The sequence below is a fragment of the Aquila chrysaetos genome, chromosome 4 (assembly GCF_900496995.4).
Source record: "Aquila chrysaetos chrysaetos chromosome 4, bAquChr1.4, whole genome shotgun sequence".
NCBI lineage: Eukaryota > Metazoa > Chordata > Aves > Accipitriformes > Accipitridae > Aquila > Aquila chrysaetos.
In genome coordinates this window covers 31,256,848-31,328,936 of record NC_044007.1, presented here as the reverse complement: position 1 = coordinate 31,328,936, position 72,089 = coordinate 31,256,848, and positions in this window count along the sequence as shown.

The following is a 72,089-nucleotide window of genomic DNA, read 5'->3' as shown; positions in this document are numbered from 1 at the left end:
CCTTTAAACCTTCTAACCCAAACTATTTTGTGATTCTATGATTCTATTTCAGCTCTCTGGTGACTATATTTTACATTAATTATTTGAACAGTCAAGAAAACAGTTTCTGTGTATTACTAACATGTGAAAGATCTGTTACTTATTTGCTTTAAGCCACACAAATCTTGCTCTATAAGAACAGGCCTTACAGTTGCCCAAAAAGGTTTGAAGTCACCTTAATTTTAGCCATCCAAATGTTAAGTTTATAAGTGATTCTGGTTATCTCCTTCTGTAATCACTGGAAAGAAAATGAGAGAGGTGTTGCCAAAGAATGATCGATTCCACTCAGAAATCCATACTATGATCACATTAATTAATTATCCTTAATGGCCAAAGTTATGTGAGATGAATCCAAATGATTGTTGCTAGTACCAAAGACTGCTGTCTGCTGAGCACATCTTGTATGGCTGAATAAGCAATCTGATATTCTGTCAAACTGGTATTATATGGTAGTTTATCCAGTCTTTTGGATATTGAACTTAGAAAGGGAGGCACTGTCCTCTGGAGGCAGATCTCTCCCTGTTGGCTCTAAACAGATCCTGGAGCTCTTGGTTTTGATGTCTTGCTTTAACATAGCTTACGTTAAATGAATGCCACTCACAAGGTTTAGAAATTCTGCTGGCTATTCAGGTATTACTGTTGCTTCTGGGTTCAGGGCAATGCCTTATTGGTAGAAAACACTTAAGAGCCAGAATAGCTGCCTGAACCTGTATTTTTCAAGACATGGCTTTACATGGCTTTATGATTTCCATACCTTTTTAATGTCAAGAATCCCCACACCTCTCTAATACAAGGACTACTAACAACTACTAGAAAAGCTAATTCAAATGGATGCCAGCAGACCCTCTGCATTTTAATGCTATTGTGGCAAGAATGTAGAATTACTGCAGTGCTGAAAATGAATTTGTTAAAAGAAAAAAACAAAACCTTGGCAATCTTGAATTTTATTTTGGGGTTCAAATGGAATTCACCAGAAATAAGCTTAGCTCCTGTGTTAAGGGATGAGTAGGAAAAGTACAATGACAAGGAATAAGAAAAGTATATATTAGATAAGCATTAAAAATTCTCAGTTGAAGGTATCAAGATGCTGACCTAGAAGAGCTTGAGATTAATGATGAGTGGCTCTGCTATTGTATTGATCAGTGCCTGTGGCTATTTAGTAGATGATAAAACACACAACATTGATTAAGGCCACTGGCAAAATGCTTCCATTGTCAAAGCTGCAGTACTTTTCTTAAAGCTCAAAAAAGCCTTTAATTAGGTGTATACAATGGAATATATGAATAAACACATACATACACATGTTTAAAATACTTAAGAACTACTGGCAAAGGCATTGGATTAGTAGTAAAAAGCGATTCAGGTTTATTACAGGTCCTTTACCACTATTTCAGCAAACTGCCCTGTAACTAGTAGATTATACAGTGACTTTTACTATAAAATTACCATACTATTATATGCATGGAAGACCAAGCATTTTAACTCTTATTGTATAGAGACCTGGGGAAAGAAAGGGTATTGAAATGTCTGTTTGTTACCTGAGAGATCTGTTTCACAGTTAGAATCTTCCTGGGAGGGGAAAATATAGATCTGAACTTATTAGTAGACACAGTTGAAATTGCTGAAATGTTGAAGAGATTTAAGAAGAAAGGAGTAAAATAGGAAGGAGTCATAAGATAAGCATTTTCACTGTGTAAAGAACTAACTAAAGTAACATTACACACTTTGGCAAAATATTGTCAGGATTGTAAGACATAATTGCAACTTCCAGAAGTCAAAGCAATTACTTCAGAAACGAATGTCAGCTTTGTAGAATCTACCAGGAAGAAACAATAGTGTTGGTGCAAGCATACAAATGTGTTGTGAATTTCCTAGGGAACGGTTTTATCTAGTTTTCAGAGTTCCAGAAATGTCTATACCATTTCTCCTTAGAGCAAATAGACTCTTGATGTGGTCCTGGTCAGAGCAATAATCTACCATACAGTGAGTTCATTCACAGACTGTATCAAAGCGTGCAAGTAAATGAAAAGCTCAGGAGGGGTATATTCTGCATGCAGAAGCTGTTCCCTAGTGAAAAATGTGGAACTGTAACCTCCTTAACTGGGTCACTTTTGTTCAGGCATCTTTTACCATTCACAGAGCTCCTGCAAGCAGGATATACAACTTAAATGTTCAAAGCAATTATTTATTGTCTCATATACACAGCTGATAGCAAAGATGCTACTAGGCTTAGCATTAATTTGCTCACTGGCCCTGATGAGACACCAGATGGGTCTCTGCTGTCCAGGCAGTCACCAGTCAGCTGCAGAAGTGCTGCCTCTTTTCTCCTTGTAAAGGGCTGATCCTCAGTCTTGTTAAGTGCCCATCTTCTGATTCTCTGTGTTTTTCTCTCAGGACTTTATTCCTTAAGAAAACTTGTCAGTCATTTTTCTGTTTGATTTTTTTGTTTGTTTATTTGTTTGGTTTGTTTTTGGTTTTTTTTGTCATTCCTTGAATCTTTGAATTGGTAACTATTATTATCTCCACAACTTTACTTCTGCCTGTGTTTTTGCTTTTCTTGTCTTGCTTGGCCTTAACTTTTGTACTTTGTCACACCTCAGCAACAATTTTCTTTGACAGAAAGCCACCCAGATGTGCTACACAAAACTGGGCTTTTGGGCACAGACAGATGAGCCCCTTGGCCATGGGTTACAGGGTTTTATAAATTTATGCTTCCTTATCTGGTAACTTGATCAAGGTCATGTGCTGAGCTCCATCTGGGTTGAGGACACATATATATTCCTGAAATTATCTCAGTGCCTTTCCAGCTTCCTGGTCCTAACCTCCACCATCTTACATTCAGGCTGGCAAAAATCCAAACAAACATCTACAATGCTATTTTGTGTTCAGTGTAATCTAAATCATAGGTGGATGAATAAAAATGTGATAAAAGATGTTGTGTGGTTTTTATGCCTTTTTTTTTTTTTTTTCCCATGCAGGGCATAGAAAACATGCATGTCAAAATGAAAATGTCAGCATCTGCTCTTGTTATACCATCTTATTTCTTCTGTGTGTACCCATTGAATGAATCTTTCTGCAAAAACATTAGGAATTTTTTAAGTTAGTCAATTCTGTCCACTGAAATGAAGTAAAATATTTTTGTTTCTGCTGTGTAACGGTCACTGGGCTGTTTGACCAGTTCCCAAAATTTAAATGACAATAAGAGGGAAGAAATAATGAAAAAGTAAAACTTGATACTTCTTGATCATAAAAGATAGTGATAAGGACCAGGGTAGAAAAGAACAGGCAATGTATGTGTTTATGTTATAATGTCTATATCTGAACTGTCACCTTAAAGTCCCTATATATTCTGTGCGAGAAATACTTTCGTATACGAGAGATTACTTGTGCCCTATAACAGACATCTAAACTAAGTCAGATGAATTACACCCTAAACTGGCAGATGTAATTGGAAAGCCACTATCCACCATATTTGAAAAGGCATGGCAGTCAGGTGAAGTCCCCAGTGACTGAAAAAGGGAAATATTGCACCCATTTTTAAAAAGGGTGAAAATGAGGACCCTGGGAACTACCGACCAGTCAGCCTCACTTCTGTGCCTGGTAATATCATGGAACAGATACTCCTGGAAGCAATTTCAAGGCATATGGAAGACAGGGAGGTGATCAGAGACAGCCAACATGGCTTCACCAAGGGCAAGTCACGCCTGACTAATCTAGTGGTCTCCTGCGTTGGAGTGACTGTGTTGGTGGATAAGGGCAGAGCAACTGATGTCATCTACCTTGACTTCTGTAAGACCTTTGATGCAGTCCTATACAACATCCTTACTTCTAAACTGGAGACGTATGGGTTTGATGGATTGTTTGGTAGATATAAAGAATTGGCTGCATGACCACATCCAAAGAGTAGCAGTCAATGGCTCAATGTCAAAATGGAGATTGGTAACAAGTGGTGTCCCTCGGGGTCAGTATAGGGTCCAATACTGTTCAATATCTTTATTAATGACATAGTGGGTTTGAGTGCACCTTCAGCAAGTTTGCGGATGACACCAAGTCGAGTGGTGCAGTTGATACACTTGAGGGACACAATGTCATCCAGAGGGACGTTGACAGGCTTGAAAAGTGGGCCCATGAGAACCTTGTGATGTTCAACAAGACAAATGCAAGGTCCTGCACCTGGGTCAGGACAATTCTCAACATCAGTATAGACTGTGGGATGAATGGACAGAGAGCTGCCCTGCAGAGAAGGACTTGGGGATACTGGTGAATGAAAAAATGGACATGAGCTGACAATGTGTGCCGATGGTATCCTGGGCTGCATACAAAGAAGCATGACCAGCAGCTAGAGGGAGGTCATATTCCCCCTCTACTCTGGTCTCGTGAGACCTCACCTAGAATACTGCATCCAGCTCTGGGGCCACCAGCACAAAAAAGAGATGGACCTGTCAGAGTGGATCCAGGGGAGGGCCATGAAAATGGTCAGAGCACTGGAACACCTGTTCTATGAAGAAAGGCTGAGAGAGTTGGGGTTGTTCAGCCTGGAGAAGAGCAGGATCTGAGGAGACCTTACTGAGATCTTTTAGTACTTTAAGTGGGCTTATAAGAAAGATGATGAGAGACTTTTTGCCAGGGCCTGTAGTGACAGGACAAGGGTCAATGGTTTTAAACTGAAAGAGGGTACGTTTAGATTAGATAAAAGGAAGAAATGTTTTAATGATGAGGGTGGTGAGACACTGGAACAGGTTGTCCATTGAAGTTGTGCATCCACATCTTCCCTGTCATTGGAAGTGTTCAAGGTTAGGTTGGATGCAGTTTTGAGCAACCCAGTCTAATGGAAGATGTCCCAGTCCATGGCAGAGAGGGTTGGACTAGATGATCTTTTGAAGGTCCCTTCCAACCCAAACCATTCTATGATTTTATGGTTCTAAATATGCAGGTTTCTCTTTGCTTAATGTAATTGAACCAAGTACCTCACATGGAGATCTGCAATATAGATGTCTAAAGTTAGGTGAATTGAATCCTATCCATGGTAATTTTAATGATTAAATGAATATGTTTGATGTTGAAAAAAGAGAGATTAACAAGGGAATAGAAGAAAGAATTAGCTATGGGATTCCTTTCAATACTTGAAAACGCTGTTCAGGGAAGTGGAGACTTGGCATATATAATTTTTTTATTATTTCATTTTTTTTCCAAGGGAACTTATGGGAAAAGTGTGCTTTTTAAATAAAAAATGTTGCTGAGGTAATATAGCAAGACTGCAATGATTTTATTATAGAAAAGGGAAACATGGGAGACTAAGTAGCACTTTGTTAGCATTTAAAAATGTGACATATAAATATGAAACAGATTTTGAGTGTTTTTTCCTGCAGCATAAAATACTACATAATACTTTAAAATGGAATAACAGAAATAGTATTTTCTCCCACTTGAAGAATCTAGAAAGTGTTTTCACTAAATGAAGAAACTTTCATAACAAAAATCTCATTAGTGACAACAAAACTGATTGGGAACTCTAGAAATAGTACTCAATATTTGAAGCCTGCAGTGGCAGAAAGATATATTACTCCCATTTCTCAGGTTGAAGAAGGTATATTGAGAGACTGTATGATTTGTAGATGAGATTAGTAGGTATTGTCAAATCCTATGTTTGTAACTGAGACATATCTTCATCTGAAAAATTGTTTTTAAAATAATGATAATAAAAGAATACAGGAAAAAGTACCCTCCAAAAATTTATTTTAAATAATTAAAACCCTAACAATGGAAAGTGAACTCACTGAACTAATGGTGCTTATTTATGCCAGGGTGTGGATAACAGCTCCTTGTTAAAAGTAAGTAGCGTATTGAACCAGAGATATTCTTCAAGGTAATTCACAGGATTTCCTATCTTTACTAAAAGATATCAAAAGCTTGTACCTGTTCTATTAGATCTGTGCATGCATCTGAATACAAGGTCTGAATTTTTAGCTTTTAATAAAAAGAGGTCTTGGTAATATGAGAGCCATTTGTCAGAACCTGGCCTTCATATATCTTCAACTATTTGAAGATTTTACTTTTCTTAAGGCCTGTGTCATGGGTTTCTCTGCATTTCAGTGTGTCATTTGAGAGACCTTTCAGAACTCATCCAGTTGAGTATGCCAGCGATTTCCACTGATGCTGCTGATGGCCAGTTCCCGTACAAATCCACCTTTGGTGACTGCTGTTCTTATTTACTTTGGAACTGTTATGCTGAGTCTGCCCAGCAGCTGTATAGTTTCCTCCAGTAAAGAGAGAATCTGCCATATGGGTGGATTTCTCAAAAAACTCAAAGATGGCACAGATTTCTTCATGCCATACTTCTCTTCTTCACTTCCAGACTCACGTGCATATGCATATGTCTGTGGTTAGGGCATAAAGTGAAATGCAAGGGCCATGCTAATGTGGGGCAGCAATGATTAAGGAATCCTGAAGTCAGTTTAGAGCTGCCACACTCTCTGTACCAGAGTAACTCTGTGTGACAAGGTTCACTTCTTTCCTGTTCTATAGGTTAGGCCCTTCATCCCACATCCCAAATTGAGAAATAGTGACTAAAATGACAGTTTCAGCCTTAAACTCATTTTATATTATTTTTCAATTAAGGAGAAGTAAAAAAAAAATTGGATAGCATTCTTGGAATCTCACTGTGTTATAAATCCATTAGCAATCCTGGGGATTAGAAAAGTGCCTGTGGTATGTTACCCAGGTAGATCCACGGTATGGTTCAGTTATCCGTGGATACGTAAGCTACTAATATTCTTCCATTTCACAAAGCCTTTACTGTTTAACTACCATAGTTACAAAAACTTGCAACACAATACTAAGAAATAAAATATTGAAATATTGATTTTTCATTAATTCTTTCCCTTTAGGTCTCATTGTACATATTCTTGAAGTTCATTAAGGTACATCACGAGCAGTTTCAGAACTTGGGTGTAGAATGTAGGTGCTAATCTCATGTTTGTATTTCAATTCAATTTCTCTAAACATCATTTCAGAAAATATTTCTTGAAATTTTTCACTTCAATGGGATAATTTTTTTGAGAAAACAGAACAAAACCATACAAATAAAATATTGCCATATGGAGCAAGAAAAAGATAACATTTAAACATGTAAGTTATTAAAAACCTTGATTGCCAGGCTCGTTTATTGGGTTTGTGTGGTAAGGTTTTGGTAGCGGGGGGCTACAGGGGTGGCTTCTGTGAGAAGCTGCTAGAAGCTTCCCCTATGTCCGATAGAGCCAATGCCAGCCAGCTCCAAGACGGACCCACCGCTGGCCAAGGCCGAGCCCATGAGCAATGGTGGTTGTGACTGTGGGATAACAGATTTAAGAAGGGAAAAAATAGTTGCTGGGACACAGAAACTGCAGCTGGAGAGAGGAGTGAGAACAAGTGAGAGAAACAACCCTTGGTGCAGACCCCCAGGTCAGTGAAGAAGGAGGGGGAGGAGATGCTCCAGGCGCCGGAGCAGAGATTCCCCTGCAGCCCGTGGGGAAGACCATGGTGAGGCAGGCTGTCCCCCTGCAGCCCATGGAGGTCCACGGTGGAGCAGATATCCACCTGCAGCCCCTGGAGGACCCCATGTCAGAGCAGGTGGGTTCCTGAAGGAGGCTGTGACCCCGTGGGAAGCCCGTGCTGGAGCAGGCTCCTGGCAGGACCTGTGGACCCGTGGAGAGAGGAGCCCATGCTGGAGCAGGTTTGCTGGAAGGACTTGTGACCCTGTGGGGGACCCATGCTGGAGCAGTGTGCTCCTGAAGGACTGCACCCTGTGGAAGGGACCCACGCTGGAGCAGGGAAGAGTGTGAGGAGTCCTGCCCCTGAGGAGGAAGGAGCAGCAGAGACAAGGTGTGATGAACTGACCGCAACCCCCATTCCCCATCCCCCTGTGCCACTGGCAGGGGAAGAGGAAGAGAAAATTGGGAGTGGAGTTGAGCCGGGAAGAAGGGAGGGGTGGGGGGAAGGTGCTTTAAGATTTAATTTTTTACTTCTCATTATCCTACTCTGATTTGATTGGCAATAAATTAATTTTGCCCGTGACAGTAATTGCTGAGTGATCTCCCTGTCTTTATGTCAACCCACAAGCTTTTTGTTACATTTTCTCTCCCCTGTTCATTTGAGACAGGGAGTGATAGAGTGGCTTTGGTGGGCACCTGGTGTCCAGCCAGGGTCAACCCACCACAGCTAGAATTGAAAAAAAAAAACCAAAAAAAACTTGGCCTGTTAAAAATATCACATCAGTGTAATGTTAACCAATGAAGAAGCAAACATGATTCCTAAGCATATCAGGACCTTTCCGATGTTTGTAACAAAAACATCCTGATATATCTGAAGCTTACCGTTGGTTCAGTTGTACATTTGTCAAAGTGTTCTATATTGTTTAAGATAGCATAAGAGCTTTTGTACAGATAAACATCAAGTTGATGAAAATGTATTGTTCCAGGTTTTGTCTAGCTTTAAATTTCCTGGGCTGAGAACTGAAGCAGAAAAACCAAATACTGTAAAACTCATCCCTGATAAAACTATTTCTTGTGTTTGTCTTGTGTGGCCCTAATGTATCTGGATGTGTAGCCACTGTCCTATTCTATCTGGACTTGACTCCACAATGAAGAATAGTAGGGAAAAAGTGAAATAATTTTCTGTCCTGCTCATATTAGCCACGCCTTGTCTTTACTGTCTGTCTTGGGTAGTATAGTGTGCACAGATATTACGGTATTATCTGTGCTGTCAAGTCAGCTTGGAGGTCAAACTCGCTCTTTAAGCTTAAACTTCCTGACTGTCCACCTTGCCTACTTGGTAGCTCAATCTCTGCCTCTGGTGTGGGGTGATCTGGGGTTCACTAATCTGAGTCCATTCCTGAACCTTCACAGTAGGCAGCCAGGGTATGGACATGGGCAACGGGAGCCACGGGGGTCTCACTGGAACAGGCAGAGCAGCAGAAAACAGCGGAAGCAGGCGTGACATTGGGACTATGGGCTGGGAGTGGGAATTGCATGCAGAAATGGCAAGAGGTGCTTCTCCTCCACAGCCCTGGAAGAGCGGGGGATTCAGTGCCTCCCAAAAAGAAAGCTTTCAAAAACAGTTTTGACTAAATAGGGACAATACCTTTTCCCAGAATTTGCACTCCTTGCCTCCTCACACTGCTTCCCCAGTTAGATCTGGGATAGTAATTTCACATCAGATTTAGTGTTTACCTTTTGAACAAGTACACTAAAACCTTTGTTGTATGAAGAGAAGAATTCAGACAGGAGACTTTTCAGTTCTCTCCCAGAGAAAAGTTCCCAGATATGGAAACCATACTGAACTACACTGAACCATCCTTCATTTTTAAAATAAAGTTGATTTCTGGTTATGAATTCTCCTACTATTCTCCTACTTTTTTCTCCAATAGTTAATTATTTAATTCTCATAGCACATCCATCAAATGCATTTACCTAAGTGTGATATTAGAAGCGCTTTACAATAGAAAAGTGATAGAATCAAGTCTGGATTTCAGGTTTTGAACAGCTCTAAATATAGTTTCTAATACCTTTGTTATATTTTTACAAAATTTTAGATGTAAGTAAGTGAATTATCGGTGAACATTCTCTGTTAAACAGTGGGTACTTATGTATATATTTGCTTTGAAGATTCATAGGAAAGAAATACTGGGGCTGCCAGTGGGTGATAACATGTGATTATGCCAAGACCCTCACAGCAGTGGCATTTTTTCTTAGGAACTCCATCAATGATCACAATTTTTGTTTTATCATAGAATTATAGAATCATTTAGTTTGGAAAAGACCCCTGAGATCATCAAGTCCAACCATAAACATAACACTGACAAGTCCACCACTAAACCATGTTCCTAAGTGCGACATCCACACATCTTTTAAATACCTCCAGGGATGGTGACTCAGATATTTTACAAATATCCTGACTAATATCTACAGGTTGCTTCATCGCTTGCTTAACCTCCAGGTGACAACATAGATTACTCATGTATTTCTGCACTTTGTTGAAATGAGGCCATGAGAATGAGAAGACCAGAAACTGGATCTATGATGAAAATGTTATATTTATCAGGGGAGCCAATATAAGGTAGCATGACAATTTCATATGTTCAAATCACTGTTGTCTGTTCAATTTATTAGAAAAGACCCAGTGAGTTTGTGATCTGTTTGTATATTTGTGTGTATCTAAATACCTCACTTATATTCTCAAATCCTTGTTTGCTTTCCTTGAGAGTACTTTCTTGCATGGAAGAAGTATCCTAAAATTAAACAAATATGTGGTCTCAGAGTGACTCAGGAAAAGCAATTTTTCTTCATTTCAGTGCTGGTTGTTTATGAAATATGCATGAGGCACAAAATCTGCAGCTGTAGATGTACACACACTGAGGATCCTACATCTGTTGGTTAAAATCAAAACAAAACAATAGTACCAAGAATGATCAGAAACAACAAATGGAAAACTTTCCCTTCAAAAACTCTTAATTTAAATCTTGGGGGAATATTCAAAGGAATATATTTTTGAGTTGTTTTTTGTAGGTTCCTTCTAGACCAGCCACTGAAAATGAAGCTTCAGTAGCATCCTGTGACAAACAGTTGTGTTCACTGTGTGTTGAAACGTTACCTAATTGTCTCATCACCATGACTTCAATTGCTTCAGTGACTGTGGCTTCAATGGCTTTGGTGACTGAGACAAGCAGAGCTGTTCTATCATCTGTGATATAAGTTGTGATGCTTTGCTTTCTAATTTGAGGCAGTTTGTAGAAAAAAATCCAAGGGTATTTATAATCAAAGCATGCAGATGCAGTTCTCCAGGTTTGCATGGCATTCTTTGTTTACCAGTATCATTCCATGATTACTCAGTACTGAATGTCAACTTACACAAGAAGAGCACTTCTTACTGCAACGTCCTGGCTACTCTGCATTGGGAAGCTGGCAGGTAAGAAGAAATGAAGGCTCTGATGCTGCATTGTAAAATTTTATTGGTAATTAATATAGTGATAGAGCTTAATGAGATTTAATATAAAAATTGTATGGCTATTTTTCAGATAGTTGAGTTTCTAAACCTGTTCCAGTAATCTGAGGTTGAAAATGTATTTTGCGCATTTAATTACATAAGTTCTTTGAACAGTTGTCAGGGTGCCTAGAGCTTTTCATAAGGGTATTTCCTACTACTGCCCAAATTTAATTTCTTTTCTGTTATTTAAGAAATTCTACTAAGATTAAGACAAGGTTAACTGGAACTTGAGTATTTAAGATGTTATTTCTCTGGCAAGAAGAAAGAGAGAGAGATGTTTTTACAAAAAGACTCAGAGAGAATAGAAGCCAGCAGCTCTTGTCAACTTCTGCTGTGTCCTACAACTTTTGCTTTGGATCCTCTTGTCCACTTTTCCGCAGTACATTTTTCACCCAAGGGGTCTGATTCTTAACATACTCAAAATAGATCCACTAAAGCCATAGAACACAATCATTCCGGCTTTGATGTGATGGTATGGATCTAAGAGTATGTTAATGTTTCTAAAAAACTAGAACTATAATTGTTTCTATAGTAAATTATTGCCATATCAGTGCTTGTGCCTTGGTCTTTTTTCACATCATGTACTTTGGGTAAAGTTAGTTGACTATGGGGAGATCTTGTACAATGCAAGCAGACTTCTGTATATAGGCAAAGTCTATGAAATGGTTAAAAGTATCTAATGCTACTGTGGATATCTGAGTGTGATATAGCCGGCTCTTTTTGCACTGTGATTTAAAAAACCACATTGTGATTAGTTGAATCTAATTTTATATGTGAAAGAATATCAGAAGCCAGATGATCCAATTGTAACAGCTATTTTTTTTCTGTTCCAAATACCTCAGTTGTCATATCGGCTGAGAGTTGCAGTAACCTGAGTTTTCAAAAAAAACCTGTAGGAAATATATGCCCACTACACACTGAAGCATGAGAGCACCTAACATCAGTTAAAGGCCCTGTGGAGGACTGGGAAGGCCCAAAGGCATTTTATTTCTCTTTCACAATAACTGTCTCCCTATATCAGAATGTTTTACATTAGAATTATAAGGCCAAAAAGCTTCTACCTTTATTTAGTTTTAAAACAATAAAAACAACTCGACAAGGTCTAGGAGCTCTAATATTAAGTTGAACAATATCAAGCTGGAACTCGATTCTGTCCAAACTCTTGTCATCACATCTTAAATAAACAGAATCATAAATCCTGATGGAGTTACAGTGTATGAGATTGACTTTAAATTTTCTCAAGTCTTTGGTATCTTTAATTTGCTGAAATGTAAATTGCACAGAGCTACAAGGGACTATTTATTCAAGTAACTATGTTTTTGCTATCTGCAGTTTCCTCTGTAGGCTATCAAATGGTTCAAAATAATTCTGCCCATGAAGGAATTAGGACCCAAAAGACTCAATATTATGAATAAAATGTGTCATAGGGAGATCAAGGAGTGCACCATGCCCTTATATTATGTAATAGCAGTTTATTCTCAGATCTATCAAGAAGTGAAGCAGCTCCTAGAGAAAAGAATCAATGAGGAATTATTTCCAGGTTTAAGGAGGTATTTTGCTTACTGTTATGACATCTGGCACTGCCACTAGAAATGACAGTTCTTGACAAGTAATTCAGCAGATTTCTTTGTAACACACATATTAGCCGGCTTCTACAGAATGCTGTCCTGAGATGTACTAGATTTCTGACCTGGCTTGTGAAACTTGATTCTTCATGAAAGGCCAGATAAGGCATTCACAAAGCTGGATGTTCACAAGGGACCATAACACACCTGGGGTCTACTCTTCTGTAGTCCATCAGTCTTTGCCTTTATTACTGTACTGAGATTAATTTTGGGCTGTATTATTGGAAATACAGCACATGAGAATTCAAAGGATGTTCACCCTTTGACATTTCATGACTCTTATCCCCTTTCATACATATATAGCAAACTGCTCTTTGTCCTAGATGCATTTCCACTTTAAGGTACCTGAGGACTTAGCTCTTTCAGTCATCAACTACTAACAGAATGGAATTAAAATTAAAAAAATAAACTCTTTTATAAAAATTGTATTCAATGTAAATTGGAAATAACTTTTACTTTGATTTTATCCATTCAATGTCCCAAATATTTTAACTGAAACTTTTAAAACTAAACATACTATATAAACTATATTACCTTGTTCAATAAATATTTCTTTTAAAAACAGATATTTCTGAAATTTTTATCTCAATAAAGTCATTGTAATTTTTTACTAATTTCTATTTAGTTCCTTTTTTAATCAGATCTATAAATACAAAGCTATCATTGAAAGTATTTTATATGTTAAATTACAAATTATATCTTTTGAATACGCATACAACTGTCTGTGTATATAAAATAAAAATAATACTGAAAATATTTATTAAAACTGAGGAAAGAGAAAAGCAATTAGAAATACCATAGATTTTGCAGTACTGTAACAGACTAATGATTTACCCATTCCCAATTGTACTGAATCTTACTTAACTTACTGATGTAGGTTGTTCTATTGAAGTTAAGAAAAACAGTAATGAAGAAGAATCCTTACATTTTAGTAATAACATTTGTTGAAAGTTTGTCTTTTTCTCTAACCATCTTTCTTCTGAAGGTTAAGAACCCAGCCATCTGGACTCACTAGTTTCCACCCTTTTGGCTAGGTGTCAATATTTTCTTCTGATCCTTCACTTCTGATAAATTTAGCTCAGGCACGTTAATATTTCTCAGTAATAACCTGACTAAGTTGCTTAATAGGTCTCCTGTTACATCTTCCTTTTTACCTGCAGCTACAAGTTATGACTTAACTGAATTAATTTCCTGACCAAATCCTTGTCTTAAATTATTTCCTCAAAAATATAAGTGCAGCTCTATAATCTGTTCTAGAAAGAACAAAGCATGCCTTTTAGCTCTGATAGTATGTTGGAGTTTTCAAATCTTAGTAAATATGGGCTTTAATATTTATCTCTATGTTGTCTTAAATTAAAGTTGTAAAAAAAAAAAAACCCCTTATAATTTTTTAAAACAGAAAATATGTTATTCTGAGACAGTCTGGCATGCAATGTCTTAATGAAATTTGAACTCCTAAAATTTTTCATTTCTTGTATATTCTATTTTTACTCAATATTTTTTCAGTAGTACTGCATTTGAAATGGTAGCAGGCTGTCATATTAAATTCTGTCACAGTCATATATTATACCATCATACTGAAAGAGCAGATTTTCTTCCATCAGGACTGGAAGGTTTCCCTGGACAATCAATGTAAATGCCTTATCACTTACTGCATTATAGGGTTCAATTTATAAATAGATCAAGTACATCTTTCCAGAACAAATCATACACTGCTTGCTTTGCAATGAAACAGTCGGAAGCTTGGTGTCTTGAACATGAGAATAAGATGAGTACTAATTTCAAGAACCATTGTTTTCAGTATTCTAATGTTAGCATAGATTTCTTTTACTAAAATATCAGTAATGTATTGCCCATGCTGTATTTTCTTCTCATGGCTTCGTCATGTAAGTAATAAAAGCAGTATAAAAAGCTTGAATTAGAAATTTCCCTGCAAGATATTCTGGAGAAAGACATAATAGCAAAAATATCAAAGGTCAGAAGGAAATTAACAGGACTCAATATTTATTATTTAGCTTAGAAACAATGAAGTTGTCAAAAAAAAAAATCATAGTTTGTTATCCTGGTGTATGATCTTTGACACTGTAGAGTTGGCAACAATGCATAAATAACCAAAAGATTATTCAAGATCAGAACAAAGCCTCGAGGAGAGTGTATATACGGTCTTCTCAATGTCTTGAGTTTACTGCTCTGATACCCATCCAGCAGTTCAGGGAAGAAGCAATCTCTACTTACTTGATATATTTGCAACAAATTGTTGCAGTCCTTAGAAGATTAGCATATAGGGCAGACATATAGATTCTTCCTGTGGTGTTTCAGTTAACCTCCTATGTCATGTTGTTCCCTATCCATCCCATGTATGATTTTGAAAAGGAGTCTAGATAAATTAGTATTTTCAGGAAATGCTAAGTTTCAAACAGTTATCAACTGTTACCATGGATTACATTTTTCTAGTTTCATTTAATAGCATACACCTAGTTGGCACAAGGACAGGCCATAGGCAGTAGACACTAAGAAAGAAGGTCCTTTAGTGTTGAACGACACACAGAAAGCAGGATTTAGTAAAAATTCTGTAAACAAAGATCTTGTCCCTAATGTGAACTCAATCTCCTTACAAATAAGCATCAAAATATTTGTACACCCAAGAAAAGGAGGATTGACAGACCACTTCAGCACTGTTTTTATGACAGTTTAAAACCTTTCAAAGAACTTCCTCTCTGCACGTAGCTGAATGCTCGGTCCAGCCTACACCTACAGTAATGCAATGGCAAAGCTGCAGAGCAAAAAGGGACAAAAGGTGAGGAAATGTGAAAGCAGGGTTTGCAGTATGACTTTGCTGAACATCCTGTGGTAATTGAATGATACAGAAGATTTGCACATATGGGTATTTTTCATATGTTAGATAATGTCACTAGAATGGCAGGGACATATTTTTAGATCTCAGAGGCATTTTTAACTCTCTTCTTTCCCTCAGGCACCTTCTAACTCCTGCTTCTGCCTCCTATTTACCAGACCTGCGCAACTGTTCTCCCTGGACTGCAACAGCAGCTATCAACTTGGATCAGGCATAATTGCTTCAATTTGATGCCACTTTCTTACCCTGCCTTTGCTATAGATCACAGAAGATAAGAGATGGACTCACAACTGGACACAATTTCTTTGCTTGCCCTAAGCTAGTGCAATCCCCTGGGCATTATACTTCTTGAATTTGATGTAGACACTATTAAGTATCCATTGACATTTGCATAACTCTGCAGTTCAGGAGACTGACCATTTGCAGCCATTATCAATTAGCATGGGCTAAAGTTGCAGCAGGAAGAAACCATCTAAATTCCAGACAGTGAACACACTATCCATGGAATTAACAGAGCAAGGTTTATGGGAAGACGTAACATATTTCTCTTCATTTTAATAAAGGTTATTCTTTCTGCTCTTATTCTTTGCCTTATTTTTACCCCCAGAACACATAGAATACAGGGTCTGTTTTTCAAGCCACCCAGGAATTACAAGCTCCAATTAGGTCCTTGACATCAGTTTAGGAAATTAGTGTCTTTATAGCAGGAAATAAATTCCTTTCCTTTCTTCGTGGCAAGTGTACACCTCTGAAATGGAGAAGAGTGTTACTGGAATTTGTCCCTCTTTTGTTCAGCCTATAGCCCATTCTACAACCCTTTTTCATTTGATTAGCTTGATCGAGGTGATTAAGGGTTTTATGATTTGCCTCTCCAGTTTTGCTCTCCTTGTGAACACTGACACAGAGAAATAAAGAACAGAAAACTTGAGAGCAATTCCTACAACCCAAATTCAAACTTCTACCTACACTGCAGGGCAGAAAACGAGTGACGGTGAGACTGAGCATTTCTGAATCTTTTCAGGCTTTCTTTCAGTGCTCCTCAGAAACGTGGGTATTTTCGGAGTACAGATGGAGGAAGCTAGATTGTTCTGGCTTTCCTCATTCAATATCCAGTTCTTTATGATGAAAGTGGTTATTGAAGAAAGCTGCGATGTGTCAATATACAGCAAAATTGCACTGAACTCAAAGATGAATGTGCACAAACCATGCATCTCCTCTTTCCATTGTAGCATTTATATATTATTTATGTCTGCACTGAGAAAAATTTAGATATTAATACAGTCTTTTTAAATGTCCCTTAGCAGTATTTCAGCATCTACTTTCCTGCTGCAGGCCACTAACAGCAAGTTTCTATATATTCTCAGTTGAAAGAGAACAATAACTAGATGACATTCTGATCTTATCATAGCATATTGTCATTATGCTGTCTTGTGATCAAATACAGAGATAAAAATTTAAATGTGAAGATGTCTTGGACTTTTCTAGGCAGAAATAACAACAGAAGCCATACTTATGTGTCTGTCCTCACATTTTTGGCTTTTGGGCAGAGCAACAATCTCAGAAAGAAAGCACCTCTCCCTTTTAATTTCACTGTGAAAATCACTTTCCATTTTGTTGGCTGCTGACTATGTAGTCCTGTATAAGCATATTCAAAACGTTTTGCTTAGGAAACAATAATGTTTCCTAACAATAATGATCCTGTGCTGAAATATATCTCTTTTTTTCCAAATATGATTATGATCAACCACAAGGTTGTCCAAGCCTCCTATACTGAAATGGCAAACAAGATGCAAGACCATGAATTTAAGCTCTGAGCAAAGCATCAAATGTGGAATACATAAATGGAAACATAGCAATTAGGAAATGGCATCTAGGAAATTTCTAGGCCCTTCAACTGTAACTGTTGCCTCTATTAGGACAGTGGCAGTAATTTTACAATGCCTTATAGAACCCCCAATGCTGTATCAATCAATGGACATTAAAGAATTAAAGATTCATTCGTTCTACATGTTCCTAATAGAATTAAGAAGACCTCTATCTCTATTTACTCCTTCAAGGCCAGATGGTGTAGCTAGGTAGCTTGAAAAAGAATTTCTTATACAGCTGCATGAACAATTCATTCTTTGATCCCTGACCAAACTGAAAAAAATCACTGCTCTTGTATCATGTCAAACGCTTCTTTCCTGCTTGGGAAAACAATAAAACATAGTTGGGGGCTTGATCTAGGTAGTTCATTCCACCTAAAACAACATATTTTCTATTTGAAATTTTCTTAAAGCCTTTGTTATTACTATAAAATAAATAAACTTTAAATGAGATGTTTTAGACTAAAAAAATGAAATATCTTGACTTTCAAAGCAACTTCCTTAAACAGTTTAAACTGTCCCTAAATTCAACATGCCTCTGGACATGTGTTCAAGTCAGTTTTAAATGAAGTTTTTGAACTCTTGAATTTGCTTTTTTTCCTAACTCTTGTTCATAATCCTTTATGCAACACTCTCAGGACTGTAAAGCTTTCAATAGATACGTTTAAATGTGAATGACCTACTTACAGGATGGAGTATTAGCCAACCAGAACCTGAATAGAGAGCAGAGTGCATGAGAATCTGAAGTGAGCGCCTTGCATCAAGAAAAAGGCAGTACAGAGAGTTTCCTCATTATGCAATACTCTCTTCAGGTGAAGAGAGCAAGGTGAAGTCCAGCAAGGCATTTTGGCAGATAATTAGAGTTCAAACTTGAACTTCCTATAAATTGTTTAGGATAATTTTAATTTTGGTTCCTTCTTTGAAGGCCTTCCTTACCAACGTTGATCCAGCAATCACACTGGCATCTCTAATGGAAACCTTTCAGTAGACCTGGCAGCTTTCTCTTGGTCAATCATTCCCTTACCATCCTCCCTAAACTTATTTTTCAGTAGAACAGCTAACAAGTAAACTCCCCCACTAACTCCTTTGTCTCTCCTATTATTTTATTAGGCAAATTTCTCAACTGCCCCAGTCTATTCTAGCCTTCTAACCCTGGCTGTCCTAGTATAGTCCCAACTCCCTGTGCATTTCTCAGCTGATCTACTTCCCTTAGAGAGCTCCTGCAGACATTGAAATTATACACCTGATGCCACTCTCCATTTGTCAGTCTAATAAGTAGATAATTTGGACTTGTCATATCAGAGCTTAGCCATCTTATTTTAAATAAAAGAGCCAGGTACAGGGAAAAGCATAATGTCACAGAATTGCTTTAATAGCAGGACAAAATAGATTTAAACTAAATGTAAAGAAGATTGGATTAAAAAAAAGGCTACAGTCTTAAAGCTGGTGTTATATTAAGTGGGGAATACAGCATTTAGCAGTCTAAAAGAAGCATATAGAACAACTACATTTATTTCAGATATTTCACCTGTGACGTTTTCTGAATTTGTCAGGAAACATAACTGTGCAGGTCAGTTGTTTGTGACCAGATCTCTTTCTGTTCTCTTTCCATTTGAATTGTTAGATCGTTTCTTCCATGTTATTTTTAACACCTTTGTAATTTTTTTATTGTTACTGAAAATATGAGTAAAGTGCATTCAACACCCATGAGAATCTCTTCCTGGTAGGCACTGTCACATATGACATTGTCTGTTATACTTTGCAAAGTTGACACAAAGCTCCCTAATGTCTGTTTAGATGATGTAATTGAATTAATTACTTATAGCAAGCTGCTCATGAGAGGGATATAAAGTAACAAATGTCAAACCTTTGCCAGGAGACAATAAGATATTATTGGTAAAGAGAGAGTTTACATTATGTCCAGTGGCAAATCTGGGAATAGGCTTCATACTTCATGTCAAATTTGTCTTTTGGTCTCACAAAATTGAGCATGTACTGCCGTGGTTGAACTGAGATAAAATTTCAAAGGTTACTAATGGTAATACCAACTGTAAAGACATATGAGTAAATAAGTAATTTCCAAAGATTCATATGTGTTTCTCTTTTGCCTGATTATTTTCTTTTTCCCCTCAGTTCTTGTTATCCACAAGGTGGATAGCAATCGCAATATTCACCAGGGTAATTCCATCAAGTGTCTTAAGATGACATTGGGTACCCAAAGTAGCAGCATCCAAGAGTCAAAATAAAAAATACTTTTTATTCCAATATTATCAAAGCAGTTGCACCTTATTAGAATCATAGAAGCATAGAATTGTTTAGGTTGAAAAAGACCTTCAAGATCATCGAGTCCAACCGTCAACCGAACACCACCATGCCCATTAAACCATGTCCTGAAGTGCCTCTTCTAGCAGATGAGCATGACTAAAAGAAGTAATAAAAGAAGGGACAACCCTGTATCACACAGACTGTATTTCATTAGATGTGCAAAATGTGTTTTGGTCTTACGTTTTCTTCATTGTTCAGAGAAATGGAAAAAAAGAAAGGCTTTTTTTGTAAGATATTCTAGCCTGAAATTACTCTTCAGCTTATATTTCATAGAATTATAGCATCATAGAATCATAGAATCATTTGGGTTGGAAGGAACATTTAAAGAAAATCTAGTCCAACCTCCCTTCCATAGGCAGGGACTTCTGTCAGTATAGCAGGTTGCTCAAAGCCCCATCCAACTTGATCTTGAACACTTACAGGAAGGCGGCATCCACAACTTCTGTGGGCAACCTGTTCCAGTGTCTCACCACCCTCACAGTGAAGAATTTCTTCCTTATATCCAATCTAAACCTACCCTCTTTGAGTTTAAAACAATTGCCCCTTGCTCTGTCACTACAGGTCTTGGTAAAAAGTCTTTCTCTGTCTTTCTTCAGGATAGAATAGAATAGAACAGAACAGAACAGAACAGAACAGAACAGAACAGAATATTTCAGTTGAAAGGGACCTACAACGATCATCTAGTCTGACTGCTTGACGACTTCAGGGATGACCAAAAGTTAAAGCATGGCTTTAAGGGCATTGTCCAAATGCCTCTTAAACACTGACAGGCATGGGGCATCAACCACCTCTCTAGGAAGCCTGTTCCAGTGTTTGACCACCCTGTCAGTAAAGAAATGCTTCCTAATGTGCAGTCTAAACCTCCCCTGATGCAGCTTTGAACCATTTCCACATGTCCTATCACTGGATACCCAGAAGAAGAGATCAGAACCTCCCTCTCCACGTCCCCTCCTCAGAAAGCTGTAGAGAGCAATGAATTCCCCTCAACCTCCTTTTCTCCAAACTAGACAAGCCCAAAGTCCTTAGCTGTTCCTCATAGGACATTCCTTCTAGGCCTTTCACCAGCTTTGTTGCCCTCCTCTGGATGCATTCAAGGACGTTCACATTCTTCTTAAATTGTGGGGCCCAGAACTGCACACAGTATTCAAGGCGAGGCTGCACCAATGCTGAATACAGTGGGATAATCACCTCTTTTGACGGGCTGGTTATACTGTGTTTGATGCACCCCAGGATGCGGTTTGCCCTCTTGGCTGCCAGGGCATGCTGCTGACTCATACTGAGCCTGCTGTCGACCAGCACCCCCAGATCCCTTTCTGCAGGGCTGCTCTCCAGCCACTCCTCTCCCAGTTTATACTTGTGCCCGGCGTTACTCCATCCTAGGTACAGGATCTGGCATTTGGACTTGTTAAATTTCATCCCATTAATCATTGCCCAATGCTCCAATCTATTTAGATCTCTCTGCAAGGCCTCCTGTCCCTCAAGAGATTCAACAGCACCTCCCAGTTTGGCACCATCAGCAAACTTGCTAATGGTGCATTGAACTCCTGCATCCAGATCTTTAATAAATATAGTGAACAGAACTGGCCCTAGATTTGAACCCTGAGAAGCACCGCTAGTGACCAGTTGCCAGTGAGATGTAGCCCCATTCACTACAACCCTTTGAGCCCTGCCCTTCAGCCAGTTCTTCACACAGTGCACTGTGTACTTGCTCATCACACAGTTGGACAACTTGTCCAGAAAGACAGTATCAAAAGGCTTACTAAAATGCAGAAAAACTACATTCACTGCCTTCCCTTCATCCACTAGGCAGGTGACCTTATCATAGAAGGGTATCACATTAGTTAGACAGGACTTTCCCTTTATAAATAAGCCCCGTTTAAGTGTTTAAAGGCCACAATGACGTCTTCCCATAGCCTTCTCTTCTCCAGGTTGAACAACCTCAACCCTTTCAGCCTTTCTTCATATGAGAGGTGTTCCAAACTTTGACCATTTTTGTGGTCCTCCACTGAACTCTCTCTAACAGGTCCATCTCTTTCTTGTGCCAGAGATCCCACAGCTGGATGCAGCACTCACAAGAGCAGAGTAGAGGGGAAGAATCACCTCCCTTGACCTGCTGGTCATACTTCTTTGTATGCAGCCCAGGATGCGATTGGTTTTCTGGGCTGCAAACATGCATTGCTTGCTCATGTCCAATTTTTCATCCCCCAGTATCCCCAAGTCCTTCTCCACAGGACTGCTGTCAATGCATTCATCTCCCAGTCTATACTGATATTGGGGACTTCTCTGTTATTTTGCATCATAGGATCTCAAGCCTTTTTACTAAAACCAAACCATAGGCCATGAGAAAATGAGAAATTATGAGAAATGCTCCAACCATAGGCCATGAGAAAGGTTTCTGCAAGTTGCTCTCCTATATAATTTTTTTTAATCAGTATAATTTATGTTATTCAATAGAACTAGTTAAACATTACTATTAAAAAGATTGCTTAATTAATTCTAATTCAATATTCCCCTTTTAGAAACAGACTGTAAACCCGTTAGGTGCATATCAGATCATTTATTTTTTTTGAGTAATCCATTCAGTAAGAGTTACATGTTTGAATAACTGCTTGCTACTAGGAATAAGAACTTAATACCTCAGAATTTCTGAGTTATATATATTATTTTAAATTTGTTTTTAATAATGAAGGAGTTAAGCCCAAGTAATGTTAATTGTAAATGGGAATTTCTGAACTTTTAAGTGAAAAGATGAATAGAGTATATAAGAAAAGATAAGACTTGGATTTGGCCTTTTTGTATACATGTCGTGATAACTGCCATTTCAAATATACTTCAGTAATGGGGGGGAAAGGAACAAATCAAAAAAAATCAAAATGTAACTGTACTCTGTTCAGAAAAAGAAGCTAAAAGGAGAAAATACTACAAATAAATAAAAAAGCATCTTGATTTCAAAAGAAACTAGGAAATGAACAGAGGAGGAAAAGTAACGTTCTTCCGAACATGTAACAGTGAAAAAACATTTTTTAAAATTCTTTTTTATTTTTGGTCCACAAAGCTTGCCTTAAAATTTAAGATATTTTGGTTTGCAGGATCTATTAATTATTTTCTTTCAAATTTACTAGTTTACTAGCTACTGTATGATCATTACAGACAGCTATTTTAATGTTGCAAAAGAGTAGGATAATCTCTCCCTCAAAATGGTTAAGTGTCTCAGCTCAAACCCTATCACAGAAATGTACAAAGCAAGGCTTACAAAGTTATCAGACAGTGGAGGGAGAATAGCTAATTTCAGTTTCCATTAAAATACTGTGTTATGTAAATTGTCAGAGAACTGTGTTTTCAAGTAGTTGAAATGTGTAGCCAGCTGCTTTCAGAGATATTTTAATTATTTTATCAAGAAAACGTCATGGTCTTTGGTACATGTCCACAGAGCAAAGAATTGGTTAAATTATTTTGCTAGATGATTTGCATTAGGTCTCTGGATTTTAAGCTTTTTATTAATATAGCCAATTTTATGGAAGTATTCCCCCTGGAAGCCCCTGATGGCACTTAATTTGGCCTTCTTCAATGTCAAATATGCTATGAACAAGCTTCTTCGTAGTGGAAGATGAGAAATACTTAATATGCTGTGAAATATTTGATATGTGCGCCATCCCATGAATTTTGCTATCTCTAAGAGGCAAATTCTACTCTCAGCATTCTTTCTTTGTTTTTAATTCCTCTGTGGTTGTAGAGAGCATTTCTGAGCAAAGACAATAGTTCTTACTTTACTACCCAGTGTTTACTATGTAAACACAGCAGATAAAACTAACAGATTGTATACAGCATAAATATTAAAATCATTTCTTACAAGTTGCACAGGTTGGTCTTTAGTTCTTGTTATAAATTCTTCTATCCCAAATAAAAGTGTGTGTGCAATAATATTAAACCCCCTCCCCCAAATGTTATTAAAAATATGCCATGTTATTGAAATTTTGTAGACACTATTAAAATATTGAAATCTAAACCTATCAGACTTCCTTCCCATCAGATGTATTTTCTAAATCAGTCACCACTGTAATATGTGGGCCACCCTCCTTCTCCCCTACCTCTGCGTATCTCTCACTTTTTTTCCCAATAAGATAAGTTCAATGAGAGTTTTCCCTTTTCTCCCTATTTTGTCCAATATTCTATAGGTTCCTGAGGTTCTGTTTTGGTGTCTTTAAAGACTATTATAAAGGAACCTGTTTGTTTTGAGTAACTGAGCTATTCAAATCTTTCTTACTAGGTCTGCAGACATAACATCTTTCATTTAAAACTGTCTAAATGGATTTGTGACTGGTCATGATGCTATGACATAGATCTGATTTTCCACATCATAGCTTAGACCTATGCAGTGTGTGTGCTAGACCACATGACTAAAAGCCACAGGAACTGAGTGCAGAGGGCAGAGAGGCAAGCAAAATATTCTGAATCAATCTCCTTTTTGTCTCTTCTTTGAAAGTTTCATTCCTAAAGGTGGCTATTCTTCCTCAGCTTCAACTTTCTCAGGAAGCATGCATCAGACTCCTGCACCAACATCATGTAAATTGTTTTTTGCTCTTATGCAGCTCTCCATGACAGAAGAATGCTCTCCCTGAGAGCAGAATGACTGATTCTCCCTTTCTGAAATAACACGACCAATTCTTTGGCAGTCCAACCCTTTGGCAACTTCCATCAAAGTCATTTGTTCCTCCCACTAAGTAAAATATCTCCTCTGGTAGTGGGAAGTCATGTTCCTGCATTTTCACAAGTAACCTGAGTAATGCGTTCCTCAATTTTTCGAATGCATAGTTCAAGGAAGCTATAAAGGTCTGGTTTTCAGACAGCAGATACTCAGTCTTTGACTCTAAACTGTTTTACTTTGTCTACCTCAAATCACCAGTCACTTTTGAAAACATAGACTGGAGTCTGTAGAATATCACATCAGAAAATGCAAAGATAGCTAATTATTACCTCACTAGAAAGATTCCACTGCAGAGCAAATGTTTTCTACTACTCTGTGGTAATGAGCACACAGAGAAGTTGGAGGATCCACTGTGACAGCCATGCACTGCTAGGAATCCTCTATCAAGATGTTATGCTAGTTTTATTCTTGTATTTTTCCACATGCCACTTTAAGGAGTTCCACTTTGCTTGTAGTTGCTGAACAGCTGTAGCTGATTCCGCAAAAGATTTTAACAATCCTGTACCACAGTGTTCTGCTGAGTTTAACTACACTGCTTATGACCATATTCAGGTACCAGTACTTATAGTCTGTAGTACAGAACAATGCACATAGAAAACAGCAGGGCAACTCACAAAATGAGGTTGTTGGTCACCTCGTTTAAGCCTAGTTGTCCCTTCTATCTTACCTCAGAGTCATTACAGGAACAAATTCCTGTAGCAGCACAATTACTTCTGATGAGAAAGAACTGTAGTGTTAACGCACTAGATAGACAGACAAATTGAAAGATAGATAAATAAATAAATAAAAGCACAGGAAGCTAAAAAAAAAATCCAGTCATGGTCCTTGGAATTCCCTCTCCTCTTCAGATCAAATGCATCTTCATTCATACTATGAAAGCTGAGAGATAATAGTCAAATAATGGGCAAAGATGCTTATAAATATATACATATATGTATATATGAGCCTATAATTACATTATCAGCCAAGGATTTCAACAATAAATGATTCTGCAAAGTGTCAGGAACTTTAAAATTTAAACTATAAAGAAGCATGTTGTTGACTTATTCCCATCAGTCTTCTGATGGACTGGAGAAGAAATACATGTTTATCAATGCTGACAGTAATTATCCAGGAAAAGAAAGTGATAAACTTTATCATGTCAAGCTGCTTAAACTTAAAATATACAGTTTCTGAGGTGCTGTCAAGTATGGTTAACTAATAAGAGCTCTGCTGGAATGCAGTGACAGTGTGCTGACAAGCTCCAAGTCTGTGCAAGATCAAGGCAACTTAGAACCTTGTACCAATTATCTGTTGTATATATAACAGTCTCCTACAACTGTCATGTTTGCTGAAAGAGAAGTGAGAATGAGGAGACATACCTTAATGAGACATATGGTACTGTGGTCTCTGGTGCTCTGAACTAGGCATACGTCATAGATACTGCTGAGGACAGAGAATCACTTCTACCTTCATCCTTCATGAGGTGCCGTATATTTGACTGGCTGCATAGGTTGTCTCAAGGTATGCTAGCTCAGACCGGTTTTAGAGCTGACAGAAAACAGAGTGATGTTACTTGGTGCAGAAGAATCTATCACAAAACTGAGTATGAATGCAGACTGGCATGACATGAATCATTCTTTACACAACAAATAAATAACAAGATCGAAAAATGAACCCAGCATGTTTCCTAGCAGTCATCTGGCAGCATGATAGGAAAACATTGTAAATATTTACAGTTATAGTCTTTGGCAGTGAAATCATAGTAGGTATTGCTAGCAATACTCAATTTAGCAGGTCAGCTAGTTACAGTTATTATTCTGGAAATATTGACAAAAATGATAAAAGAAAAAAGTTGTCTTGATGAAAAACTTTAGAAGTTCAGTATTATCGAATACTCTGAAGTTCTTAGTCTTGGTATAAATTTTTTATTAATTTCATTTTTCACAGAAACAATTGAAATTCTTTATGGTTTAAATACTAAACTTCCAAATATTTCAACAGAAATATTAAACCTGAGTTAAAAAGTTATTTTAATATCAAAAAACTGTTTTGGAAATAAATAGTTTGACTAATGCTACAACTAAAAATTTGTATGGCCAAAGCCCTCCTGGATTAAACACACGTAGATCCCCAAAGCTATTTGTGTATAGAAATGGATAGATCAAGCTTTTCAATAGCTTACCTAACACAGCGAAACTGAAATAAAAAGGAGGTGAAATAGTTCAGGATATTACTCCGGTCCCTCAACTCCCCAAATCAGACTAACCAGAAAATGAAATGCTTTCTAATTCCAAGCAGAAATTCAAGGAAGCAAATGGTACCCTCTTCTCTAGCTATGAGTAACAACCTGCTCCCCCCCCCCCGCCCCCGCCAATTTCTTAATTGCAGTCAACTGTTTGAAAATAGTGTGAGACAATCCCAATCAGGAAAAAACTGTTTAAAAAATAACCCCCAAATCAAAACACAATTCTTTAAGAAATTTACAGTCCAAGAACATTCTTTGTATTCTTTTCCCCATCATTATTTCTTTTACTTTGTTTTCTAGGAAAGGCTTATTCTTTGGAGAGAAATTATTTATTGATTGAAATATAAGAATAGGCATTAGAAATACTGGGGGAAAATACGTTTTCACTTTCTGAGTCCACCAGCAAAAAATTATACTGTAATTTGGTAAATTGTATATTACAACTTCTGTTGTAGTTTGGTAATAGCAATGTAAACATGAATTCAACGTTACATTGTCTTGAATATCTCACAGTCATTTCTGTGTTGTTTAATTCTACTTTTTTCTAGAAGATTTACGATATCTCATTCAACAAATCTTTGCCCAAACAACACCCTGAACTATAAATTGCCTGGGCACAAATAATTTTTCATTATTCTATTCCTAGAATTATCTTAAATTATTCTAAATTTTATTCTAATATGCTAAAAATACCATGGAAAATTGTCTTTCACTGACCAGGTACAATAACTTGGAAAGATGAAGAATTATGAATGCATTCAACATGACAGAGAAAATTCTCTTAATGGTGCTTTGCAGGATTCAGGAAACCGATCCCTGTTGAAAAGTCAGTGCAAAATTCTCTTTTCTTTCATTTTTGATCAAATCCGTTCTTGGAGTGTTTCCTTAAGTATATGTCTCTTTTGTGAGCATGGATATTGATCAAAAATTTTTCCACTGAGGAAGAAGAAGATAGGAAAGAAGTTGAAGACACTGCAATATTGTGTTCCAGGTGCTAGCTAAAAACAAGCACAGTATATTTCTTCTTGGCAATAGCACAGCAAAGATAAAACAGCCTGCCAGGGAAAACCCATCCATGAACTTGTCTCTCACATCTGGGAGTACAAAAGAGCAAGCATCTGAAGGCAGAACACTAAAGTTGTGTCTTAAGTCTGTGGGAGAATTTGATGGAGACACTAGTGAGGCTGAGATGTGAGTCTAGAGAGTATAAAATCTTCTGAGTTTTGGGGCTTTTACATTTTTTTTAATAGGTGAAAAATAATGGGACAGAGATATTAAATAGACAAAAATCAGCTGAAGTCTATTGACTAAACTTAACTGATAAATCAGATTATATCTAGATGTTAGATTCTCAACTTTGATGCTTTTTTCTCTCCAGTACAAGGTTGTCATATTCTGTGGCATTTTTATCAGTCACAATTAAGCTTAGAACCAGACTGAAGATCTCAGACTGGATCTGAACAGTGTAATAACTTTCTCCAAAAAAAAAACCACAACAACCCCCCCCCAAACCCAAACAAAAAACAACAGTGGGGAACCAATTCAAAATTAGTATTATTGTGACACAGAGCTTCAAGGCTGGAAAGGTACATTCTTGCCTTTGGGAATAGCATTCACAGACTAAGCTGACTGCACCTTCCTCAGGTAGCTGATGGTACCTGTGCTGGGGTCCATGAGGTTGCATTTAGAGCATCACTGCAATGACAAAGCCAATCCACAAAAAATCACCATAGAGATAGTGCTTTCTGCAACTTGTCTGGACTGATGGTAAACAAAGTTTCTGCATGACACCTCATTCAGCTGGGATACTGAATGTGAAACCTTCCTGCTCAGAAATGTAGACTGTGCTGACTTAGAAGATACATCTTCCCATGCTCTTTTACTCCCTATGCTCCTTTAATTTCTTTTAGATAGTCCTTTTTTTTTTAAATTCTTCTCATAGTATAGCCCCAGTTTGCATTTTGTGTCATAGGTTGGCTTTACCAATGAAGTGGGAGACGTGAGTTCTGGATCTGACTCATCTCAACTATAGAGCACTCAAGGCACCCTAATCTTAGATGACTAAACTTAAAAACATTATTGCTAATGAGTACATGTCTTCCTTGCCTTCTGTGGTGCATGGGTGCCGGTCCCTCCAGACATGTCTCCGTTTTACCATTTTTCAATTTTATGTGGTAAAACTGGAAAATCAGGCCCAAGAAAACTAATAAGCACACTCAGGAGTGAAAAAAAAAAAGATGTAAAATTTTTGACCTGGGCTATAATTTTTAAGAGGGAATAAAGTTCATGACCTTGACATCACTGAAAGTAGTATTTGACAGTAAGGTGTGGATATATGAAGAGGACTTAAGCATCACCATGCCTAACTTAGACATGCAGGTAAGTGCTGAGCTGATGCGCATCAGTGGGTGGCTGATAACCACTGGGAAATGCTGGAAAGAGGAGATGGGCATACATATCCTGGCTGAAAGGATGTTTGGTGCCTAACCTTCTCACAAAAGACTGGAGGAGGAAGAAGTGGTTGTGGTGATCTTACATTTTGTATGATGCTCCCCGTTATAACTTCACCTTGTGTAATGGGATACAGAACAATTATCGGGGAATCTCTAGTCTGAGCAGTCTATTCCAGACCAAAATTTAAACTGGAGTCTCCTATATCCCAAATTGTACTGGGATATAAAAACCAGATGCTGTCACTGACTTTTCTTCTCGTCTATGTCTGTGGAAGTAGGTATGCTCAGAGTATACTTGTTATTTCTGATACTAGAGGTGAGTTAGGCAGAGATACCTAGTTTGTGAATGACAGACAGGATTGATGCATGTGTTGGGTGCTGAATTTGTCAGATTTAAGAGACATCATATACCAATATTGAGAGGGGAGGGTCTAGTGAAAATGTAGATTATAGTGAAATCAGAAGCTTTTAGTGTTAAGCATCAGATTAATGAGGATATGATAATTTCTAGTGGCTATATTTTGGATATACAAGCCTATAATGCAGTTGGAGATGTAAATATTTCACTAAAATTTATATTAATTCTTAGCCTACAACAAAAACAGTGAAGTCTTTGAAAAAATCCTGAGTCTCAATACAGTCATTTGCGTAGAAGAAAGACATTCCAGCCATAGAAAGTGTGCAGACAAAGGCAGCTAATGAAGCTTTTGTTCTGGTAACTTTGTTGTAGCTGTTATTGCTACTTGTTGAATGTGTTATTTAAAATAAAGACTTTATCCTTTGCACAGACATGAACCTTGCAGTAACAAGATAAGCAAACCTACAGCTTCATTGCTGGGGAAAAAAATGGAAAGGTATCTTCTTTGCATTGAGAGAAACAGTAAGAAATTACACAAATTAATTTTAATAAAAAGGTGAAATGTGATGGTGTAAAAATTAAATGGGCAAAAATAATTCCTCAGCCACCTACGTGCAAATAAAAACTTTGTGACAATGTATTTCAAGGACATTCATGTATCTGACATCTTAATTTTAAATAATGTAAATAACTAATTAAATTTAAATAATTTTGGTTTATTCTTTTTTCCAGTAGTCTTACCTCAAGTAAATAGAAGTAAAACTAGAACCGTAGGTGCAGGATGATATTGTTAATACATAAAAAAACCAAAATAGGCTCTTGTTCACACTAAAAGTTTATTTAGCTCAGTATCATGACTCTCTGACAATGGTCCACAGTGGAGGTCTAGGAAAAAATATAAGCACAAGTATGCAGTAATAGTTCCCCAGGTTATTCTTCTAGTCTCAAACAAATTGCAGTTCAGGGACTTTCTGACTCAATGGGGATGTTTTCATACTTAATAGCCCGCCACAGATCTTTTTCCATGATTTAAGCCAAGTACTTCTTAAGCCTCTGTGGATTTTTAGCATGCAGTCTTTGGCAAGGAGCTCCACAGCTTAATTACATGAAAATCAGCTTCCTTCTCTTTCTTTTGAACCAGCATGTTGAGCACTTTTTACCACCCCTTAGTTCTTGTACTTAAGACTGTGAGCAGTCGTCAGCTATTTGCCTTCTTTATATGACTTGGGATTTTATAGATGGACTCCAGCAGGTCTAAATATAATCCTTACTTCGAACAACTAGAACCATTTTGGTGCCAACCTATATAATGACGGTGCTTGATGTCATACAGTTCATGATAATGCAGAAATGTAGAGAGAAAGTATGTACAACAGAAATAAATCAATTGGAAAAAATGGTTGGTCTATCTGGCCTAACTGAATTAACAATTTTTAAATAATACTTTTGTAAATAACTGGTAATCTGACTCTGCAATGAAAAGTCACAAGTCATAGCCCTGCTGAAAGCAAAGAGTTTGCTGTTGCTTTCAGTAACTAGTTTCACCATGAAGTTTCAAATGTATTTCTAGTGCTCAAAATGTGCTATATCTATGGTGACATGCCAAACTAGCACTATAAGTACCTTTGCTGGCGCATTATGTAGAAAGAAATTTTCATACCAGTATTTTGAAGTGTCTGTATTAATGGCTCTAAATGTTCATTGTGGCCACAGACTCTTAATTAATGCTACATTATCTTTCGCAAACTTCTTGTGAAATTCGTGACCAGACTGATCGTGACAGATATTACAGTATCATGGTGAGTATATCTCAAGGGATATTTTTACAGGCTTCAAAAATAAACTTGTATTAAACATTTTTAAGTTCTCTCACTCCTCACAAATAGAAGGAACTAGGATTCTATTGAAGGTTTGAAGATTATTGGAAAGAGATGTGGTCTTAAGACCTAACCAAATAATTACAAGGGAATAGAATGTATTAATGTTACTGTTACTCTAGTAAACATTTCTGACATTGACCACATTATGCCTAACAGATCAATAATTTTCAGCTACTTAATTATCTGGGTGACTGCATTTGCCAATTCAAACATAAATAAATGTCTTACTTGATCAAATACCTTATAGAGGTTGAGAGAATTCCTTCAAAATAATAAAATGTTGTCGTCTTAAGAAGTTGCAATGTTTCCTACAGCACTGATTACTTGACATCTTTTATGTAAATTGATTTCATTTTTTAAGCATTTCTATTTCAGAAGTGACATTAAGGAGCAGTTAGCTGTACCATAAGAGAATTGCTCAAAATGGTGTTAAGTCCAGGCTTATTTCCAAATTCTCTTTAATTTAAACACACAGCAAAGATGTAGAAGCTGGATAAGCATAAAAGTCAGGCCTGACTCTGCAGGTGAAAATTCTGCTATGTCATTCTAAAGAAACTGTAATAAGGTAAATTAAATCAACCAAATAGGCAAAAAAGGGCACAAAGTTTGTTTTTTTCAGTAATGCAAAGACATTTTGGCAAAGCTTTTGCTATGCTTTTTTTTTCCAGCTAATTAAAGCAAATTACGTATCTCCAGAAATGCAGGAAACTTGCTTTAGGGATACTTAAAATCTTATTACAGGTCTAGATCTTCATTTTATAGTGGATCCTATGAGAAAATAATGGCAAACTCAAGGAGTTCCTAGCGGTTTTGATGTTTAAACAGAGGATACTACTGAGACTGCCATCACGGTAATGCTATGAAAAGCAAGACTCTCTTGGCATTCAGAAGTAACTGGTTTACATCCTAGCCTTTTAGTCTTATTACAGGAATCCATTTCACATTCAAATCTTACAGTAAAGCCATCCAAAGCAGTACATTGTTTTTTTATAGAGGCACAGAATGCAATCGGGCAATTTGTAAGCTCCTTTCAGAAAATGAAAATCAATAAAATCTCACCAGGAGAGGTTATTTTTCTGCAAAATTTACAAAGACTAGAGAAATTCCCTTGATTTCCCATATTTGCAAAATGGAATGATACTCTGTACTTCAAGCACTCCTTCCTTCTGGATGTGTGCTGAACTTAGGAGAAATATCAGGCACAAGGTACACAAAGAAAAGAGTAAAATTTCAAGATTTGTGGATCTCTTCACTATATCTTACAGAAGAACTACAAGACCACTGTTGATACCTAACCATCATACCATAGCTCATGTTCCATTAGAAATGCTCACACTTTGAGGCACTGTATGAAAAATCTTAAGCCATGATATGGAGGAATTCTTTTATTTTTTTTCTGTATGCTATTTCTGAGATTGTGGTCAGACTGCTCTGCCTACTATTGGAGTCTGTTTTAAAAAGACAAAGATTGGAAAAGGTTCAGAGAAGAGTTACCAGAATGATCTGTAGTGTTGTCTGGGAAACATGTTAGGAAACATCTAAGAACATTCAGCCAATTGATTTATTAAAAAAGGTAGTTACAAATTGAACTGTAATAAGATCTAATGCCTAGAAACACTGTACATTGAAAGCACAAAGCATTGAAGGAGTGTTTCAAAGAGACTGAATTTTTTTTTGCTAAAGGCAATGCCTCTCCTGACTACAAAAAGGCAAGGTAAAAGGCCTTTTGCATGATATTTAGAGCAAAGGTGAAAAGCCTAAGCTGAAAATATTTGTTTGACTTATATCATTTAAGGACAAAACTTCAGGCTGGTGTGGAGAAAAAGTATTTTTATCTTTTACTGAAAGACCTTAATAATCTTCCTAAGATGCAGAGAAACTGGGACCTGGGAGGAAAGCAGAAGGATTTTAACACCTCCTTGCCCCTTTTAAAATTAGGAAGCCCAGAATTCTAACTAAGGTCTGAAGAGTTTTACTGGGATGTTATGGTACCAAAGGACACTTCTGAAATCTCCCATTCTCCTCTTCCTTCTCCTCCCACCTTCAGGAAAGACTAATAAATAAGTCACTGAAATTGCTTAGTTAGGCTGAATGTGAAATAGGTTTGTTTTTCTTTTTTCCCTGAGAATTTCCACACACATGACTTTTTTCCCATTCTGCAATATAACCAAACCCACTGAATTTTGAAATATCATGTGGCATCGTTACGGTTTAACCCTAGCCGGCAACTAAGCACTATGTAGCTGCTCACTCATTTCCCCCCCACCCAGTAGGATGGGGTAGAGAATCGGGGAAAAAAAAACTCGTGTGTTGAGACAAGAACAGTTTAATAGGATAGAAAGGAAGAAAATAATAATGATAATAATAACAATAATAAAATGACAATAATAATAATAAAAAATAATTAGAATATACAGAACAAGTGATGCACAATGCAATTGCTCACCACTTGCCAACCTATGCCCAGTTAGTCCCCGAGCAGCGATCCACCCCCCCAGTCAACTCCCCCAGTTTATATACTGGGCATGTCATCACATGGTATGGAATACCCTTTTGGCCAGTTTGGGTCAGCTGCCCTGGCTGTGTCCTGTGCCAACTCCTTGTGCCCCTCCAGCCTTCTCGCTGGTTGGGCATGAGAAGCTGAAAAATCCTTGACTTTAGACTAAACATTAGTTAGCAACGACTGGAAACATCAGTGTGTTATCAACATTCTACTGTTACTAAATCCAAAATGTAACACCATACCAGCTACTAGGAAGAAAATTAACTCCATCCCAGCCAAAACCAGGACAGAAATGAACACAAAACAATGTTTATTTCACTCAACCAACATAAAATGAGAACATCTGTTGCAATATTTACTTTTTAAGTTGAAAAAAAACACATTAAAATTCATTTCAGTTCAAAAAACATTTCTATGAAAAGATAAAATGAAAAATTTAGTTTAAAATGCCTCATCTAGCTATTTCCCTGAAGGAAACTGACATATTAATTCAAGATTAAATATTTGTTTGAAGGATCTGATAAATTTTGTTCCAGAAATATCTATATAAGATTCTTCTGACTTGCTTAACAACCTTTCCACTGGCTGAAGATTCATTGGCAGGGAGCTATGACAGCTGAGAACCAGTCATTCTTTTCAAAATACATGTATTTTTGAATTTGTTTTATAGGAACCCCATGGGCATTAGTATAACAACACTTCTGACATTTTTTTCTTACTCATGAAAGGTAAATCCATTTCCCAATGCCTGGCCAGGGTAGCTCTGTGAATTGAATAAGGAAAGAAGAAAAATATTATGTTTCTCTTTGTGAAACTCCTGTGGTTGCAGCAGACCTTGTATCCTACATTTTTTAGTAAAAAGGACCTGTATTTTTGCATGTTACATACAGAGTTTAACCTTTTGCCTTTCTTTGGTTTCTTCATTACATAAAGAATGTAGATCTATTGAGCATTATTTGTAATTGGAATTGTAAGAGCAGCCCATTTTGGTTTCTTTGTGCTGTAAGAGGTATCCAAAAGGATACCTCTATAGGTATTTTACACTTTGCTTTGCTTCATTTGATCGGATGTACCTAGCCTCAATAGCCACAGCACCACTAAGGATAAGGTAACCAGAATCTACTTTAAATAAAAGGATCAGTATTTTTAAATGCAATTTCTTCTACTTTTTCACTTTTTCACTATCAGCTGACTCATTGATTTATGATCTGTTTTACTGAGAACTGTGATTCTTAACATTTGGCTGAGATGTTGCTTGCTATCCACCTATCCATCTATCTAACGATCTATCTATCTGTTTAACTATCTCATGGTACTGGATATTGCTAAGGACTATCAGTTTTGTTTGAGGGTAGCATTCAAATGCAAATGCAAATGCAAATGGATTGTTTGCTAGTGTCATCATTAGTATTTATAGCAGTCTGAATTACTCTGCTTATTAAAATGTAGCAGTAGCTGCTGTGTCAGGTAAGCGAAAATATTAATAACTTTTGAACACTGTGAACTGAGAGGTTGTTGGATGTTCAAACATACATATGCTATTGGGGAAGTAATGTTCTATATTTTTTTCCGTAGTAAGCCTTAGGTTTAAAGCACCACCAAACATAATAGGTGAAAACAGAGTTATGATCGACATGGAAGACTGCAGCTTAGGTCATTGTGCCTCAGACAACTGAAAGGATAGTCATGTTTCTCAATGCAGAACAATCCACCTTTTTACTATAGTAGGGGAAAGAGAGGGAATAAGTTGGCACATTGCTCAATAAAAGTTGTCCTGACACAACTGCTTTGTTCCTTTCTGAAAGGTGTCTTGGAGTCACTGCATAATTTTATGTTTGTGCCTTCTAGAATTTTGGATATTGAATAGCTTTTCTACTATAATTGATTTGTGTATTGGTGTTAAACGGTTTCAACTAAAATGTAATTATTGCAGGTGAAATGAAAACAGGAGAGCAGGCATTTGGGTAGACTGTATTGTTAGGTACCACCCAGATTTATGGGTAAATATTCTGGGAGGAGACCCATGAGATGATATGGTTCTTATGTCCTTCTCAAAATGTGTATTAGCTGTCTGGGTGGCTCAGATTCCCTCTGTAAAGTAACATATCCATAATATGAGTGTTGTGCATCCAGTCCAATGCATTTAACTTAAAATACTTTGTGAGTCGAGGTGAACCAAGTTTATTAAAATATGTGCTGAAAATGTTCCAATGTCTTATACAAAGTCTGGCATTTGAACACTCAAAAGTTTGAAAATTCATACAAAGGTACACCCAAATTCCATATATGTGCATGTATGCAAATTCAGCCTCTTTTTGTTGGGCAAACTGGGATTGGTATGTACATTTTGCAAAACTCAGGTCTACGTTTTTTTTTGGTTTTTTTTTAAACTTCAGCTCCCCAGAAGTGAGTCTATGCTCCTTGACAGAAAGTCAGCAAGCTGTCAGATAGAGTTCACTTTGTGAGAGCAATATGGTTTCATTTTAGAAGAACATTCCTGAGAATTTTAAGGAGCTGTCAAAAGGGATTCACTTTATTACTGATTAACATTAGATTCAGAACTAGAGCCACGTAAAATAATTCCAGGAAATAAAAAAAACAAACAACAATACTCCTGTCTTTCGTTTTGGACAACACTGTGGGAACAAAGTGTATTGCTCCTGTTTGTTTTGCTGTGGGAGTTTAGACTCTTACAGGAATTTCCAAATTTGTGAGTAGACTGATTGTAGTGCTTGAGAATTAGCGTATTCAGAAAGGGAACTGTAGATGTGACAATATCAGTTATTGATTATAAAAAATTCATGATCATATAAATTAATACTGTCTGATACTTTAACTACATGGAATAAGCCTGTGTGATTGAAATAAATAAATCCTGAAATAAGTATAACAGCTTAGTCACAATGCTTTATTTAACGATGCATGTAAAATGAATGAACAAATAAATAAATAATTGCATTTTCTTGCTATGGGAGCATATGATATAATTAAAAAGATCTATGGAGAATATAAACTAGCTAAAAGGATGAAGCTGACTCCATTTAGATTCTGTGAAGTCAGTAAAGTCAGTATCAGACCTTTGGGAATTATATTAAATAATATTGATAATATTTATTAAAATTATTGTAATAACATGTACAAGTCCCAGGCAGGATCATATTTAATGATAGCTGAACTGTTATTTATTTTAATAGTTTAAATAGTCTAAGATAGTCTAAATAGTCTGAAATAGTTCATTTTAAGCTTGCAGCTCTCAAACTGACTTCAAAATGATAAATGGACTTACATAGTTCTGGGATCTACCACTATCAAGAGTGGTGGTTGTCACCACATATTTAGTGCAAAAAGTTTCTGAATATCTTGTCTGCAGGAACATGCTGAAAAAAAGGTAAAATGGGAGGGAAGAACCAGTTCTTAGCTTAATTTGACAGCACATGCCAAGGATTGGGGAAGGTACCAAAGCTACGTGGGTGCTCTTTTTTTTTTTTTTTTTTTTTTTTTTTTTCCAGAATGAGATGCTCTTCAGGTTATCCAGAAGTGTACATACATTGGTTTTGGCACATTTTATTCTAGAGAAAGTTTTTAAAAATGCTTCAAAGAGAAAAAAAAATAGAAATAGACAATCTCACTTCTTTCTGCAACAAAGTATGTATTTCTAAATATCAACAGAACAAGCTAGCTCTTAGCTTCTGAAGTTCTTATTTGTAAACCTGACAATACCTACAGTGAAAGGCAGGGAAAAAAGTCCCAGTCTTTGGAAACGAGTGGAAAGGCAGCATTTCACCCTAGGATGTATTTCATTTCGTTCAGACTTCAGTGTATTAGAACTTACTGCACAATCAGCACAATAATAATTAGGTTTCACAAAGGTAAGTAGACACTTCTCTTTACACTATAACTTGTTCAAGTAAACTGCATTGTTTATGACTGCCAACCTTGTGGCACACATTTTAAAAAAGTAAGTGCATAAGGAAAAGATATCAGGAATTAATCTAAGGCTCAGTTTTAGGTCTGGTATTAATTTGTTCATAATTTTCTATTTTTATAGATAATGTTCAACAAAGGTTTTTTTTTTTAATCCTCCTGTGCATTTATAGACATTTAAGTTAAATGGATTCTGTCATTTCTAATAATCAGTTTAAGAATAATCAATATTTGTTTTCAGGGATTTTTTTTAGAAATTTGTTAATGATATATTTATGGAAACAGGGGAACTGCTTTTTGAAATTAAACGACAAATACTAATGCAACTCTATATTTCTGAAAGTCACAGAGAACTTGGAGAGCAAGTGATGCTTTTAAGCAACAGAGCAGAAGTATACAAAATGAAAGTAAAATTGAATTGAATTGGAAGTTTTTCCAAGTTCCTTCTATTTATCTTGGTATGATAGTAGCCTAGTTGTATGTACATGCCTGTAACATTTAACACTAAATAGAAGCAGTAACTTCAGTGGCTGTCCATCCAGCTGGCATTTAGATCTCATTATTGCTGAATCACAGTGCTTTTCAGCACTGAGGTTACAATTTATTTTTTTTTAAACATATAGCTGGTATTAAAAGCCAAACGTTATACTGTGTTTTTTGGCTCCAAAGAAGGTAGTAAGATTAATTGACTGCAGCATGTGATCCATGACTTATTAACAAAATAAAGATTACAATGAAGGCCTGAGGTCTGAACTATCTACAGAATTGAGTATTTTTTATCTTCTATTTAATGTATTTACATAGGATAATAACAAAAATAAGAAAATAAACCTATGCAAAATCAGCTGAAGTATTGCATCAAGAAAGGCGTTTTCATGTATTAAAAATTATGTAAATAGATATATATTTAAAAAAAAAAAACAAAAGGAGTACCTATGTGTAAAAGGAAGCAAATAGCTGATCTTATTTAAAAGACAGGAGGTTTTTATTTCAGCCTTAGCAAAGACAGACATATTAAGAAAAACTGCAGAAACAGTTCCATACGTTATTCATGTCTGACTTAGAGAAGTCCACATAGGCCACACTTTCACTGCTATTTCAGATATGAAGATAGGCTCACAATTTCTCATCTCGGATCCAGCCAGAAATGCCTCAAGCCGCGCACACTCCTGGTTTTCAGCACCATCAATAGCCCCAAATATTCCTTCTGGGCAGAACACCACTCCCTTATCTCACTGAACAGGAAACATATGTTGCAGTCACACATCAGAGCCTGTAAAACAGGGTACCTTTGTTGTTGTTGTTAGCATATCTACCTCTTTGTTTCCAGCAGGTGGAGAGGCTTCAAACGTCAAAGAACACTCCGCTGCGCTATTTTTTCATGCTTGCTAAGAAAATGCATCTACTTTTTCTCTAGGCAATATGTAAAACCAGAAAATAACTTTTCAGTAATTAATTTTGTTTGAGTAATAATGGCTTCTGGCTTGGCCAGTTTCTGGTGTATAACGATCAGGTGGGTTAAGACCCTAAGGCATTTCCTGAATCTTTGCATTCAGCCTTGACTGCTTGTTTAAAAATGAAAAATGTAGCTATACACAAACCTTTAAGCCAGTGGAACACTGTCCTCAGGCTGAAGCCTAATGATGAAGCTGATAATTTATTTTAATCCACTCATATGCTAGCCTTATTAACAGGAAGACAGATTTTCTGCATTGTTTATTACTCAGGAAGTTGATCACTGACAGATGTTTTTATAAAATGGTACTTTATTAAATGTCTTAAAGCATACTAGTAAAAGTGCTGTTTAACACTGTGTTTTACTATTGTCATAGCTATCAAAATATATTATGCTACAGAACAGTGACCTAGAATTAAACAATATGAACACAATTACATATATAGTAGAAATATCTCCTTGAATTTAAATAGGAATTATAAATGGTTTAGATAATTAGAAAAGATGGAAATTAACCAAAGAGTGTATGGGAAAAGGTGTAAAAGACCATTCTCTTAAATTCTATAGAGCAAGAGAATCCTATGAATCTTTATTTAGTACTGTTAAATTCTACACATCTTGCCCATAGGGACATTCCAGAAGACTTTTTCTGGTCTGAATATCATATTGATCCACAGTGATTCACACTGTTTTATATGATCAGTACATCCTGGGGATAGGGGCAGAAATGAGCATTAGTGTCAAAGCTACCTGAAGACAGTAGCATATGTTTTAATACCAAAACCTTACCTGTCCCAGATGAAGCCTATCATGCTGTGCTTAGTAAGGTGTTTTCCATGCCAAAATGGCAGCTTATGCCTAAGGCAGCTGATGTACAGCTAGCCCTGATGATAAAACAGTGCTAAAGTCTGACACTGCACTGGACATGACTATGTATATTTGAGCTTGATTAATTATAAATGAACTTGAATAGCCAAATGCAAAGAATCTCTTCTGACACAGTGCCATGGAAAACCATAAGCATTTAGAAAAACAAATTAACATTAATAACTAAACTGATTTAAATTCCATGTTGTAAAATGATTGAGTAGATACAGCTCAAGAATATTTAGTTATGCACTGTGCCTGAGCAAATTGCTCATTTAATGAGTAAAGCAATGTATCAAAGTTTGTGTAAAAGTGATATTAAGTAAAAAGCATTCTTGTCCAAAGTTGCAAAGCCTTTGGACTTTTAGCTGTGAGGCAGTTGTACTGGCAATGATGATATTGTCAGCAGTACAAGGCTGCTGTGGTGCCTCCAATACTACTTCAGTCACAGTATTGATACTGGCTTAAGTTATTGATCAGAGAGATCAGAATCCGTGAATAATGGGAGATGCAGACACTGGAGAAAGAGTCAAAAGCTTAACAGGATTTTTCTCCCACCACAATTTAGTGTTTTTATCTGACTATCCTTAAGGTATTCTTTGAAAAAGATTGCTCAAATTTTAGGGGTTGGAAATTCAATGATTTATTAAATGTTGCTGTTTTTTTTATCCACTTCCTGATTTATTATTATTAACTAAATGATCCCAACAAAGCAAGACTCTCCATTCTGGACTGCAATACATGTTTTGGCTCTCTGACCTCACTGGGAGTCCTCAGATGCTTTCAATTATAAAGGCAGTCAAATACATCTCTGGCTCAAAGTCCACATCATTGCACTTATATTTAAATAGCTTTGAACTTAAAGAAAAAAATTACAAAAATATCTATTGCTAACATGATGCATTAGAAGAAAATACATGTCTACAACACTCTTGCAAGATCACCTCATTTATAAACCATTTTCAGGCTTTGAAAGATTTCTCACTTGTATCTGGAAAAGAAGAAATGCATTTAATAGTATTTTGGGACTTTTTTCAAACTGCAATACTAGTTTTATGACAGTTTAGTGCAGTTACATATTAATACCAGAATGTACTACTCAGAAAAATCATAAAAACATAGGAAAAATAGTAAAGACGACCTTGATATTCACTAGCCTATCCAGAAACCAAAAGGCTGAATTACCTATGTGGAGATATATGTCCCTTGTATACATGTATTGTATAGAAAATACCAATACCTTTTAAAATTCTTTAAAAACTATTGTGGGTATAATTAAAGAGAAAAGATATTGCCATGGTTTAACCCCAGCCAGCAACCAAGCACCACGCAAACGTTCACTCACTTCCCCCCCACCCAGTGGGGTGGGGGAGAAAATTAGGAAAAGAAGTAAAACTCGTGGGTTGAGATAAGAACAATTTAATAGAACAGAAAAGAAGAAACTAATAATGATAATGATAACACTAATAAAAAGACAACAGTAATAATAAAAGGATTGGAATATACAAATTATGCACAATGCAATTGCTCACCACCCGCCAATCAATGTCCTGTTAGTTTCCGAGCAGCGATCCACCCCCCCCCCCCCAGTCAACTCCCCCCAGTTTCTATACTGGGCATGACGTCACATGGTATGGAATACCCCGTTGGCCACTTTGGGTCAGCTGCCCTGGCTGTGTCCCTTCCCAACTCCTTGTGCCCCTCCAGCTTTCTCGCTGGTTGGGCATGAGAAGCTGAAAAATCCTTGACTTCAGACTAAACACGAGTTAGCAACAACTGAAAACATCAGTGTTATCAACATTGTTCTCATACCGAACTCAAAAACATAGCACTGTACTAGCTACTAGGAAGACAATTAACTCTATCCCAGCTGAAACCAGGACAGATATAGAGAATTCTACATCTGAAAAACACCTAAGTGCATCACAAGAAGATTTTTTTTTGTAATGCATGAAGCATCTGTGTGCTACAATTGCTGTGTTGATTGTAAATGTCATGAAGTAAAAAAAAAAAAAATATCTTCATTGCCTTCTACAAGTGATATTAATTATTTAAAGTTTATGAAGTGCTTTGGAATGTAACACATTTGTAAATATACTAGATAAATGTTAAGTAGTGTTACTATAAATTTGCAATGACAAAAGAAATCTAATAGTATTACTTTATTGATTTGCTAAAATAACAGCAACAAGCTGGGTTTGTTCTACTGTGTAAATGCTTTTATGTTACATTGCTCCAGAACTTGTTTTTTAAAATCATCATGCCCAGCCCAGGAAAAATTACCTCTGGGCAAACGTGGAGCTCTGTAAGCAAGCACCAATACTAGGGCCTTTTATAACACATAAGGAAATAAAGATGTGGCTGAGGAACTCCGTGGAATATTAATTCCTCTGGTAACATTTGCAACTAAATTACTCTGGAACAATCCCTTTGCAGTTTTTTTCATAGAAGGACCTTTAGACCAACATCAAGAAAACACCAAAATAAAACTTAATCTGGAGAATTAAGAGCCAAGGCTTCTCCCAAACCCGAATGGATCAGAGGCGATAGCCACTGCATCTGAATGCATGACTTTTATATGGAGATAATCATAAGCAAATAATTAGAAATTTAATCCATATTTTAATTTTTCCAGTGTTGTACCTTGGTTAATAAGCTGTGTTGTAAGGTATATACTGAAACTGTATATTATTTAATTTCAGCTTTTATTGTCTAAAAATGTCTGTAATGTTCTATTCAAATTATTTTTAAAAAGTCAACCAGAAAGTGAAAAATTTTGAAAAATTTTGTTGTTTTCTTTCTGGAGTAGTCAATATTTGTCAGGATATCTCTGTACACAGGTTCAGTATGTACCCCTCTGCTTTTTTTAAACACTAAAGCAATGGGTGATTTGGTGAGTAGCAAGACAATATTAACCAGAAGTGAAAGCTTTTTCCAAGCTGTCCTAACAATGGTCCAATTTTCTTCAATTCACAATAAAATATTTATTTCTTGAATGTAAATAAATTTCCTAACACAGGGTAGAGGGTTTCATAACATGTTTATTTCAGAATATACTAGCTTACTCTTTTCCATTAAAAAATGATTTATCATTCAAGATAAAGTGGTTTTAGGCACTACAAAAAGAACAAGATTTACTTTGAATGAGATAGAAGCATAACTCAGAAATCCAATGAAACGTCCTGTAAATACAAGTTATGCCCTTGATAATGCATGAGAAAATCTGTTTATAACTGGACCAGGACACATTCTTTAGCTTACAAATCTACTTGGATCCTACTGTGCCTGAACAATATTTAATGGGAAATGGAGAAAGAATGGATTTTCATAATTGGCAGTGAAATTCACCCTCCTGACTTAGAAGAAGAGCACACCAATGCAAGTGAAATAGAACAGGCATTACTTCAAAAGGAAATCCTTTTTAGTTGAACTTTCGTTGCTCTAGTAAAAATTTGCCTTTTGTATCCCGTTCAGCAGAAACCAAGAACTCTCAACACTTATTCTTGATGGCAGCTAGAACTTCACCAGGAAACTCTTCAATATTGCATGGAGTATGTTGCTGAAACATGCGCACATCTGAAGGAACAACAAAAGACAAAAAAGAGTTAAAGTATTTTATGAAAGCCACATCTCTTATCTACGGCTCCTCATATTCTTTCCTTTAAAGATTTAAAGTAGAAAATAAGATGGAGTTTCAACTTTGTTGTGTAGATGGGTTCTAACTGGAAATAAAGCATGAGAAAGTACACTGTGTTTCAGTCAGTTCTAGGACAACAACCACTTTTTGTGGAACCTCTGGCTTGATTAAAATATTACAGAATCTAAAGGGTAGTTTTTTTCCCAAACCATTCACATAACACTGATGTAACAACATATATCACTGAGTAGGTCATTATACAAATGGTGTAGAATTAATGTATGCCTGAGCAGTATTTATATGACTAGGACATTAAAGGAATGATTTTTATGCCAAGAAATGGATGTCTAGCACTTTTTGAGGTGCCCTAAAGTTTCCTTTGCTCCAGAAAAGTAGAGATCTTCTGCATCTCATCTGCCAGCCCCATGTGAGCGACTGGACATTCTAGGGCAATTATATGGTACGTGTTGTCAATGCATGGGTAGCTGAATTGCATCCTAAAATAACCAGCACTTACCCATCTAATCCAATTTAGTCATGTAAGTTCCATTATAGTCAAAAAGACTATAAAAGAAAGAATATTAATGGAAAACTGTTCTTTGTAGTATTGGAGAAGTAATCAAATAAACATCTCCTTCACCCCAAGTCACACTCCAAGATTTGTCTCCTGAAGCATTAGAAATTTTATTAATTCACAATTATAATTGTGCTACGTTGAGAAAAAAGAAAAAAAAAGATACTTTGTTGTGGTTACGAAACTTGGTTATTCTGCTTTGTAGAAACAAATATATTTCTTCCGTATCTTTCTGTGCTTGCCAGGGTGACCTTAAAACTTTCTTATTTTGTAATCAATACTAAGAATACGTTTAATATTTGGTTTCAAATTTCCTTAATATTTTTCTGCTTACATCAGTTCTGGTTGATCCAATTTTACCTTTAATTTGATACAGAGTTTATTAGCTAACACAATAACCATGGGATGCAAGAATGCCCTAGATTTTCAATATTTTATGAAAATGTGTAAATTTTATAGTGTGCACAGTTTGGAGTTAGTGTACAAAATTTACTTTATTTGCTGATAAGAGAGCAACTACTTTTGCTTGGATGATAAAACTATTTATTTTGACACACCACAGTGTTAAATATTAACTAAAACAGCAGTTTAAACAAGTGCAATCAGTTGATCTATGAAGTGTTTATTCATGTCCTGAGTGCAAAAAGTGATAAAACTATAGATTTAGAGTGCATAATTTTATCTGGGGTTTAAAAATAGATTAAATCATAAGGACATGGTCTCAGATGAATGCTGTATGCAGTGAAGTGCACTGTGATATAATCTGGAATGAAACGACCTTCACTTTTTTGTTAGATGTTTGGTGAATATTTTAACAGTTTGGTCTCAGTTTTTCTTAGTTGTAACAACTTTGTTTAATAGTGTTCTTCCCTTCTTCCTCCCCTTAGATTTGTCAGTGAACATCCCAAGTATTTCTGGAGAAGCAGGTCTTCAGGCAATGTCGAAACTTCCTAAATGATATAATGAGGAACAATATCTGCATGAATTTGATATCTGAAGGAATAACAGGAGGAAGGAAAAAAAAACCAAACCACAAACTAGAGGGCATTGTTACTGTCCTTCCAAACTTTGTCAAAATACATTTTTAATATAGATGTGAATAAGTGGTGGTAGCTTTTAGCTCAAGACTACTGCTTGACTCACCTGGAACAGGTAAGCATTGGATTCCATGGAAAAATGTGATGATTAGGAGAAGAAAAACAGTGGTTTGTTTCACCTGATAGGAGAAGGGGGTAGAGGAAGGGAAAGGGAAAAAAAGGCATGAAATAAAGGTCTTGGGACAGACTGTTCATAAGCATAACTGCATGAATCATAACCTCATGCAGGCTTGGGAGTGAGGGCAAGGGGTCAGATTCTAAAGGAGGGTGGATGTTAGTATGGTAAAAAAGTTGAAACAGAAAATTTGAATTTCACATACAATTGCATATCATCTCACAATCTGCAGTTCATTCAAGTAGTGTGAGAAATCGCATGACATGAAATCAAACCAAGGTCACTTGAGAAAGATTATTTTAGTTAGTGTGGTATATAAACAAATACAAGGGTGTAAGAATATGCCAAAGAGAAGGAAATTACCCATTTGACGATTCCGATGCAAAATGCTTAGCTACCATGTGCATAGTTCATGATGCTTCAAGGACCTCTTCATAGAATTATATTCATTTTTTTGATGGCTGCATATCTATTATTCTCATTACATTAAGACTCATGGAATTACTAGTGCCCAGATACAGTTGTTATGTAGAAAAACGTCTAATTTTTAAGTCCATCAAATGATATATTGATTATGAATTTTTAAACAGGTGAGTCTTCAAAAAATGTAATTACAGAGCTGCCTTCGGAAAAGGCAATACATTTTCGCTCAGATATACTCTGCTGTTGTATTAGTTGAAAAACGTTCTGCTTGTTTCCAAATTTTCACAAAATAACTGCAAAGCTCAATGATGCCACCTAAGAAGCATCCTGAAACACTCTTAGTCTCCATGTTTGGAGAGAGAGAGAGAGAGGGGAATCTGGCTCTCTCCTGGTGGAAACATTAGGAGAGGAGTAGGGTTAGGAGTGAGTTACTGGTAGAGATACAAAAAAATTTTAAAAAAAAACAATACAGAAAAGTTACTCCAAATCTTTCCCCCATATTTACATCAGTGTATAGCTTTGTATATTAATTAGTGTACTGTTAGTCTCCATGACATGTACTAGCTGGCATAAGGCCAATATCAGATGACTTTATTCTACTGAAGCAAGAACTAGTGGGTATCACCATGTGTACACCACTTCTCATTGTATGATTTTTTAGGCTGGGGTGTGCCTCTCCTGGAGAAAGAACTCAGCTGGGGCATCAGGACAGGTAGATGGAACATTTACTTTCCACTTATGTGGGAGAATTTGTGGGAGAAATTGTGGGAGGACGAAGGAAACTGCACAAGGCACAACTGTTGTTGTAAGTTTACTAACTGCACAAAGGCACAATTATTATGAGCTTGCTGAAGAATGCACAAAAAGTAGAACAAGGTCGGGCATACGTGACTGATAACAGGAGGGTGATGTGACTGAAGACAGAGTACAAGACAGCATGCAGGTGGAGGAAACTATTAGTGTGATTAGAAAACTTTATCCAATTAGACTATTGTTTAAGCGCGTGAATGGCACATGTTAACCAATCAACAAATGGCTTATGTGTGAGTAGATACTAGAAACATATATAACCGAGTGTTGCGCAGTTAATAAACGGAGAAATCGTTTGATCCACAGTATCTGTGTTGGTCTGTTTTCTCCCCAGGGTGAGTCCCTGGCGATGTGTCGTTTTCCCTAGATTGTCGCAGCGGAGAAAGTGCGACACAGTTAACATTATTACCTTAATTTTTCTGGAAGTTCAGGTAGACACTACTGAACTGGTTGCATCTATATAACATTAACAATTGTTTCATCATAAATAAATGGGCCAGATTTCATAAGAAAAGTGTTTCTGAGATTCTGATACACTGCCATTATTTTAGAAGGAGGAGTGGTAATTACATGATTATAATACATGTGCCTTAACTCTGTACTGTTGTATCCCTGTACAAGAATGATCTTATTCTTAGTTTGCAAGATAGTTCATTCTTCAAAAGAATGTGTGTAATTAGGAATGCAAATAACCAAAGTCAAAAAGAGTATTTATAAGCTGAAAAGAAGAAAAAGTGTAACAGTATGAGTTTGCTAAACAATCAGAAAACAGAGAAGGTAATCAGGGAGATGGGCATTTCAGAGAAGCTCAATCTGTTCTTTCTACTATCGGCAGAAATTAACCTTGATTCTCTTCTCATTTCTGTCTTTCTTCTGTTATTGCATTGATATAATTGTTGTTAGTGATGACTAAAAGACACTGAAGAGAAGAGGAAAAGGTATTCCAGAAAAATGTGTTTCATTGTGAAGAACTCAGAAAGATCACAAGTTTTCAGCCAAAAGAGAAAATTTGAGAATTGTTTTTGATATTCAGTAATTGTTTCTAGTTTTGATTCTTACAGAATCTTGTAAATTCCACTCCTTCTAATAAATAGAATATGAAGCATCTTTTTAAACAAAAGAATAAAGTATAATGTAGACGTACCCAGTGTAACTTCTATAGTAGCACAGAACAATCTAGCAGAGCCAGTATGGGAAGTGGAAAGTAAAAATTCAGCACGACTTTTATGGCTAGACTATCATGTGGTGGTTCTTTCATCTCAGAAAATGTGGGAAAACTTTGGACTACACCAGCCAGAAATGGCATTTTAACTTATGCTTCTATAGGGTTGAAGAACAGAAGCAGTTTTTCTTGAAACTGCATTTTTTATGACATTAGGAATAATTAGATCTGGGTGCTAGGTGAAATGAGTATGTGTCTAGACATTGGTTTGAAACAGGTCACATCTGTGACACAAACTGTGGGATGCACTCGGGAGTACTAAAGGTAGAAAGGAAAGAAGGGTCTGCAGTACTTGTCACCTTCCCACAGAACTATCCATGAGCACAGAGATACCAAGTTTGCAAATCCCACTAGGGCGCTTAAGATGTACGTGGGATCTGAGGTTCTAATTTCTGGATTGCCTAAAGTGGCAGTTAGGTTCTGCCATGTGACAGATGATGCTAGGCTTAAAAACCAGATATAAAGGAACTCCTCTAAAACAGAGAGAAGTTGAAAGAGTAGAAGTGAAATAGACTAAAAAAGCCTGACCAGGCTGCCTTGACAATGAGAATACAACATTGTTTTCCCTGTTTTTAAACTGTAAGATAGTGTGAATGATGCTATTAAAATCAATGAAAGAATAAAGCGTAGAGTTCTGTGGGTGATTCACGTAATTTTTTTAAATGGAAATCTACAGTTTGACAAGGGGAATTTTATAGTTTCACTATTGACCTCCTATCCCGGAAGCATCCTTGAGTGTAAGCATTTCCTAGGCATATTGTGATTTTGGCAGAAACAGCTGGACCCTCTTTAAAACTATCTACTTCTCTTCTGAAAAACAAGCCTATTCTTGCTGCCCTTCTGCACAAAGATTGCTTCTCAGTGTGGCATAAAAGCTACATACATTCTTACCTGATGTGCATTTTCTAAAGCTCAGGACATTTCTGGATTTTGCTCCTAGAATCACGTCAGGCTGTCTAAGAACCCCAGTTGTCTTTGCAACAGTTGACTCTGAAGGTTCCTCCAGAAGCTGGCTTGACAGCCTGATTTTAATGATGTGGTGCTGCAGCAGGGATGAAACATGATGTTTTAGATGGACTAGTGTCAAATAGAAAGCCAAGTCTGCTGCAGACTGGCGAAACCCTCCAAACAGCAGGTGGACAGTCTTCTGGGGTGTCCTTTGAAGGGTTACTCTTCTATAGTGCTAGAGGGGTTGCTCCAGACCTGGCCATGCAGGCATTAAAGCTCATAAATAATCTAGATGTATGACAAATCTGATTTGAAGCCTTGCCTCAAGACTGTACAGTAGTCATGCTGATCCAACCAGTTAGACCCACAATTACAGATACATGACTCCAGGGTTCTGATGCTACATTTATATTCTTAATACCAAAAAACAAAGATCATTTTCCCATGGTAAGTTCTTATCTGTAACACTGATACTGAGGGCAGAATATTTCAGTTGAGGGTAATACAGATGAGTTTGGATTATATTTTGTGAAGTTCATGTTTTAGACAACGGTATTTACAAGGTTTGATTTGAAAGCTAAAGCTGATTTGACTAGAGTGAATGTTCCTTAAAATTTTATCTGATGTAAAGTAGCACTTCTAGTATGGAGTGTCAGGGGATAGTGGTGTAATAATTTTTCAGGTAATCTGGCTTGTATTCTTGGATCTGTTATTGATTATTGTTCACAAAATGGTGGAGGACAAGTCACAATTATTTCACTGTGCCTCAGTTACCCCATTTATAAAATGAAGGCAATGATGCTGCTCTACATTTTCTGATTGATAATGTTATATCAGAGTGAAGTTTTAAAAAAATAAATCTTGATACACCAGTTTACACCAAATTAGAATCTGCCCTTGACTGACTAAAAATACGCAAGTGATAAATGGAAGGCATAAAAGTGAAGGTAATTTTCAAATTAATTCTCACCCTTTCTCAGATAACTTTCTGTAGAAAATAATAGAAAAAAAGTTATGATTTGCCATCCCAGCTTGGATTAATATGATGATATTCATTTTCCTTTTTTATACAAATAGTTTGAAAAGGACTATCATTTTGAGTAATTTTCCAGTGTAAATGAAAGAAAAGGGTCATGGTTCACAGATACATATTAATTTGGCTAACAGAAAGCAATTTACTTTTCCTTAATTAAACTTAACCACTGCAGTCTTTGTTTTAAATTGATAAAGGGATTACAAAATTATCTTTTCAGGTTTGTATAGCAGTTAGTGTTTGAATAAAAATGGCTTTTGCCTGAACTCAAGTTACATTAAAGAATTATAAAGAGAAATGCTTTTCAAAAAATTAAAGTCGTCTTTATGTTTCTTCATTAAATGGTAGAGTTCCCTTTTAGTCCTAAATTATAAGGTTTGTGTGGTTACTGGAAATTTAAGTTGAAATATGTAGGTAGAGCCTGTCACTCAAATGACAAAGTCCATTAAATAAATACATAGCTACTTTTTGCAACTACGTTAAAAAAAATCTCTATCCTGAGAGCCAGACACTCTGACTTAGTGGTGAGGCTAAATCTCACCAACTTCAGTGGAAGAAATGGTAATAAAAGCAGAAATGTCCATTTGGAGATACCCCTCTCTATCCATTGACTACTGTATAATATGAGTAAGCTATAATAAGCTGAAATCTTTTTTTGGTCTGACATCTGGGATGTGTCCTTGAGTACAGTGTAATGGTGTTCAGTGACTCCAAAAATAAAACCCTGTTATATACCCCAAACAAAATACTGAACATAGCATGCACACGACGTATAAGTTGAAAGCTGAAGCTTATTGTAGCTGACTTTTTCTATGATTTGTCTGTCTGGAACATCATAGCTGCATGCAAGAGTTACATGATAATGAGCAGGAGTGCATAGTTTGAAAACATGAGGCAAATGAGAAGGGAATGGTTTGAAATGGAGATGGATGAATAACCACCTAAAAATAGAATTAAGAGGATGCTGAGAGCTAAAAAGTACAAAAAAAAAAAAAAAAAAAAAAAAAAAAAAAAGAAAAAAGAAAAAAGGTTTGATCAGAAAGAGAAACACTTTTAGAAGACAGGAAAATAAGAACAGGATTGAAGTAAACCTGAGAAAAGCTGTGCTCAACCACATAAAGCTTTTAGCTATAAAGTGATATAAGGACAGAACATGGGCAAGGATGAGTGAGGCCTCAGTTCAATAAGGATGAAATTTAATTTAAGTGTAATGTACAGAGGGCTCCCAGAAAGGAATGTTTTGCCTTAAGTTTTCAGCAAGGACAGTTATGCTGAGCAAAGTGGGTAAGCCAGAATGGCTTGAGGTGATGGCTGTATAAGAATACTACCAGCAGAACATGGGGACCCAGCAAAACTGAAATTTGGAAGGACTGGGTAATTCCTACCTTAGTCTTTGGAAAGAAGTGGTTAAAGAAATTGTGTTTCCAGTAGCCAGATATTTAAAAATGAAATCTAGAATAATACATAGTAAGAATAAGAAAAAGAATTCTCAAACTTGGGAAAGAAAGTGATTGATTTTATTACTTACTCATTAACCTGTTCTTAAGGAGAAAGAAAAAAAAAGAAGGAAGAAGATACAAAAGATATGTGAGCAGAAAGAAAATGAAATAGTCATTGTATGATTTCCTTAATAACATAACTTTTTTGGCAAAACAACAGGAGCAATTTTAATTTCTCTCCTCTTCTTTAAAACATTTCATAAATTGTCACTAAAGAAATTTCTACCTACAATGTCGAAGAAAGGAAATAAATAAAAGTTATGTAAAATGATATGGAACTGAATAAAAGATAAAACTAGAATGAATTGTGCTGCATTGGTGTCAAGGTGCCATGGGTGCCAGTGGCTCTCTGGGGCCCAGGGGCTGGGAGTGGTAGGGGCTCCCCCCGGAGCGGGCTGAAATTGAGTCTTAGGCTGTGGGCAGGGTGGGGGAGCCCCAGAGGGCCTGGGCAGGTACCGTCAGGTTTGGTGGTGCCCAGGACTGGTAGGCTTTGCGAAATTGAAAATACCTGTCTGAAGGGCAATTATCAGAATTTCTCCAAGGCAGAGCTTCAGTATGAAATTTAAAAAGCTTAATTGGTTTTGCCTTTCAAAACCATGACTACAATTGCAGTTTATAAGCATATCAAGGACATAAACAGAAAAGACACCTGACCTGGTTTTGGCATAGACTTTTAATATGCAGGAATATATGTAGATGGAAAACAAAAGAATTTTAAATCGGTAGATTCTGGTGCAACCTCCAAATATTGCTCCAGTAGAAGTACCAAGAGAAGAAATCCAGCCAATGTCAAGATGCACTAAATGAACTTCTGAACTAGGTCAGTGATAAAGGAGGTTAGAAACCATGTTTGCAACGTGCAAAGTGTCAAACAAATGTTGAAGAGGCCTGTTTGTTGTGGTCTGAGTATATTAAAAACCTAAATTTAGAAAATGATAGTAAATAGAGAGGCATTAAACAAAAGCTTTTACGTGTTGTAGCTTTAGCACCTAACTCTGGGAGAGAAGTAGGCAGCTTCAGGAGTGTAATTCACAAGCCTGACTTTAGATGTCTTAAGTTTCTTTCAGACTAAATGGAAACTAGGTTTATGGTGCTGGAATGACAATACCATGGTAAGGTTTGGGATAGCCATGACAGGCAGTTGAAAATATCACAGAGAAGGATATGTTTGAAATTCTGTGGCCCAAGGGAATTCAGAGCTGCACTTCAGATGTGTCTATCTCTTTCTCATCAGTAGCACAGCATAAAACTTCTCTGGGAAGTAGGAAGAGGCCTTCTAAGCCCTTCTCTACTTGGGAGTTTGAACTGGCAGCTTTTCTGTGTCATCAGATGTTTTGCCACCTGTCCACCACTGCTGTGTTCTCCAATTAAACTTGATTTGATATGGCTGAGTGAGTTTGCACGTTCTTAGGAAATAAAGCTCTTTTGCTGACATGTCTGGTGTGTCCTTTTTTATCTCAAGGTCTATAGGTGAGAGGCTCCTGAGTAACTAGGAGCAAAGCAACTGGTCATACATAATAGCATTGCTCAAACCATTCAAGAAGGTCTCTTTAGACTTAGACTCTTGATTACAACTCAAATGAGATGTACTACCTGAAAACTTTGCTATCTGTCTGTTGGGGCACTTGAGAGTTTCAGTGCAACTTTGCTGGTTTACCTAGAATCCATGTTCAGTTCATTGATTTAATCTTTAATCCTACCTAAAGATTCCAAAGGGAGTGAGAAAAAATGTGGGTTTCTATTAAATGAAAATCCATCTGTAAAAACCAAAGGCATACTTGGACTATTTCATGTTGGTGAGTGTTTATTTATACAGACTGCCCACGAGATTAGCTCATCAATGATAGCATGATTTGCAGTTTTGGTTTAATATTGTAGTTTAATGGGTGTGGCAGCTGCTGATTTCCTAGCTAACATCTTGAAGTAACCTCTAGATCAAAAAGCAAAAGCTGATTCTGCTGGAGTTAATGGGTTTGTGCTCTGCAACTACAGAGGTATAAAAACTCACGTTGTTATTGACTGTGCACAAGAGGACCTGGTGCACACCCTTCCTGTAAGCTGCAATAGCTTGCCTTGCTTTCCTCCATCCATTACATTCAATTCCAACTCTGCTTTTGTATCATATTAGGAATAAAAATAAACCCCATTTTCTAAACATGGAAATACATCTATATTGTAGCAGCGTATATAGACTGCCTTCCACTTAATGATCAAAGCAAAAAAAGAGAACTTTGATTTTGGTAAAACGAAAGAGGTTTAGGTTTTTTTCTCTGCTTGAGAAAATCTTTGAAGCCTTTTCTGAAAGCCATATGCTTATTTGCATTAAGGCTGTCATCATTCAGTACTAAAAAAAAAAAAAAAAAATTCACATTTACTGTCCAGGTCTTTTGTATGTGCTATTTTATTCATATATGCTTCACTATTTTTTTGGTGGCTTTAACTGTCAGCTAGGAAAAATATTTATATGCTACTCACTTACACAACCTTCTTTAGGAAATATATATATCATCTCTTTAAAGGCTAGAGCAAAGTTCTGAAATAGCTGATAGACTCATTAAAGTAGCCTACTCTAAAAAACTAGCTGTGATATGTAAGATTAGAAATATTACTGTTACATCTTTATAACTTTTCTCTATTTCTATAGGTCAGCCTTATACTCCATCCTTTTATACTATACACAACAGTCAGAAAACCATGATAGTACACTGCACTATGGGTAAACTGGATTTACATCAAAAGACTGGTGTCTTTTGATTCTCCTGTTAATGTCATAATTTGAAAAATATTTCCTCTTTTTGGTAGCAGGCTAAGTGACTTACTGAGGATTCAGAAGAAAGGTGATCTCAGATAGAGAAAAATTGTCTACTAACTGTGTCCCAAGATTTTATGTTATTTAAAAAGCACAACAAGCTCAATTCACATAATTTTTCATGTTATTAAGAGAGATATATGGAAAATTTTGGAGGTGAAACCCAATGAAGTGAATGGCAAAACCTTTGAACAACACCACTAGTCTACTAGAGCTCAAAAGCAGGTGGAAAAAAAAATGTCAGAAAAAGGGGGTCTTTTTACATTTGCATTATCATAAAAAAAGCAGTTTAAAGAGTACCTTCAGGCTTGTTGTATATGTAGTTGCCATAAGCATGCCTTAAAGTTAGGACAAGTAGTTAAATACAATCTCCCCCAAACTGATAATACATTTCACTGAATAAGTATTTTGATTTATCCCTGAGTTTTAGCAGTGGCGAAAAGTATCCTGAGGCTTGTGCAGACCAGTGAGATTGAAAGGATTAACAAAATTTGTGGAGCAGTTTCAACATTTATGAATAGTCCTTGCATGCAAAATGTGTAAATCAGTGAATGAATGAACATCACCATTAGTAATCCAGCAGATGGAGGAACCAGCTTGTTAATAACATTCATGGGAGATATGGAAGCAGGACAGTGGTGGGTACCAATTACAACAGAGAGTATGTTACAGTGAGTTCTGAAATTAGAAATACAGGGAGGGAAACAAGGGAGAATGATAAATGTGGCTGGTTGCAGAGGGAGTTAACTGGAGAAAATTGAACAGAAAACAGAAATATGTTTTAGACACAGTTTTAAATCCTTAAATAGTGTAAATTGTCATCCTTACACTGAAGTTGATTTACCAAGTTACCTTAACTCACAGTGTTTTGTTGTCTGCTGCAGTATGTATTACTGATGCAGTTTCTGGTGTTAACATTTATTGACAATGGTTATGATATACTGTGCACTCATATTCTGAACTTATAAAAGCAGAACAAATCATTGAATAAAAAGAAAACTGTTGAAAAGAGTTACCTTTGCCATATTTAAGACAAGCTTTTAAAGAGTTACTGGAAAGAAAGCAATGGTGACTATGGTAGAATTTGTTTAGAAAAAATAATTTTAATACATGGCCAAAGACAGAGGTAGGGTTTTTTTGCTTGACTTTCAAAAAACTTACTGTATCACATACTTTCGGCACAGCTTGGTTTTTCTTATACTAAAAATTGTTCATATTCATCTACTACTCAAACCAGAAATTAGGGATAGGGAAATTAAATTCCTGAGGTGATTTTAAGTGTCTTTGTACTACATATTCTTGTTTCTTTGGAAACAAGTAACTCAAGTAGCCAGCTTGATGGTGTTGTATGTGCTCCTTTTGAGCAGTACTGTTCTAATTCAGGATCATTATCACAAAGAAATATGCCCAACAAGAATTGCCGGAGGAAATTTTTTCCCACCTGTGCTCCAAGAACAACAGGCAATGTTTCTTTAGACCTCTTCTTACAGTTAATTACAGCATAGAAAGAAAAAGTCTTTCTAACCCAAAATTCTGTCTCAGACAGTACTGATAAGAGATGTGATTTACGGGAGCACATGGATCTGGGCTCTCTTTGTGGTTCCTTCTATTCCAGTTTGTCCAGCATCCACAACTGTATTACATGTGATAGTGGGCACATCCTTTCCCAGCCTTTTAGTTTTTCCCTATGGACCATTTCTCATTAATTTCCCTGTTTTGGTTTTGAAACTGCTGAGACTCTCTAGACTGTCAGAGTTCACTATGTACTGTGGCAATAAGGCTGAGAAATTTAATACCCCCTGTGCAGCTTCCCCCACCCCAAACCTAAAGTCTATTTTATTTTCTTGGTTTTAAACTGATATCATACTAGTTTCCTTGATTGTCCCTTATTTTAGTATTGTTAAAGGATGTTAGGAACAGTGGTCACCTCCAGCAACTCCTAGCTGCTGGAGCAGGGGTCCTGAAGACCAGGGTCCTGAAGACCCAGGGTCTTTGCCCAGGCTGAGGGATGCAGATGTTGCTTTCCCACTTGCAGGTTCAATGAGTAGTGAGCTGAGCATCTACCCCACAGACAGACACACACACACATGCACAGAGGACACTGGCATGGCCACTCACATAGACTGCCACAGACAAGGTGTTGCCTCCAACAGCACCTATATATAGGACCAACGTAAACCATAAGCACAGACAGCCAAGTCACTGTCTTCCACACTGGGAGAGATAGAAGGTCACTAGCACAGGCACACACACAACAGTCTCCAGATTCCCAAGTACATGCATATTCTTGGATCCCCTCAGTACCAGCACAGTCCCTCTGTCTGATCGGTATCCCTGCCGGATCCCAGGCCCCCTCATCCACCCTACGGGTCTCCTGTTCACCGGCTGGTCCAGCTTGGTGCTCGCTAGCAAAGACAGAGTGCACACAACACTCATCACACAGGCATCCCATGCTCGTGGGTCCCCTCAAATACCCTCCACCCACTTGATACCTCCTCCTGGACCCAGGTCCTCCTCCTTGCTGCCCAGACCAGCTTGAGGTTTGCTAGCAAAGGACACATTCTCTCCCCGCACCCCCCCACCCCACCCTATTTTTGGGAAGATACAGACACTCACCCTGGCAGCAGCCTGCACCAGGCACATGGGTTGTGACCTGTGGTCCCACTCCAGCCACCAGCACTGAGCCCCTCACTTCCCTCATGCCAGTCACTCCTAGTAGCTGGTTTTTGGGACACACACCGCTCCCACCCAAGTGGCTGGGGCCAAGACCCCTGCCTGCTCCGGTAGCTGGCACTGGTGTAAGTCAGACCTGCTTACACCTCCAGTCTTATTCCAACAGCTGACACCTACTCCACTCCAGCAGTAGCTGGTACAGAGTCCTTGCAGCACATGTACACATGGGATAGAGTGAGATTACTCAGATATTTTAGAAAGGATTTAATAAGAAGGCAGGACAGACTGTGTTGATCAGGTGCAGGGCTCTGTCAGACAGGTGTACTGACCAGCCACATTTTACACGCCACTGTCCCCTTTTATACTCCGTTCTTTCTATTACCCACTTTGTTCCTCCCAGTTTCCTTCCCCTGCATATTACCTCATCAGTTTGCATAGTTCCACTGACCTCCCTCCAACAACCCTCAGGTTTACATCCTTATCACTTGCAAAGCCCTGGTTTGCCTGCAGTTTCTTGATAACCCATGAAAATTAGTGCGACTGACGAGGTTTGTTGCTTGTCTTTGTCTCCATTAATTTTGTCTGTCATGTTTGCATCTCTGTGTATTTTGTCCCTTTTCCTTAGTATTGCATCTGACAAGGTCCATGATCAGATATTCTCACTAAAATAAACATTCCCACATTTCACATACCCTTATCAATTACTGTGACTGACCAGGTTTTGTTCTTACTACTGCCTCCCTTATCGTTTGACAGCTAGGTTTGTGTCTTGTGTTCTTGTTTATGGCTTCCTCCTTTTCTTGTTATCCCCTTTTGCACTGAGCAGGCCTTTGATCAGATACCCTTGAAAGAGCAGACAATTTCTCCTTCCATGTACCCTTACAAGTATGACAAGATTTGGAGAACAGCTATCTCTCACTCCATTTATTAATTATCTTCCTGATTTTGTAAATCTTGATCACATGCCCTCTCTGCATCCTCCTCTCAAATTACCAAACAGCCTTTTGGTCTCTGCTTGAAAAGCAGTTGCCCTATCCCTTTGCTCATTTTTTTTGCTTCTCTCTGTATCTTTTCTCTAAACCTGATAACTTAGGAGTGGAAAACCTAAACCTACATCATTTTTGGTCAATCTTTTTCTCTTCTTGTCACATTCCATCAGGGATGGGAGGAGAAGGAAGGAGAAGTAAGCATACTATAGTTACTAAACCAGTATGTTTGTCCATAGGGCTTGACAAGAGTTTCACATGTCTTCTGTTCTCTTGCAGAACCATGAAGTACAAATTAGTCTAAGGCAATGCTTTCAGTTTTATTGCAGCTTAGCCAAACCAGATTTCTTCTTCTAGCTGTCTTCCCACATTTCTGCTTCCTCTCTTTCTCTCCCCTAGGGCTGATGTTGCTTCTTCCTTAGCCCTCCTTCGCACTGCTGTTTCCTTGCTCTACCTGCAGAGCTTTAAAACATGTGCCACTGCTTCTTTTTACCTGTGCTCCTTACACTCTTCCTCCCCTTGACTGCTCTCCTTGATAGCCCAAGCTAAAAGTCCCAGCAAAGTTTACTTGGTGAACCCCAAACCTCTCTGTGCCTCTCCTCACTTTTAACACTGGGCACCTAGATTTTTCTCTGGAGAGGAGGTTTTCAGTGAAAGCATAAAAGCCACACAATATGTTAACTGTAGATTGAAAAAACCTTAATTTGCTGTAGTATTCTTGAAAAAGCTAGTATGAAACACAACATGCCCGATACCTCCTCTCAGTAAGCTAACCTTAGCAAATCATTGATAACAAATTGCTTCACCCCAAAAATCATTTATAACTACTGGAAGAATTAAGATTTAACAGGGACAACAAATACAAACATGAGTTAATTTGATACAGATTCTGGTAGGATTAAGAAGGGAAAACATTTCTGTTTTCTACTACTGTAAGTGGATGACTTATGGGGCAGATTTTTGTAAGACTGAATACATAAAAAACATAAAGGCTGCCAGTAGAACAAGCAGACCTTTAAGCCGAAATATCTGTCAGTTGTGCCTCTCTAAAAAACCCAGACAAATGAGCTAAAATATACCATGTCCCAGTTCACAAGAGGAGCTCAAACAAACAGGATGTTTTCTCACTCCTGTAAACAAATCTCTTCAGCTGATAATTGATTTTATGAATAGGTATATGCTATGAGTGGCTGGGATTTGGTCACAGAAGCTGGACAGGAAAAATATAGCAATGCAAAATAGCTACATGCTGCCTGGGAATGAGACAAAAACCTTAATATATATGAAAAAAACCCTAGCAAGTATGGAGATTTAGAATAGTTATCAGAGAAACAAGAATGGTCTGCTGATGAAATTGTCTGCATAGAAGAGAATGACTTTTACATTCATTATGGTTGGGATTCAAACAGTCCTGAAATTGTGATTGAAACAGGTTAAAGAGAAAGACATAGTTTTGGAACTGATCCATGTACATCAGATTCCTTGCTGCTATAAATATTTTGGAAAGGATTTAAGAATGCATACTTCAAGATGTAAACATTTTCTGAAGTCAAATGGTGGTGATGATTGTAAAGCTAATAGTACCAGTAAAGAGTACGCACTCAAAGAGCGGCCTTGCTGGGCATTAAGATGTCTTTATCAGACCTGTTACTGAGAAGTTGCCTCTATGTCTCTCAGGAAAACTGGCAGAATGTTGCTAAGACATATACAAAATGTCAGTTTTGAAAAACTCCTTTCCAAAGACTGGAAACATGGGTAAGACTGTGTGTATGTAGATTATATTAAATATGGTATTTTTCAAAACACAATCTCAAACTACAAGATCAAGTGGAAGACCTGAAAAAGATGGTTCATTAGGTTGTTGTGGAGAAAGATGTACTTGAATGGATCAGCAAGAATGGAAGGGATCTTGATATTCTGCCAAGATTAAAAAAACATTATAAATGCCAATGTGCATGTGACACAAGTTCTTTAATAAAGACATCTCTGAATAACTAACAGACTTAGAAAAATCCATCAAAGTAGGATGGACTGTGTCACCATATGAACCCCTTAGATTTGTATGGCATTTTCTTCTGCATGGTGTAAATTGCCACTAACTTATTTATAGTTATTGATAAATAAAAAGCTGTATTATTTTTCTGGAAAAAAGACGACAGAATACTGTATATAAATATATATATATATATGAAAATGTATATAAATATACAAAATGAATAAACTTTCAGAATAAAGTCACTTATCCAGGGATTTTTCAAGAGATGACACCAAAACCAAAAAGGCAGATTTAATACTAATATAACATTTTTGGCTGTAAGATATATTAAGCAAAGGAATACTCTAATTAGGGTATTGGTGATGGTTTACCATTTGATGATTTTCAGGATTTTTTTGGTGAACAAAATATGAATAAGTAGCCCTATACCAGCCAGGAGTCACACCTACAGGACCAATCTTCCTGAGCATCTGATTATAGTATTCACTGACACCAAAGACATGATGATGCTCTCCAAATCTTAAGAATTCAACAGCTACATGAAAGCATGGCATTGTCAAATATTTGGGCAACTTTTCAAGAGAATATAGTCCTCTGATGAAAATGTAGGATGTCATAAGTATACAAGGATGTCTATAATTGGTATTACTTGAAAAATTTCTAATGTATTTTAAGACTTTGCTTTTGAATCCCCTCCATGGAGTCTAATTAACATCACTTATTCTCAGGTTACATTCTTAATTCTCAAGGCTAAGAAAATAAAAGGATAGTTTTACAAATGAATAATTTTATATCTAAAACTTATAAGCAATTGATTTTGAAACATTTATGCAGTAATCAACAATGTTTCCTATTAAAATCTTGCAATGTAGGTTTGGTTTTCATCATTTAAGATTAATATTTGCTGTTTAATTTTTGCAATTAAGTAACTGTAATTCTGTTTGAAATGGATTATAAAATGTACAAGTGAGAAGAATGTAAAAGGATTAGTTGCTTTTGATAATATTTTCAAAATATTTTGGCTACAGTTCACAAAATGTCAGTAAGTCATTGATTTGAACTAGATTTTCTTCCTTCTATCAGAGGTTATAACCTGGAAAACCTTTCATGGACACATAAAAGATTGATCTTAAAAGTAATTTTACCTGCATGGTGACTTTAAGGTTATTAATCTACTGTTATATTTAAAATAAACATATTTAAAATAGTTAAGCAGCTTTGGCTTTGCTAGCTTCCAATCAAGTGAAAAAAGGATAAAGCTAACGACAGCATAAGATTTTGTAACACAGTCTATTGACTTTTTAAAATTATGAATATCTATTTTGACATATAAAAATGCTCATAAATTAAGCATTTGAGAATAATTCTGGAAACAATAACAATTTTAGAATTGTTACCAGTTCCTCCATTAGGGAGTACCAAGAAATAGTAAACTAATTTTTGTAAGTTTGCTATAAAGATTTTTAACACAGTTTTAGACACGTTATAAAGTAATATTTTTCTACTCATTTTAAAAAAAAAGTTAACTTTGAAATCTACTGCATTCTTCTGAAATAAAATAAAATAAAATAAATAATAAAATATATAACTAGTGACTTTCAAGATATTTTTACAAAGTTCACAAAATAGAAGATAAATAGTAATATGATATATCAATTGATGGAGTTAACAGCTGATATGTGAACTGTGCACTTAATACCTTGTAAAAATTGCAAGCCTACAAACTGTAAACCCTAAGAAACCCAAAGTGTAATAGAAAAAAAATCCCATATCTTACATGGTTTAGACAATGTAATCAATGAGAACACTTTATTGTGATTGAAACATGAGAGAGTATGATTCAAAAAATGCAGTACTTTAGTGAGTAATCGATGATTTATTCCAAAGATATCTTTTATATAATAGTTATATGCCAGTTGGTAGGAGTTAAAATGAACAATGTAACCATATCTCACTGTTACAAATTTGAAGAGATTATTGTAAATTTAAAGATAAGGCATATAATTCAGAAATTTTAAAGTCTCATAACTTGGTCATATTTACCTGAGCTGATGAATACAGAAATAATTAAAGCCATGATTCAAAGTATGGAAGAATTGTAGTTTCTTACAAGAAAAAGACTACTAAGTAAAAATACAAATAAATGCAGCCCCTCAAAACCGCAGAATAGGAAGGCTGCATCTATTCATATGGAAATGAGGGAATCTGTTTCCCTAATCACATTCTTCTAAATGTCTGACTATGGCTACCACTGCCCAGCAATACCAGCCTGGAACATAATTGCATTTTTAGCCAGAACATTTTTCTACGGTCTAGTTAATATTTCCTTGCATTTCAACTTAACTTCTAACTTAACTTAAGGTTGTGTGCTATCATCTCCATTATCTATAATATTCCAAGGTATTTTTTAAGTTTAGTTCATTTTTATATATTTTTAATGGCTCAACAGAAAACATAGAATTAATGCAAATAGAAATGCACAAAAATTAACATGGATAGAACTAACTAAATTTGTGAGAGGCATATGAATAAGTGATCAAATGAGGAAAGGATGCAATAAGAAAATTTCCACAGCTTCTGAAATAGATCATGTCATCCACAATGTTACAGTCACATAATTAAAAGAACAGTAAATTATTGCAATCAAGATGATGAATTTTTTTTCTGATCACTAATTATGTATAGTTGAACAAGAGCAAGAATTGATGCAGTATAACTTAGATGAAATTGTGTCTGACTGGAAGTTATTTATTTTGTTGGGTAAGTGTCAACATCAAAGTAAAAAAAAAATTTTTTTCCTGTGGATGATTTTTATATGGTAAACCTAATGTTACTCTAACCTCTAGGAGGCGCACAGCCATAGGATGAAAAGAAACAGACACAAATTAGTACACCAGAAATTCTGATTGGATATAAAGGGTTTTTTTATAGGGGCATCCATAATGTCTCTGGGCAACCTGTTCCAGTGTCTCACCACCCTCATCGTAAAAAATTTCTTCCTTATGTTGAATCTAAACCTACTCTTTTCTAGTTTAAGACCATTGACCCTTGTCCTATCACTACAGGCCCTGGTAAAAAGTCTCTCATCATCTTTCTTATAAGCCCCCTTTAAGTATTGAAAGGCCACAATAAGGTGTCCCCAGAGCCTTCTCAAGGCTGAACAACCCCAACTTTCTCAGCCTTTCTTCATAGAACAGGTGTTCCAGTCCTCTGATCATTTTTATGGCCCTCCCCTGGACCATCTCTAACAGGTCCAACTCTTTTTTGTGCTAGGGGCCCCAGAGCTGGACACAGTACTCTAGCTGGGGTCTCACGAGAGCAGAGTAGAGGGGGAGTATGACCTGCCTCTATCTGCTGGTCACGCTTCTTTGTATACAGCCCAGGATATGGTTAGCTTTCTGGGTTGCAAGCACACATTGCCAGCTCATGTCCAATTTTTCATTCACCAGTATCCCCAAGTCCTCTCTGCAGGGCTGGTCTCAGTCCACTCATCGCCCAGCCTGTGTTTGTGCTTGGGATTGCCCTGAGCCAGGTGCAGGACCTTGCACTTGGCCTTGTTGAACTTCATGAGGTTCACATGGGCCCACCTCTCAAGCCTGTCAAGGTCCCTCTGGATGGCATCCCTTCCCTCAAGCATGTCAACTGCACCACTCAGCTTGATGTCATCCACAGACTTGCTGAGGGTGCACTGATTCCCACTGTATATGTCCTTAATAAAGAACGGTACCTATCCCAATACTGACCCCTAAGGGACACAATATAGTCAATTATTTCTGTCAAACAAGCAACTGGCTCTCCATGGAGTCATTACATGGGAAAATGGTAATGAATAAATAGTAAATGAACAATTAAAATAATTTTCCTTTTTCTTCTACTTCCAGATTATTTCCAGAAAGAATTATCTGATTCAGTTGACTTTAAAGTCAATGGCAAGATTCTGTCTACGTAAGTAGGGGATCATGCTGTTAGATCACATACACTTGTGAAAAGCAACTATGTCCCTATTTCCTTTGTTTTTTTAAGTGTCTCCATGTGCTTTGAATTTAAAACTTTGTACAGACTCTCAAGTCCAAGGAAAATGCAGGTATATAAAGATTCTGATGGCGGTCACAAAGAGATCTGTTTTTACAAAGTAATGTTTCAATCTGTGATACCCATTAAGTGTCCTTTTTTCCTCAGTTTCCAGCTGAAGCTCTTAAGTCCGTGTGAACTAAGCTGTTGAATGTATAAATGCTGTCTTCAACTTGTGTAGGGGCTGCCAGTCTTAGAGAACAAATAGCTAACAATCCTTTCTGTTTATTGAACTTTTCCAATAGCTGTTGTATTTCTGTTATCTGTTACCCCAGGCAAATGAGGTCTCTTGTCCCCAGGCTTGGGAAGCTTTCATCATGGTTTAATGCTAGCTAACACAATGGACACAGCCATTCTTTAAGCAGAACAAAAATGTGTTTAATTCCATGGATGCCAGTACATCAAGACATCAGCAGAAGGCTGAGAATGCAGCTCCTAGTTTTCGTGTAAAATTATTCAGCTATTTTACCTACCTTTGGATCACACATAACAATAATTTCATATTTTACTAGAATCTTCTGAGTAAAGTTATTGATAGAATTTGGATTTAAGGTCTGATTTCTCCTCCACCTTGAGATATATTCTTGTTAGCATTTTGGTAGAGAATACATGAATATTTCAAAATTTTTCTTCTCTTCATTTACATCACTGGAAACAAGGAATCATATTGAACAGTGGATGACAATGAGTGGTAGACTCAAGACAAATCATGCAGCACCTAAGTGCTCTTTCATTGCAGAAAGAACTACCACAGCCTTCAGCAGAAGTAGGAAAGACTCTTGGTATCCACTCCTGCAATGGCATTAAGCAAAATGTTAAAACACTTGCTGGAAAGTTGAAGGGAATAACTTTAAAAAGAAAGATTACTAACCCATGTCTACTTTTACAGAAATCACTAGTCACAAGAAGACTAAATTCCCCTGTAGATAAATAGCACCAGCGAGGAACAATAGGATGAAGTAAAAGGAGGAAAGAAGCACTATATAATGTCATCCTGTCACTTTTGACGGGGCAGACTCTGTTGCCACTTTTATTTAGGAGGAAACACTGTTAAAAGTGAGATGTTTTTTCTGAGGTTTTCCTTCCCTTTTTTTCTTTTCAGTAGAAAACAGGAAAAAGGCAAGGTTATTTTTTCTTGGATAGTGTTGATTTTCACCAATGCATCACCACCATCTGATGGAGACATCAGATGTCAATGAAGTTATCATTTCACAGATAGGTGTCATAATTTAATTTTAGTTAAGTTGTGAGATTTGTAATTAAAAATCATTAATGTTAAATCTACATTATCAAATATATATTTACAGATAGAAATGGTCCAGTGTAAAAAATAGCCTTAAAACTTTGCAAGAATAATTTGGGGATATTATTGCATGAAGAATTATGTTAAGCAGGAACTACTTCCTGGGGGAATTCAAAAGGGAAAAACAGCACATGACTTTAATTTTGTTTGTAAGTACAATAAAGAGACTGAGAAAATTAAAAAAAAAAATGCTAGTTTTTTATATGAGTTATAGGATGGAACAGCTGGTACTGTGGGAAATAACAGCCGCCTCCCTTGATACAATCATTCTGCATCAGAACACAGCAGGTGTATTTATTTTCTTCTGAGAAGTCTGTATGTATGGCATAGAGATCTATTCCCTACAGGAAAAAAAAATTATTTGATATAAGGTATATGAAAAGAATATATTCCAAAGAAAAGAATATATTCCAATGAAGAGAATGCACATTAAAAAATGTAAGAAAACAGCTTCTGCCTGCTCCTTAGGCAAGATAATTCCATAAATTATCTTAAATTAAGCAAGATAGTGACACAACTGCTAGGAAATGACAGAAGGATCGTATCAGGTAATGCAAGCAAGAAAAATTAATAAGTTCTCATGAGATCCTATTAGCCTGGTAACTTTTATTCAGGCAAAAAGGGATTCTGGGATATTTCTGGAATAAGAGCTGAGTATGGATATTAATGATGGAGATCTCCTTGAACCTAACAGAAGACTGGAAAGGAAAGGCACACTGTATCCTAGCACTGCAGTGATAGTACCATGGGAAGAAACTGATCACACAAAACACTTGATATAGAAATTAACGTTGACAATATGCAGTCCTCAGTGACCAAGGAATGAGATCGCATGCACTTTTCTTGTGAAGGAATTCAAGCCCCCTATGAAAAGAAATCATATGTTAAAGACATATTAGGCATGCATAGTTGTAAGTGTCACAAAGCTTGTCAATATGAGTCTGAGAGTTTCAGTAGCTATCGTAAAACCACCACATGCACAGTTGCTGTTTTACAACATATTTATCTGTAAAGATTTATCTAGTTTCTAAGTATCCAATCTTGTATATTAAAATCCTTTATTAAATGAGGTTAATCTTGTAGTAGGCATGAATATTATGGCAGCTTTGAGATGCTGTAAGTGAGAATTCTCATAAAAGATGCAAAAGTTTTATTTTTATTGTAATCCAAAAGAAGTCAAATAAGTGGCCTCTCTGTTGCTAGTGTATTATTTGAGGCAAAAGATTTGAGTCCAGGGATTTGAGAGTGCTTTCATATTTGATGACTCTGTAGTCTCCCACATTTTTGTGAAGTCTGATCAGGGGAGCATAGGCTCTTTCCACTTATGAGCTGACCTGGAACCATGACAGTAGAATTGTGTTCATGTTTTGTCACTGTTGTGTGATTTTTAAAAAATCTCATGTTTCTTAACCTACAACTAGCTTTTGGCCATCTCATACTGTGACATAAGCAACTGCGAATTTAAGTTAACAAGACCTGAGTTTCAAAAGACATTTGATAAAGACTAGCAAATTGGCCATAAGGAATCCTGTTACTTTTTAAATTACTTGCTTACATACTAAACTGCCTCTCTACATAGAGAAAAAGTGATACAAAACCAAACATGTTGACAGAAACTTGTCTGTTTCAGAGTCACAGCTTTAGGGAAGAGGAAAAAAGTGATTAAAAACCCCCCCAAACCCTAGCACCTGTTAAGATATAGAATCGTGTTCTACATATTCTCCAATTATATATGCTGATAGCATATTTCAGGCCAATGAAGTGGTAAAAAAAGCATTAGAAGCCCTTCCTCCTCCAAACAGGTATTATCAATTACTATATTTTTTTTTTTTTAATGCACACAAATGCGTACACATACACATCACTTCAAATAGTCAGCAAAAATAATTAATTCAGGAATCCAGATATTTAAGCAGCCATCATCTTAAATCAAAACAGAAATGACAAGGAAAATGAAATGTTACAATTAAAATTCCAATTTTGAATTATATAGATGTAGCTTTGAAAATTAAATAAACCTGTTACAGTCAACTATGATTCAGCTTGAGCCCTTTTTCTGGAAATACTGAAAGCAGCCTCATCACAAACTAATCTTCAAATAGTCTGCATATTTCAACAAGAAAGCTCAAAGCACCTGGTATACAAAGCCCTTTAAAGCAAAAGGGAAGAAAAAAAATAATGTCCCTTTTTAATGGAACAAGTGACTCATATTTTCACTCAATTCTCCCTCAGACTGAGTTACAATACTACTAGATGTGGGCCTTATTATACGTAGATGAGCTACACAATGAGAACAGATAACAGTCTGGATTACTTTAATTCCTTTCCCCTCCTCAAAACATAAGACCAAAGCAAATACAGAGCGGTTAACGGATTTTTTTGAAATATCTAATAGAAATGACTGTATTATATAGAATAAGGTATTATAACAACTCATGTAAGATAACTTTAAGAGACAAGATAATAAAATGAACAGCAATCTAACAAATATCGTCATTGCCAAGAACATAAATTTGATTTATCTTTAGTCATATAGAGGGACATAGTTATGCTAACAGAAAATAAAATAACTGGAAAACATTGGAAAATGATTCAGAAAGTGGAGATCACAGAGTCAGTTTAGTTATAAAACAATTAATATATTTTGCACATATCATGGTATTGGCAGAGGAAAAATTTATTTAATGTATATAGGACATTTATGCTATTTGTACTGCCTGGTTGTTTTATATTTTTCCTGTTAGTAATAATAAAAGAAGATGTTTGAGTTCCTGTGGCATTCAAACTTACCTTATTTCATAGTTTCTCAAAGCCTTATTCTCTATACTTATTCTAGTTTGTCCAGGTTTTCCTCATGAAAAGCTTTGTCATTGGTTAGTATTCTTTGATGTACACTTTTCTTTTTAAATCTAAATATGTATTCTTCTTTTTCTTCTGTCAACACCTGTGAAGTAAAGTTTGGGAGCCTGATGTCAACCATTCAAGAGGCCTCTCAATGCTTCCCCAGATACAACAGAAGAGAAATTCTGTGGGTAAGCTTAGCTTTTCTGTTGTTCTGCTCAGCCCAGTAGGATTTCTAGAGAAGGAAATCATATAAGTTCAAGTAATATAAACAAGGCAAACACATGAATCTCAGAGAACGCTGGCCTACTAGATGGCAGAATAATTTATTTGCTAGAATACTCGACCCACCCACGTAAATACAACAGCTAATGATGTTCTGCCCTATCTATTGAGTCAACGTCCAATCTGCTACAGTAGTCTTGTCTTTGTCCCCCCACACCCTTTCCTATATGTGTTCTGCTTTGTGTTGAAACATCAGCTTCTGTCACTAGACATTATATTTTCTGCAGGAAGCAATTGCTGGCACAACAATAAGTCATAATTATTGGAAATTCCTGGAAATTCTTGGAAAAATCCAGTGCATGGGGGCTCTATTTTGAAAGGTAGCTAAAGTAAGGCAAGGTATTAGGGTCAGTAAGAGAGAAGTATGTACCTAAATGGGAGGTATTATCATTGTTTTTCCTATTTTCAGTGTTTCACAGGGCATGGTTATCCAATGCTAAATGTGTGTTAAGTATATTAACTATATCTCGTGAATCTGAAGATTTGCAAGTCTTTGGGTACGTAATTACAACTTCTTTATGTAGAGCTAGAAGCTATAGAAACTTTCATTGAACACAACCAGGGTTTTCAAAGGGGTTTCTGGTGTGGGTTGTTTTTTTAATACCACTGAAAGCTAATGAGATACTTGCAATCTGTTGTAAACTCCAAGTCTGTTTTCAACTCCAGCAATGGACAGCATTACTTGTTAGCTATAGTGAATATTATATGGCAGAAGTTTTCTCTCTGCTTTGTGTCGCAGTAGGCCATCTTCCAGATTGTGCTGCAGACCAGCCACCTACTTATTTTTAAATGCTTTCTGCAAAGACACAAGGAATCTGAGAATATTCATACTTGGCAGACTATTTTTTTTCCCTTCTCTTGCTTTTGGTCTGTTCCTATTTTCAAGCAGCACTTCCAGCCTAGCAGAATTTCAGGGAAAAATTTGTGTCCCATGTTCACAAATCTTCTCCAAAGATTCTTTCTTGTATCCTATAAAATAATCTGAATTTTTGTGAACAGGCTGATTTTGTGCTACATTATTAGATTAAACAAGGTCAAATATTCTCCTCCCACCCCCACCCCTTTACCTTCTTTTCACATATTGTCGTAGTTTCATTCTCTTTGTAAAGGAAGCACATAAAATTTTAAGAGAATCTATGTATGTTCTACACATAGGCAAGGGATTGAATGTATTTTCATATTGTCCTAGTTTCAGTGGGAATAGAGTTAATTTTCTTCCTAGTAGCTGGTACAGTGCTGTGTTTTGGATTTAGTGTGAGAATAATGTTGATTGATAACACACTGATGTTTTAGTTATTGCTAAGTAACATTTATCCTAAGTTAAGGATTTTTCAGTTTCCCATGCTCTGCCAGCAAGCAGGTGTACAAGAAGCTGGGAGTGAGCACAGCCAGGACAGCTGACCCAAACTAGCCAAAGGGCTATTCCATACCATAGAAGGTCATGCTCAGTATATAAACTGGGGCAAGTTGGCCAGGAGAAGCGGATCACTGCTCAGGCATTGGTCAGTGGGTGGTGAGTAATTGCATTGTGCATCACCTATCTTTTCTTGGTTTGGTTTTTTGTTTTTTTTTTTTTTCCCTTTTTTTTTTGGTTATATTCCTTTTCATTACTATTATTATTATTGTTGTTGCTGTTGTTGTTGTTAGTGTTAGATTTTATTTTACCTTAGTTATTGAATTGTTCTTATCTCAACCCACGAGTTTTACTTTTTTTTTTGATTCTCCTCCCCATACCACTGGAAGGGGGGAGGAGTGAGCATGCAGCTGCATGGTGCTTAGTTTCTGGCTGGGGTTAAACCACAACATAGTCCAAAGAAATATAAATCTCAGTAGAATGTCCTGGTTTAGTAAAATCAGTCTGTTACTCTTTTCTTAGCATATTTGAAATGCAAGAAAACATTTTTTCCTTGTCCCTTGCATTTTTTATTTTGAGTAGGGTCATCATGCTATAAATATTCCACAAAGGAATTGCAATGAAAATACTACTCTGCTTTCTTTGCTCCTTAATACTGTTTAAAGTGTTTTTTTATGCCTTACTGCTTTTATTGGCACTGAGTGTCATTATGCTATACTTCATCTTTCATCTACCTAGTTAGACCTTGTAGACAGTGTTCTCAATTAGACTTTTCTGGCTTACAGCCTTAAGAGATGATCAAAACTGTGTGTGTTTATCTCTGCCTTCTTAACAGCATTCTTCTCATTGCATTAAAGCTCTGGCTACTTGCTGAATTTTGGTAGTTTAGCAGTTTAACTTATGGCAACTGGCTGCAGTGATTTCCCATGTGTACTTGGTGAGTTTGGGCAAATGTAAAAGCAATAGCACTTCTGATACCTTTCCAAATTGCCAGAAGTCTGGACATAACAGTATACATAACAGCAGTTACCACAGCTGAACTGAAGTGCAGCAGCTTCTTAAAATGCGGTACTTTAATTATAAATTGGAGCTGTTGTTCTAAATGCAGGAGAGGCTTAGTGTCTAATCTTTGAGTCTGATTCTTGAGGAGGAAAACCAAAACAAAATATGTAACTCCAAGGATGCAAGCAGCATGACAGGCTTTCTCTTTCTTTCTCTTTAGCTTGTAAATCAGAATGACTTAGATGCTTCTGCCTACAAATAGGCAAATCTAATGGACTGAATAATTTACTTCGGGTTATTTGATTAAAAATACCATTTTGGTCTGGAAAGGATGTTTTGGGCTAGCCCAGCCTTCCTGTAGTAGTAATTTGATCTAAATAAAGCAGAACAGATTTCTAGTTTTTCAATATTTTTTTACAAAAAAAGATTCAGTAGCTAATAAATTGTTATAAGAAAAATCAGTGTTTGTTATCCAAAGTAGATTAAGAGTTTCTGCACTTATGAATATTTATTTCTGTAGATAACAACAACAAAGAAGAATAAATAATAAGAAATCAAATCTATATATGTATGTGGAACTCCCCCCCAGGCAATAATTTATGGAAAAAACCCAAACTTTATCTTGGAGACTGACAACGTACCGTAAATTTACTTACTAGGCCTAAAGGCGACCAAATATTTATCTGTCCTCCTAACTGGTAAATTAGCGTGACCCAGATGACAGCTTCCAGTTTCATTTTGATTGCCTAGCAAAGTTTAAAAACTATAGTAAAAACTATAAACACATTACAGTGACCTGTGTTTTCTATAGCTTCTGCTTTTATCAGCAGACATTTTCACGCCTTGAGGTATTTCTGTTCAATAATGACTGTAGAAGCATATCCATGCTGACTTTCTTTCACACCAGAATGAATTCAGGAGAGGGGTGGTCTGAAAATGAGAGTGAGAGTCATCTTAAACATACAACTAAAATAAATTTTTTTTGTGTTTTTCTGACACAAAAGTAATTCCTCCAAAATAACACATATTTACATTTCCAGAATACTTAGTGTTGTTAGTGTAGTTTTATTCAGTACATTTAGATCTTATAAAACAAGAATGATGTAGCTTGTGAACTTCATAATAAAAGGAAGCAATGCTGTAAGAGCATGAAACAACATCAAGTTCACACACTACCTAACACCAGAATTTTCATAAAACAAAACCCAGTTACTTATTAAGGTTGGAATTAAAGAGTCATAGCTGGGATGTTATGTTTGGGTAGGGATATAAAAATAATAAAATTAACAGTATTACTTAGACAAAAAAATG